Source organism: Pagrus major, chromosome 5, assembly GCF_040436345.1.
Source record: "Pagrus major chromosome 5, Pma_NU_1.0".
In the NCBI taxonomy this organism is placed as follows: Eukaryota; Metazoa; Chordata; class Actinopteri; order Spariformes; family Sparidae; genus Pagrus; species Pagrus major.
In genome coordinates this window covers 33,659,826-33,730,161 of record NC_133219.1, presented here as the reverse complement: position 1 = coordinate 33,730,161, position 70,336 = coordinate 33,659,826, and the positions used below count along the sequence as shown (strand labels likewise).

At 41.3% G+C, this 70,336-nt stretch overlaps 6 protein-coding genes across 6 annotated transcripts; 2 read left to right on the top strand and 4 right to left on the bottom strand.

Annotated features, from left to right (window-relative positions):
- Positions 1-16,696: 16,696 nt before the first annotated feature.
- On the top strand, positions 16,697-28,848 carry smarcad1a (SNF2 related chromatin remodeling ATPase with DExD box 1a). Its single transcript, XM_073467204.1, has 23 exons — positions 16,697-17,159; positions 18,015-18,150; positions 18,236-18,356; positions 18,503-18,572; positions 18,859-18,953; positions 19,384-19,485; positions 20,144-20,222; positions 20,344-21,035; positions 21,617-21,813; positions 22,030-22,120; positions 22,616-22,715; positions 22,942-23,001; positions 23,203-23,278; positions 23,439-23,574; positions 23,716-23,847; positions 24,274-24,369; positions 24,584-24,701; positions 24,807-24,922; positions 25,269-25,457; positions 25,551-25,669; positions 25,881-26,063; positions 26,242-26,351; positions 27,586-28,848. The coding sequence occupies exons 1-23, from the start codon at positions 17,045-17,047 to the stop codon at positions 27,645-27,647; spliced, it is 3,195 nt and encodes a 1,064-aa protein (XP_073323305.1). The 5' UTR covers positions 16,697-17,044; the 3' UTR covers positions 27,648-28,848.
- Positions 28,849-29,684: 836 nt separating this feature from the next.
- prf1.5 (perforin 1.5) lies at positions 29,685-32,729 on the bottom strand. The gene is made up of 5 exons (XM_073466963.1): positions 32,528-32,729; positions 31,984-32,259; positions 31,508-31,779; positions 30,664-30,805; positions 29,685-30,572 (listed from the first exon to the last, which is right to left on the bottom strand). The coding sequence occupies exons 2-5, from the start codon at positions 32,251-32,253 to the stop codon at positions 29,685-29,687; spliced, it is 1,572 nt and encodes a 523-aa protein (XP_073323064.1). The 5' UTR covers positions 32,254-32,259; positions 32,528-32,729.
- A 3,386-nt stretch (positions 32,730-36,115) lies between these two features.
- Positions 36,116-38,601, bottom strand: LOC140996258 (macrophage-expressed gene 1 protein-like). Its single transcript, XM_073466595.1, has 2 exons — positions 38,152-38,601; positions 36,116-37,789 (listed from the first exon to the last, which is right to left on the bottom strand). The coding sequence occupies exons 1-2, from the start codon at positions 38,599-38,601 to the stop codon at positions 36,116-36,118; spliced, it is 2,124 nt and encodes a 707-aa protein (XP_073322696.1).
- A 1,748-nt stretch (positions 38,602-40,349) lies between these two features.
- Positions 40,350-43,447, bottom strand: LOC140996636 (macrophage-expressed gene 1 protein-like). The gene is made up of 2 exons (XM_073467082.1): positions 42,993-43,447; positions 40,350-42,752 (listed from the first exon to the last, which is right to left on the bottom strand). Exons 1-2 carry the CDS (start codon positions 43,440-43,442, stop codon positions 41,079-41,081), a joined length of 2,124 nt encoding a protein of 707 aa, XP_073323183.1. The 5' UTR covers positions 43,443-43,447; the 3' UTR covers positions 40,350-41,078.
- Positions 43,448-49,242: 5,795 nt separating this feature from the next.
- On the bottom strand, positions 49,243-50,088 carry LOC140995943 (histone H1.3). The gene has a single exon (XM_073466118.1). The coding sequence runs from the start codon at positions 50,047-50,049 to the stop codon at positions 49,462-49,464; it is 588 nt and encodes a 195-aa protein (XP_073322219.1). The 5' UTR covers positions 50,050-50,088; the 3' UTR covers positions 49,243-49,461.
- A 4,439-nt stretch (positions 50,089-54,527) lies between these two features.
- On the top strand, positions 54,528-63,190 carry tspan36 (tetraspanin 36). The gene is made up of 7 exons (XM_073466052.1): positions 54,528-54,757; positions 58,857-59,048; positions 59,243-59,317; positions 59,419-59,514; positions 60,735-60,887; positions 61,057-61,140; positions 62,478-63,190. The coding sequence occupies exons 1-7, from the start codon at positions 54,698-54,700 to the stop codon at positions 62,556-62,558; spliced, it is 741 nt and encodes a 246-aa protein (XP_073322153.1). The 5' UTR covers positions 54,528-54,697; the 3' UTR covers positions 62,559-63,190.
- Positions 63,191-70,336: the final 7,146 nt, after the last annotated feature.

Genomic DNA, 70,336 nt, shown 5'->3' with positions numbered 1-70,336 from the left:
TCTATACTGGCACTGTGGAGAGGAAGGTTAATGCAGCAGATAGTCTTTCCCTTGCTGTTTTTCTGTGTCTCTCTATCCATTCTTTCTCTCTCAGACACACACTCTCTCTATCTCTCTTTTTTCTGTCTTTTAAGCTCTTTCTCCATCTTGCTGCCTCTCGGGTCTCGCTCAAACCCACACACACACACACACACACACACACAGCCACACACACTCAATGCACATGCGCCCTTTTTCTTCCTCTCAAAGAGTGAATAGCAGGGCAGGTGAACTCAGCTGCCCCTGGCCGGATGGTGTTTGGTGAGGTCGGATTTGCAGCCCGCCGCTGCACCATCCGTCCTTTGGGATGTGGTGTGTATGGTTGTGGAATGGACCGTGTGTGTGTGTGTGTGTGTGTGTGTGTGTGTGTGTGTGTGTGTGTGTGTGTGTGTGTGTGTGTGTGTGTGTGTGTGTGTGTGCCACCCCCAGCCCGGCACGGCACGCACCCCTGCCCTTCAAAGCACTGCCTATGTGTAGCAATTGACTCCATGGCCCCCGTGAGCTCAGGTACTGCTGCCTCGTCAAGCATGTCAAGAAGCATTTACAAAGGCTGTCCCTGTGCGTTGCTACATATGGAATGATGTTTCCCATTTAAATAATAAGCAGACTGTTGAATATAAATCAGCACCACACAGACATCTGAAAGACATAACTTGTTTTTCACAAATGAAAAGTGTTGGGTAGAGACTCTTTACTACTGTTAAAAGCCTTTATCCTGGACATGCTCGGTTATAGTAGAGTGGAATAGAACAGAATGTATTAATAATGAATTATGACCTTATTTTATGTAACTTTTGGGAAGTTAAGCTGAAAGAGTACATTACAATTTGCATTGTTTTCCAGCATTAAGTAGTAAAAGCGTTTAAGTTGCCCAAACCCACAGGTTAAAAGTGCTCTATTAAACAATTTAAAGCAATTAACATATTAATCACTTTTTATTGGCCATATGTGAGTGGATTGTAACGTGACTTGGAAAATGAGACCTTCTCCGTCTCTCTCGGTTGCCTATACAAGTCTGTGGACGATTTGTTGTAGTTGTTTTAAGGCTGTTGGACTGTGGATTTCTTCGTGAAGGACTCGGGTCAGATTTTCAGCATCAGTCCAAAGGATGTGACTTTATGCACGTTCTCAATTGCCTCGTCACGGTGCCTCTCTCCGCTCCGCTAACAGAGAACAACAGTCGCTAGCGTTAGTTCAGAAACTGAGTCCGCTAACATAAACTCACAACTGGCTTCCAGCACAACACAGAGGTTTCAGAAAGCCCTTTGAAGGCCTCGTCAACACATGTACGGATTTTTTTTTTTTTTTTTTGCAAAATTAGCATTTTCCTCTCGTTCACATCAAAACGGCATTTTAGGTCACTAAAACAGAGATTTTTTAAGAAAGCATTCTAAAGTGCAGATTTTCGAATAACTCCAGTTTCTTTGTATCTGTGTGGACATGTAAAAATGATCACCTCAACCTTTGTTGTTTTGTGTAATGGTCAGGCACCCGAAACAACAACAACCGCGTACCAATTTGTTTGATTTTTTTAAGCACCGATTTAAGGTTTGTTAGCAAGAGATCTAACTACAAGTACACATCTTAACTTCATGGTTTTCTACAGTTTTTGTCTTTTGTTTTAATAGAAAAAGATCACTATACACGCTCTGAATGCTCTTCTTTGGTTTTTGACATACCATTGACGCAGACTTTATTGCCACCTACTGGGCCGGCATGCCTGTTTGAGTGTTTGGAGTCATTTTAGTGTTCTTGAGTTTACAGAAACCCATATAATTTTTTTTCATATAAGGATCTTTGCGTCAGACCAAGGGGCCAAATATCCATTTAGCAAAATATTTGTATACATGTGGACAAGGTCTAAGATGCTGCCATGGAATGACAACAGCTCTGGTTCAAATCCAGCTAGGGTGATTTGTTTTATCTCTCTCTCTCTCTCCGTGGTTTCCTGTCATATCTGTTCTGTGACAAGCTAATGAAAAAAAAAAAAATAGAACAGGAAAATGTTCATGCTTGGAAAAGGCACTCTCTGAAAGCAACTGAACAGAATAACTTTGGTAATGTTGATAAGACCCATTTTTCTTGGAGAAGGGTTTCAGAATATGTTTGTGTATCATTCATGCTTATGCTTGTGCATGTAGGGTGTCACACACATCAAAAAACTTGCAGAAACTGCCATGTAAAAGTGAGGCTAAGCCTAGAATTAGTCCTGTATTTGCTGTCGAGCGTCAGCCGATCCGAGGCTGAGCAGCCCAGATCCTGCTGTGTTAAGCTGCTCAAACACTCAGAGGTGGAAAGGATTAAACAGTGAGCGTGCCTCGGGGTACGAGGAGCACAGGGAGTGCCGGAGGAGAGGGCAGGGGAGAGAGCAGTATGGAACAGGGTGGGGCAAGGGGAGACAGAGCAGGGGGTGGTGGCAAAAGATGAAACACACGAAAGACAACCATGAAGACAGAGGAAGACCGCGAGGACTCATGCGGAGGAAGAGAGATGATGCTGTAGCCGAATCCAGATTCCCAGGAAACAAACTCCGACCCCCCAAATTTTCCTCCTCTCTGGTCCCCTCATGCCTCCCCTCCGCTACCTCTTTACCCCCTCCTCTCCCCTCACGCCTACACACCACCCACCTGCCCTCTGTACTCCCCCACAGAAGAGTTCGGATTCTTGGAAGGTGTTGGGTGTCTACAGTGTCACAACTAAACAAAACCATTTGAAAACAAAGTGGGCCGGTGAATGTGCCGGCGCAATCCGACCCCTCTTCCTTTGTGGCCGTAGAGAAAAACGGCCTCTCAGAATCAAGGGGATGGAGGGCGGGCAGGGGGAGGCACACCATTTCAATCCACAGGTTATCCCCCCTATACACCCACCCAGACCCGCTTTTACCACCGCCTCCTCTCCACCCCACACACACCCACACTTTTAAGTGCACCCTTCAAAGGTGAACATGCTATCTGAAACAGAGCCGTCTGTGTTACAGTACCTCCAAGAACAAGATACTCCCTCTTTTTACTCCTTCTTTCTCTTTTATTCACTTTCATTTGCTCTTTTCCCACTTCAAATATCTTACAATGTCACTTTATTGTAATAATCTGAATGCAACGTTCACTCAGTTCCGTGAAATACTGAAAGGGAATTTGACGATGTCAAGTTATGCAATCAGAGCGGACGTGTAATTCAAGACTGTGTCACCGTTTTTAGGAGTTGATAATATAAAATGTAGCAGGAAATGAACACAAGTCAAATGTGACAGTTTGAAAAGAAAACACAATATGTGTGAATGAGTAATATGAAAATAAATTCCCGACAGAGAAGTTATGAGTAAGTGATCACGTGTGACATCTGTATGACAGGCTGATGATAAGGTTATGAGTCACTTAACTGTTTCTATGCAATATGAGAAGACAAACACTCAACAGCCAGAAATAGAAGAGATTACTCATCGTCATCTGCCTAAACAACGCATGTATTGTTTAATTGCATGAATGTGTGTTAACATGCCCTAGCCTGTGAAATAACCTGCCTTTAAAAGAAAACTTAAACCTGCGCCTTGGATTTTTTACATTAATTCCTAGTTTTATTTATTTTATTCATGGAACCACTTTTTTAATGTTAGAGGTGCATCGTGTGTATGAATGATGCTCTATAAGTAAAGTTTGACTGAATGATTAATCGTTAGTCGTTTATTTCATTATTTGAAATGTTAGTCAAGTTATTTTCTTTATTTGTGACAAACACAAAGAAGTACACAGGTCATCCGTCTTGTCTACGCTGCTGACTATGGGAAAGTAATGCCCCCTGTTTGTGTGTGTGTTTCGTGTCAGTGTGATGAACTGTCTGTCAATCATAGTCAGACTTAATTATTTCGTCGCCCCGCTGGGTGTGAGTGTGTGTCAGGAACTCTGACCCGGAGACCTGGGGTTGGGTCACAAACACACACACACACACACACACATTCTCCCCCAAGAGAGCGGAGAGGTCCACCCATGTCCTTCCAAGGATGGTCCATTGGCCACCTGACTACACACAACGAGGTAAGTGTATGTGTGTGTCTTTGAGTGCACAAACTGTTTGCAGACTATTGAAGAATGTTTGATCGTTTTTCTTTTCTAAACAGATATTTGTACATGTTTGTTCATACACTGTACAGTGTGATAAGATATATTAACACTTTACAAGTATAAAAACAAGCTAAAGAACTTAATTGGGCTGTCATTCATGCCTGTGTGTGTGTGTGTGTGTGGGTGCGTGTGTGGGACAGTGTGACGAGTGGAGACGGAGAAGGGCAGGACCCCTGGGAGATCAAGTAGTCCTGCAGGCAGGACAATGGACACCCCTGGCTTGGGTCTTTTATATCAGACCGGTGGAGGCAGGGGGGCAGAAAATAACACAGCGAAACACACTGCCATGATTAAGTGGCTGGTTAAGTCAGACTGTGTGTTTGTCTCTTGTCAGTCTGTGTGTGTGTGTCTGACTTGGAGGATTGATTACGATAAGCAGCTTCCATAAAATATCAGTGATTATCAAATCCAAGAAGGTTTTTCTGGATGACAGGCTTCTTAAATTTGTAAAAACACTTGTACAGAGATGCGATTTTACGGTCCGTTAAACATATGATGAGCCAGTGAAGCATCTTTCTTACCGTAAAATGAAATTTGCAGCCTGGATAAATTATTCCTCTGGTAAGGAAGCAGATCTTCTCATCACATTGCATTTCTTTATAATTTAAATAACAGTGATATAGATGTGCTTAACCTCATGTCCTGCTAGCTTGTCAAGTAAACACGCGGCTCCTTTTTTTTGTCCTAAACTGGTCCTGAATGTTCTTTTGTTTAATTGTTCTTCAGCCGTTATGTGTAAACACATCATGAAGACAACGAGATCATGTTAAAAAGACTCAGTGACCAGATGTTCTCACTGTCCAGGTGTTGCTCCGTGCCTGGTTAGCACTGTCGACATAGGTTTTCTTATTTTTAATGGTAATTGTACATTTTATGCTCTGGTTTTCCAAAGCGTTCTTCAAAATAGTTTTAATATTCTTTACTGTATTTATTGCCCTGAGTGCACAGGCCTGTTACCTGTCCCACCGCAGCACAGCAGCAGGGTTTTTGCCTTTTGAGAAACACTTATTGTACAGTGACCCCGCTGACCGACATCAGTTATCGAAGCCAAACAATCAGCACCAAACCGCCAGGCTCGAAGAAATCTTACCAGCGTGATCCAATAGACACGGCCTGTGTGAATAAACAATAACAGAAAGCTCCTATTTTAATCACATCTAAACCAAAAACCCTGCTCTTCATTTTCCCACAGGAGAGAAATAAAAAGCTCTTACAATAACCGGCACCTACATGTGTCTCGCTCCACACACTCCACCACACACTGTGAGCCAAATTGATGGAGAGTAACTCAGGAATGAAAATTAAAACACTGTCACCTTGTTTTTGGAGATGAAAGATGCCGAGTAAAAGAAAAGTGAGCGGGGCGTTATTGGATTAGCAGCCGGCACAATCGCATCTGTTCAGATTTGCCTCTGTGCTGTAAATGTGATTGTGGGCAATAACATGTCGATTAAGGGGCCGTGGCTGGACTGTTGGAGGCTTTGTGTGAGTCTGCAGAGGAGGTGATTAGATTAGCGAGGGCCGGAGTGGAAAGCCTCGGGGAGAGGGAGTGAATACTGATGAGGAGGTCCAGAAGTAACCACTTGAAAAGTAACACTTTTTGGCACATGGTATATTGGTTTCATCTCACTTCGCCTAACATCAGAAAGTACAAGGAACAATGTGATGAGGAGGTTTTTTTGTGTGTCTAATAGACACTAAGTATGGGAAGATGACAATGACAGACATCATAGTTTCTAATAGTTTAAACTTTCCTCTAGCAGGAAGCTCCAGAAGAGATCCTGACCAGAGTGAAATATTGCATCTGTCCTGCAGAAGGCTCTTTAGTGTAAGCAATACCACTTTCACACATAAATATTGTGTTTAACAGGGCTTATTAATTACTGAAATACCAGACTTTGATCACAGACCCACATCTCCAATCCTGTCACAACAGTACTTCTTCAGAAGACATGTAAAAATAGTTGCTAAAAAAAATGAAAACTGTAATCCACATCTGAAAAACAAACACAAATTTTCTGTTTCTCTCTTGTCACAACACTGTACTTTTGGTTCGGCTCAGGAAAACATGATGGCTTAAAATACCTGTTTTGATCACCACAAACGCGGCTGGATTCTGGAAATGTCCCAAGGTCTCATTAAATATATACAGTGGTGTCACGCTTACATATGTTGACAAGCCCTGGTCCCTTGTCAAAATTATCCAGTGGTTTCATAATTACAGGTACTGAAACACATGAAAGTCAGGTGATATGCATGAAATGTGAGCGTAACATGACACCTTTTTGAACAAATGTCAATTTGGTACTTAGCCTGTAGCACGTATTTGTGGACGTATCTGTCGTTTGCAGAAACGCTAATTGCTAATATCTTATCCTGGCGACTGCTAACAATACAATCACATGAGAACAATTTTACCGAATCCTAACTTGTACCCCAACCAAATAAGAATAATAAGTCAGCTAATACCAGTAATATGCTAATACTTTCCTGAAGCTAATGCTAGCTCCCACTGTAGTAGGCCTAAGTAGTGTGAGTAAGCTAATTAGCCTGAAATGCTAAATGTTGTAGCTGACATCAAATCAGACAAACTCACTTTTGAATCCATTCCCTACTCTTTTGTCTTTTGTTTTTGGTTTCAGAATACCAATACAAGCCGCTAACGGTTGCTAATATATCAGTTTCTGTTTGAAGGAGGGGGTTTAACAAACAGTCAGTTTGCATGGCTGTAGCCGTAGACATCAATATTCCTCTTGGCAGTGATAAAAACATCTACCTTTCTTCTTACATGCTATACCACTCTTCACCTCGTGTTACTTCTTCCCCCGTCTCCACCACTCCATCTCCTTCCTCCATCTGTGTCCCCCAGACGACCAAGGCCTCTCTGATTTCCACCTGGCAAACTGTCTTATCGGTCAGCAAGCCGATTGGGACGAATGAAAACATGACCTTTCTCAGGCGGGGTCTCGAACAGAGAACTCCGGGTACATTGATCAGACCTGATAAAAGCTCAAGGAAGAGGATACTGCACACTCACACAGAGACTTATCTCCAGGTACACTGATCAGCAATGATAAAGCCATGAGAGGATAAGGGAGAGCAGTGGAGTGGCAAACAAGCACCATTAGGGTTATTCTCTTCATACTTGGAGAGACAGAGAGATTGGGAGAGAGAGGGAGAGAGAAAGCAGGGTAAGTGGCTAACAAGACCCATTAGTACTACTCAGACTTTCAGAGTGATGGTTGGCAGGCCGAGTGACTAGCTTGCTGATTGACAGGAGTGGACGGGGGCTGAGAGGGAGTGGAGGAAAAAAGGAAAGACTTGGAAAAAGAGCAACAGAGAGATTGATTCCACGTGTACACAGATTACTCAGTTAGCACCTGGTTTAGTTAAAGGTCCTGTGTGTAGGATTAAGGGGGGGTTAGGGGCAGAAATTGAATATATTATTCATAATTATGTTATCATTTGTGTATAATCACCCTGAAACTAAGAATCATTTTTGTTTTTGCTACCTTGGAACAAGCCTTGTCTTCCAGAGAATGCATGGATTTAATATGGGAGAATCTGGATAAAGCGTCAGAGGTGGAGCCCCGTTCATTCCCATGTAAGCTGCTCAAGCAAGTGGATCCGTATCTTGCGCGCTTGCCATATCCCTCTTGTGCGTGATCCAGAAACATGTAACTGGTGACAGAATTTGGAAAATCAAATATTCTATAACAATCAGTAAGAAGTACGCAAGAATGGAGGGATGAGGTTGAAAGTCAGGTGCAAGTGGCAGTAGGGGAAAACAAGAGAAAAAGAGAAGGAACAGTGGAGGGAGGAGAGTGCATGAGGATACAGTGCAACTGGCTGGCTAACCTTTCACATCAGTCCCATTGTCCCACATTAAAAGCACCAGCGTCCATTGTGAGAGCACGGGGGGGCAAGGTCTCCGAAGCGAGTGGAGGAAAGTTAGACGAAGAAAAGAAAGTACAGAAAAAGGGACAAAAAGTAGGAGGATGTGACCGGAGCATAAATCGAGTGGGAACAAAAAAGTATGATGGGGAGAGAGAGAGGGGGAAGAAGATGGGGTGAAGGTAAAACAAGTTGGGGTGTGTGCACAAGATAAACGGCCCCTCCTCTTTACCTCACGCTTGGCTGCTCCAGGACGGAGAGAGACGGAGAGAGGGAGAGGGGATAGGGGGAAGAATAGAGGGTCACACCAGACAGTGGGGGCTTTGTGGGCACTTATCAGAGACTGATGGCAAAGCAGTGGACCCGAAGAGGAGGGACAGTGAATAGAAACGGATGTAGACGTGTGTGTGTTTCTGTATGTGCTCGTTGGATATGGAAGAGGATGAGGGATGAAAGAATAGAGGGATGTTGCAAATAAACAAGAAACAAAAAGTGGTAAAAGGGAAGCACAACAGGCAGCCGTGTAGATCACTTTACCGCCCTGAATGCACCTTCAGGAGAGACTGAGGAATGGAGAAGGAGAGGGAAGGAGGGAGCACGGGGACACCAACAAAGAGCGAGAAGGTCAAGGAGAGGTATATGATATGGAGGGAGAGAAAATGGAAGGCGGAGGTAGGAAGGGACTGAGGTGGGAAAGATTTGGTTACACCAGTGTCATGTCCATCAAAGGTGGTGTTTCACACAGAGCGTGACTCTTCTGTGAATGTCAGAGAAATCAGGATTTGTGGTGGAAAATGTGCCCGGACGCCAAAAAGTTTGGTTTTGTTGTTGCTCACTTTCCAACTCCGTCCCTCTCCTTCACTTTCCCACTTCCACGCACACAGACACACAAACACACTCAGTCAGCGGCAGCTCCCAGCTCCCCGTGGTGCGCCCGCTGAGAGGGGTCATGTCAGACATCAACCCCCGTCGCGTCAGCTCTTTTTCTCCCACAATTCAACACAGCTGAGGCTGTCACCGAGCTAACCTCCCTTCCCCCCAGAAAAGGCCCAGACACTGGCCCCTAACATTCACAGAGACACGCACATGTTTATGATGTACACACATAAGTCAAAACGCACACACACACAGTGCGCGCACACACACACACACACTCATTCACACGACTTATCAAATACACACATTTGGATGCAGCGGCGTCCCCAGAGGAGACAGACCCCCAACTGGTGTCCACCAGCAGGGTTGCTGATCCTGTGCTGACATTCCCATCTCAGTCGTCTCAACCTCCCTGTCAGTTTACAGAAAGGAGAGACCGGGACACACACACACACACACACACACACATACACACATAGTCACAGTGTGTGTGTGTCTGTGTCTGCCATCTAAAAGAAAAGCTTAACGAGTTTTTCATTCTCTTCCTGTCCAGCCTCTCTCCTCCTCTCTTTAGATATGCTGATTTCGTAAATGACTTCAAAACTTTGCTGCACCTCGCTGACGCACGTTTTTGTGCATCTGCATCGGCCTCCTTAAAATATTTATCTTCCATGACTGGAAACTGCTCTATCAAACTGCTTTCAAATGTGTTATGCAAGCAAATTTTTGCTTTTGAAGTAGTGGAAGCAGAATAAGAAGTTAGCCAAAAACACCAAAAGTACAGCGAAGAGAAGAGATCGCTTACCACTGGCTAACAACTGCAGGCAATGAAAGTGCATAAAGAAAGCTGTGAACAAAGCCAAATCTTAGAGTATTTTTACCATTAAGCCTGTGCTTCAAATATGATTTTGAAACACTCGAAACACAAATAAAATTGTGTCACAATCCAATGGTTAAACTCAAAGAAATCAGAGAGGACATGCATGTACGAGTGGATATCTTGAGTCTTTGTATTTTGAGAAGGATTACAACAACCAATCCTGATAGGACACCCACTGTTCGCCACTGTTAAGTATATTTTTTTTCCAAGTCCTCGACCGAATAATGAATCATAGCTCACAATATTATACGTCTAAATGACAGAGACATAATTGGCATCATTAGATTCAAACAATTGCAGACAGGGGGACAATGCAAAGGCATGCAGTGCCAACAAAGCTCTGGCTGAACAGCGTTCTGTAAGGCAGCCTGGGGATCAGTCATTGTCCCCCTGTCTTTCTGCACGTCTCCTTCTGTTTAATTAAAACACTGTGATAATGTGACAGACCCAACAAAGTTGACTGCAGCCGCTGATCTCTGCTCCCACAGAAGCGAGTGAACAACAAAGGGCAACCTTTTAGTTATACCACTCTGGAGGCTGATGTTAACTTCTTTTCTTTTCAGGGTGATTGTAAATAATAGTAATTATCAACATGCATAGGTAAGTTTGCTGGCATGATGAATCAAATGAGCAGTTTACAGCATCAACATATGAAGGCATGAAAGAAACTTCAGGTGTCGTTTTTATGATATAGATGAAATTAACATTGTCTGATTAAGGGTTTGCAAACAGGAGGACAATACAGAGGAATGCAGCGCTAACAAAGCTCAGTTTGACTGATGTTCTGTACGGCAGCCAGGAGGATCAGTCATTGTCTCTCCGTGATTGGTGGGTTGTCTCGGCTGCTCCGCAGCATCACCTCCAGCAACATGGGAATTCTCCCCTGCTGCTGTTTCTCTTTGCCTGCAGAGAGAGAGAGTGGTTACATGAATGATGACTAAACAAAAGCAGTACAAAAGGAGTCAAGTGAGTAAGTTATCTGACAGCAGATATCGAAGAGTGTTTTAATGATATCAGTGTGCAGATTACGAAGGCATCCAAAGGAAATTTGGCTGCTTCTATCAGCTACATGTACGGCATATTGCATTCCCTTCGGCAAGCTTTGTGCACCAAAGCAAAATCCTGTATATCGGTTGATCTGATCTATCACATTAATAGCTCAGTGATCATCGTGTTTATAAACCAGTTTATGCAAAATCATCATCAGTCATGCACAGGCTAAGCTTGTTGTGTTCTGTCATGATACTGTGTGCCAAAAAAGGATGGGATGAGGTGAGATGGGATGAAAGTGATATATAAACAAAACATCTCTATTATCTCTATTAATGTCAATCATGATAAACTTAGTGGTTTCCCTCTTTAAAGAGCAGCAGTTGCGGTCAGCTTGAGTTTGTCACTTACAGTGATTTCCCCAGCAGAACAAAGAGGCAGCACCACTGTTTACCTGAGAGCTCAGTACGTTGCAGATGCTCACATTTATGTGCTTTTTAGCAACTATGTATGAACTAGGAGTTTCACAGCATACCGGCATTGACAACAACCGTGATATTACAAAAATAAAAAATTGATATTGTGTCAATACTACACATGATAATATCATGCTTATAATGCATCGCCTCCTGAATCATTTTTTCATCTGTTCTCCCCTTGCTATAGTAGGTGGTGGTAAAGCACCGTGATGCAGGTTGCCACCCGCCATAAGACAGAAAAGTTAATTAAGTATAAATGTTCTTTTCGTACACTTTTATACAGTTATGGTTACAGACTTACTATCTCCACCTCCCAACACTCTTATTTTGAGAGTAGTTCATTTGCCAAAAATGAGACAAAACACAAAATAAGTAGTAAGTAATAAGTTAAAGATGAATACAGATAAAAATGGCAGATATAACAGTGACTCTCCGGCTTGTTTGCAATGAATGGTGTGTGGGGGCACTCTGACAAGTTTAAAAATCCTTTATTGCTGGTTTTTGAGAGTCTTCATCAGGACATGATCGTGTTCGATAAAGACTCTTTGTAGTCGAAATGCATGGGTGCAGCCATTCACCAATAAAGGATTTTTAAACTTATCAGAGTGCCTTGGATTTTCAGTCAGACTGCCTCCACACGCCATGGATTTTATTTCTTGCAAGCAAGCTGGACAGTCACTGTCACTTTTTTTTTTTTTTGCCATTTTATCTGTATTCAACCTCTGTCCTCATCCAAGCCTAACCTCTACAACACTTTCTTTTTTACACTTGATCCACTGCAGCACTCACTGCATTAGTTTTTTCTACATAATCTATGACTTTGGGCAAAGTTAAAGATGAATTTGACCGAGCATATTTTTAAAAAAACTTTCTATAGATATAGCAAATAATATTGTTATCATGAATTCCTCAGGCCACGGATACTGTGTAGTGAAAATCTGATATTAATATTGACAGCCCCGTATGAACACATGAAGTTACGAGCAACTAACATAAATAGCTTGATGCACAATCACTAGGTTCAGGATTGTTTTGGCTTTTACATACAGTAGTATCACTATGTCTATACTCCAGTGGATCAACTGGATCTGGCCTACTACCATTACTACTACTACTACTAATAATAATAATAATAATAATAATCTATCTCTGTCACTCTCTCACCTTGAAGCCGTATCAGTCAGAGTCAGTGGCTAAAATTATTTTTAACATGAAACATGTCTTCTGCCCCGGGGAATGGGGTGGTGTGTGCACGTCTCTCTGTGTATTTCTTGGGGGTGGGGGGTGGTTACATCCCAGACGTGTTACCACGGTGACAAGGTGCTCCCTGTCGCCGTCGGGTCTCGGCCAAGTTGGGCGCCATGGTGACTGGGTGGTGACAGACTTTGTGACGAGTCTGCTGGGACACCATGGTTGGGTCAACCTTAAAAAACACACGCAGACACACATGCAATGCGTGCACTTACACATGCACTTGACTCAGGCCTTTAAACTAAAAACAGTTAGGCTCACATAATGAAGACAGAGGCCGATGCAAGCTTTTTCGCATATTAGATGGATACACGTACAGTATGAGAAGTAATCACACATACAGTAGGCACGCTCAAGTCTAACTCACTGGACTATGTTTGCCTTGCTATTGTGTGTGTGTGTGTGCGTGCATATTGATGTGTTTGCATGCATTTTGTGTGACTATTGATGTTAAATTGAAAAACTGTTTTCAAGAGAAGAACATCATCATCACCTGCTTCCCTTCAGCGATGTGAATGATTCCAGGCTTTTATCTCAGTTATCGCCTCGGGCCAAAACATCCATTAAAACATCCTCGAACCCATCTATTTTTGTTGATGCTATCACTGTGTGTGTGTGTGTGTGTGTGTGTGTGTGTGTGTGTGTGTGTGTGTGTGTGTGTGTGTGTGCATGTTAATGACTCGCCTCAGCATTTGGGCGGCCTGGTGATTTATATTTCTGGGTTTTTGCATGTGCGCCTGCTTGTCTGCGTGTGTGGGTGTGTGCGCGTGTTTCCATACACACATAGACTCCTACATAGTCGTCAGACACATACGCAAAACAACCCATGACAAACAAAACAACAATAAACAAACTGTCTTTCCTAATGCAGATGTAAGACGCACACACTCATAGACAAAAAAAAAAAAAACCTTGACCAGGAAGACAGGAGAAGGCAAGGAGCCACAGTTTGAGCTTCCCACTGTGAGGGGTCACGACCCCTATCAGACTCTGTGTCAGTCTGCCTTTGTGCCCCGGGTAGAGCACAAACACACACACACACACATACACACATGCATTAACTTACATGGTCTCCATGACGATGGTGGGGGCGACAGTAAGGCGGCAGGATGGCGCTGTGGCGCTCTGATGAGAGGACCCAACCTAATCATCATAATATATTCACTGTATCTGAGCTGAATCTACAGGTGTAAGTCCATGCATGGTTTACGCGTCTGTGAAAAGTGTGTGAGGGACAACTGGGGGCTCATGAAAATTGTGTGACATGCACAGGAAGTTACATTAAAAAATGCTATTATATTTTGTTTTTTAAAATCAATCGCTGTAAATAAATGGGATTTTTCCAGATACTCCAAAGAAGTGATAGCAAAAGATTCCAGTTTGTGTAGAAATAAGTACAGATAAACAAACTTTTTCTCAATTTTTTTCTTTTAGATCAGGCAACAAAAAGGCTTGAAAAATCAGCAGCAGAACCACCAGCGAAAAAGTTCACGTTATCATTTTGAAATCTTGTGAAATATCTCTGATACTATTGTTCGAGGCAGTCAAGCTGAGGGTGAATGTGTGTCTGTGTGGCAGGGAAGGGAGGGGGGGTAGGGGTGTCTGCCATTGACTTTGACCATCGAGACCAAATGAAGAAAGGAGCTACAAATCGCCGTTGTGGCTTTTGAAAGAAGTAATGCGTTATTTTGAGTCAGTTACCAATAAAAAAAAGGAACATACAACTCATACAATCCTGTGTCATTCATTTTGAAAGGTTACAATCTTTATCAATTTCAGCAGACTAATCTGTGTGGGTGAACTCTTTCCTAAAGCCATAAAACCTGAGAGCCTTGTAGAATACCAGGGGGACAAGTGTGTCAGATTGCAGATTTTTTTAAAAGTCAAACTTCTCCAAGATTTTACAAAATAAAATCTTTAGAGTAAAATGTATGCCTAAATCCTGATAAGAATTTTCAGTCTTTTACATAAACTTTGGAATAGCCTTTAAAGAGCTCACTTTCGACCGAAATTAAGAGGTACTGTCTTAAATTCCAGGTCAGATTCTACATAGTTCTTGTCTTAATTATAAACATTATTATCATATTCTTCTTTGTGCTGCTGTACTCTAATCTAAGCCACCCTAATTAACTTTATGTGACTGCTTAAATATAGAGGGCTGTACATGCAGTGGACCAAGAGTCTTTCGGCACAGCACGTTATCAGATGATTCGTGCAGGACCTCAGGCACAGTGCATAATTATGGTCGTAAAATGGCAGCAAAACAAACTGTACTTGTCCTCACAAACTTGTCATCAATAAGAGCACGCAAAGTACACCCACACACAGGCGAAGGACTTACAAAGGGATGGTTCTCAATACTGGCAGGTGGACCTCGTTCCATCTCTGACAATGTGTATATGCTGCCCCCTTTTGATCAGTAAGTGTATGAAAGTCTCTGACTCGCCAGAAAAGTATGGTCAGTTTCTCATCTGAGTGTGGCATCTAGTGGACAACATGCAGAAACAGGTTATTTTAACCAGAATAACTCCAGTCCATAGCTTAGTTGAAGAGGTTTGTTTGATTGAGATAAAAAGTTTTATAAAACTAGTGGAACTAATTCAAATGAGAATGGCTTTATCTCATTCAAGTCTGCTATTGTTATTATGGTTAACTGCCACACCAAGATGGGATAGAGCCATTCTTAATGTCAGAAGTTACACCTTTGCTTTCTTTGGTTTGATCATTTAAATAGTCTACTGAAGGCGAGTAGTGACAACAGGGATACATTTGTGCCAAAATCGGATGACAAAAATATTTAGAAATCAGTGTTAAAATAAAATGACATTACTATTAAATTTACTTTCATTATCTTTGTCTGCCCCCCAAGACAAACTTTGGATGAAATTGACTTTTGTTCCCTGACAAAACCAGCTGCATCCTTACTTTTATGGTAGATCCATGGACTGATTCAACTCTAACAGAGTCAGAACAGTTTACCTACCCAGTCTATAACCCTTAAAAAGTGCATGAATACTTCTTGCCGACAAACATCAATCTTGTTGCTGAGTTGCAGCTCTTTTGTCTTGCACCCACAAAGAGTACATTGTTTCACCAAAAACTACCGTTATTTTGTGGATTTTTGCAAATTCAATCCCCTTTACCCAACATGCATTTCCTTGCAGGGTGAAGGCAGTTAAAGGGTAACTCCACACATTTTTCCACATTAAAGTGTGTTTACAGGTCCTCGGGAGTAGCCTACTACTGCATATGTGGAAAAAGTAGTATTAAAGCCTTTAGTGACCACAGAGAAAGCATGTAATCTGATTAATTGCCTCCAGTGTGCATTGTGGGTAATGTAGGCATCAAATTCTGAAAGCATTCAACTGGCCTCACATTGCACTTAAATGCTCTAAAACTGATACAGCAGAAACAGAGATAACCCCTTTTTAATTCCACACATTTTTAATCCTTTTTAAAACTCAGTGCCTACATTACCTAGAATGCAACACCACTGAGTGATATCACTGGAGGTTATTTATCTTTCTCTGAAGCTATGACAGTCTTCATATCACCTTTTTTTTGTTATATCCTGTATTGACTTTTGGTTTCCTGACACTGCAGCCACAACCACTGAATGTAGTTTCTGAGCACATTTGACACACACAGTAAAGGTTAATTAAACACTGAATTATAATCTCTATATTTTAATGTGTTTGCACTAAATAACAGGCGTGGGATAATAAATATAGAAAATGATATAGGGATATAGTAATATATGGGTTACCTTCCAGTAATGGCGTTACATCATTCGTTTTTCAGTCCTACAAACTATTTTTGGGCTTAATGCCTTTCCTTACATCACCACATCACAGGTTTAATGAGTGTTGTTGGACTGACACAAGATAGTTCACCCCCACTTATCTTACAAATACAACCCTGCAACACCATGATACCGTAATAGACTGCTTTATTTATTAGACTACGCTATGTAAATAACACGAGTCTTGTCGGAGGGGTTACAAACAATACAGTATGATATATTTATGATGTATCGCTGTTAACGATTCAGCCTTTTTTAACGAATCAAAGCAGAATTTAAGCAGAAACGGAAGTAGGCTACAGGGCATTATCTTGATTCAACCGTGAGTTTCCGCTCACCCTTTCCTCTGACCAATGAACGAAGCCGGTACAGTATCCTCCACTGCCGCTGGAGTTCGCGGGAAACCGGCTGTAGCTGTGACACTTCAAGCAGTAATTAGACTCCGGATTAAACAGTTATCTTTGATACTAAATTAGCCTTTCATTATCCGCTTTAAACTGTTAGGGTTGAACACGGAGCGCTGACACAGCTTTAAATCGTCGTCTTTCTAGGTCTGCTGCCCAGGCTGAGATGCTAACATCCGACGCTAGTTAGCGTTAGCTTGCTAGGCTGTCATATTGGCTAACAGTAACGCTGTGCTTTATGCGACACGGCAGAAAAATACTGGTGTCTACGAAGAGACAAAGGGCTGCCGCTGTCAGGCACGAAACAGACAATGAGCAGGTTCAATCTAGACCGTTTTCGTTTTGACAAGAAGACAGCGACGACACCAAACAAAGACCAGGATAGCGGCTCCAAAAGTCCAGAATCCGAGAAGGAGAACAAGCCAGGTAACTAGCTGATGTTAAAGCTAGCTCACAGTGATGGTAGCCAGATGTGTCAGGCATGCTATCGTTAGCAGTAGTTAAGTAACGTGGTAAATATTAACATGCTGTCAGAGTGACTGCTTCCTACGTAACAGTCTGTCTGTAGCCACCCAGGGATGTTAATTTGTATTTATGTTGCTACGTCTTGTTTTTACAATGAGGTTATTTGGCTGTATTTCAAGTGGTTAATTCTGACTAAGTCATACATCACAGTGCTTTGAATGCAGTGTGTCAATACTAATAATGTGAAGACATTTTAAAAATAGCTATTGGAGCTTTAATACAATGTCAATCTACTCTGTGCCTTTTAATTCTGTGTCTCGTCATATATTTTAACATTATGATGAGGCTTAATCACCCGATTGTAGTCAAGTAGGTGATAAAGGAAAAGGCATGGGGACATGGACCAATCTAGACTCTAATATATGATCCCTAAGCCACCCAGAGTTTCTGGCCTGATCCCTAACAGATCACCAGCTTCAGTTTCTGCCCTCAGGCGTCTTTGCAGGAGCCAGATACTTAATAAAGTGAAGCAGTTTAATTACACTATGCTTATTGTATTCTGTCATTAGTTGGAGTTTGATAGTGGCTCCTTGAGACATGCCCATTATTCTCAAGTGTCACTCCTCTTGCTGTTATTACTTTATTGCATCATGAACAGTTGTATACAAATAGAAGAGAAGCATGGCCTACAGTATCTGTATATCATGAGGAAGATACATTTTAACATGAAAGGAAAGGAGCAGAACACTAACATGTGTCAGTAAACAATCAAGTGGATTCATCTGCCAACTCTTCATTACCGTTTTTGCTTTCCAGCTCAGATGAAACCTGTCAAAGCCGCACCAAAGTCCCATACCCGAGGAGTGGTTTTTGAGGAGGTCATCACTATTGACGTCGAGGAGGATAAGCTCTCTGAAACAAAGATCAAAATATCATCAGCTAAGACAACCAAGTAAGTGTAAACTAAGGATGACAACATTTTTTCACCATAGTGCAAAGTCATACTTTCTAACAGTCTTGTCGTTTTTCTTCTATAGGAGTCCTGCAGGGAGATCATCCAAGAATGTGGATACAGATGAGGAGGATGACGAGTTGGAGAACAAAATGAGCAGATTACTGGAGATGTTTCCTCAGTTGACGAGAACACAGGTGCTGGAGGTGAGTTCAAATAGAGCAGAGGCCTTGCAAATTTTCAGCACAGAACGTATTAGCCTGCTATAATTTATGCACTGTTCATTAGAAGCAATCCCTTTTAATCTCCTGAATTTTCCTGTTCCAAGCACCTTGTTCTGTTCTGTTTTCAGGTCATTGGGAGCACAGGCACATTGGATGGGGCTGTAGCTGCATGTGTTTTAAAGTTTGGTGATAAAGAAGGTAAGTAACTCAATTTTCTTTAGCACATAATAATATTCTGTGCTTGTTAATTTTCATCTTTTGTTTTTATGATATATTCAACCATGTTTGGCTCTTTCTCTGGTCCACAAACCAAATTCAGAACCTGATTTATTATTACTGGATGTGGTGTACAGGTGGAGAAAAGCAGGAAATAATTCCAAATATGTGAAAAACGTTGCAGTAAAAACAGTTATACCTGCTCAGCAGGCTACTTTTCTCAATAAGTTGTCTGCTTTTGAGATAGCTGGCTGTTGTGTCTCCGTAGCCCCAGACCAAGGCAAGAAGAGAAAGCAGGATGGATCCAGCAGTTCTCAGGACAGTGGTGTAATTCAACCCAGCAAGAAGAGGAGGTCATCATCGGTAAGATGACTTACTCACGTTACCTTCATGGTTTGAAACAGTCACGTAACAGTGGCGTCATTCATCATGGCATCTTTCAAAGATTTATCACACTGGATCATACACTGCAGAAAAAAACAGTAGGCCTACTGTTGTTTAGTTGCTCATAAGGCCTCAAAAGCTGTTAGAAAAATGTCTGCTCTTTTTAACAAAGACAGAAAAGACAGATAAACATATTGATGATAGAAACACCAATGATTATTTAGGCTGATGTACAACAGAAGTTCTGCATTATCATATTTTTTGTGTGTTAATTATGATTATGTGAACAATCTATGCGGCATGAGTGCCACATGCAACTTTCAGTAGTTTTGTTTTATGTAACTAAGGAGGAAAGGGATCATTCCCTCTGCACTTTAAATCTACCTTTCTTGTTTTTTGAAACCAAAAGGTTTCTGGTGAAGAAGATGATGAGGGCAAAGAACCAAGCTGGGAGAAGCAGGAAGCCATGGTCAGAAGACTGCAGAAAAAGTTTCCAGACCAGGACAAGGAGGTGAAGATGCACAGACATTTCTTCTCACCAGTTCACTTCACTGTAGGGTTTCGTTTTAGTCCAGTCTGATTTTTCCCTCTCCAACTGTATATACTCTGCAGATAACCGTACACTGACTGTATGACCAAGAGTTTGTGATCTTTCACAAAAGCAGAGGAAGGAAAGATCTCCTCTTAGTTTTTGATGCCTTGCACAGAAGCTTTGCAGCTTGAAAAACCTTGACAGCTCGTGCACTATTTAGCTTAGCTGTATTTCCATTTAATAGTGTGAACACATTTTATAAAAACTCCATAAAATATTATTTAATATAAAACAACACCAGTTTCCTGCATTCAGCAAGACTGTGGAGAGGAGGGAGATGAAAAGGATCTTTTTTCTGTGTGCCAAAAAAAACATATTTCTCAAAACATCCATAACATCAATTCAATATAGGCATTTAGGATAGAAAATGTACCATTAATTTCTATCAGCCGGGCCTATTTGTATGACAACATTTGTAGAAAATCTGCCATTGTCCTTTCAGGACTTGGCTGTTATCTGTTTTACGTCTGCTTAAAATGATGTTTGACACTTAAAAATGTCTGTAAAGCCATGCCACACCACAATGAGAAAATAAAAAAATATAGGCGGACCCTTGCTGATGTCTGTCTCGTTGCAGGAGCTGCGGATGGTGCTGCAAGAACACGACTGGAATGTTGAGAACGCTCTGCAGGTTCTACAAATGTTCTCAGACCCTGGTGCGAACACAGCTGCCATCTTCTCACTGTGACCTCATGTATATGTGTACTTTTAACTGTTATGTGGATTTATTCTGATACCACTTCAGGCTCATATTGTTTTCTTTCTATCTGTTGTCAGATAATACCAGCTTCAGCTCACCTGAGGCAGAATATAAGAAATCTAGTAAATCGAAGAGCAAAGACAAATCAAGCCAGGACCACAGAGAGTTGAAGCGCCACAAAGATCATGCAGACAATAATAAAAGGAGTGATCGTAAGAACCACAGAAATAGCAGTGCAACAGAGGAGAGTGCAGATGATACAGACGCTACAAAGGACAGTGAGGACAGCGATTCGGAGTCGGACGACAGCGAAGGTTCCAAAAAGAAAAGTAGCTCTTCTGATATGTCTGCATGGTTTACCAAACGTTCTGGTTCAGTATCTTCATCTTTACCTGTCAAGAAAACGACTACCTCCTCCTCCCTGAAGCCGTCCTCCTCTTCCTCTGCTGCTCAGATGTTGTCCAGGTTTGCCAGTGGGACCAGTATAGCTAAAAAGCAGGCAGCAGAAAGCAAGCAGAAGGCGCGTGCCTCGAATGAACATGTCAGTTCTGAGGGGGAAACTGAGGATGAAGAGGACGCAGTTAGCAGTGAGTTTGAGGACTCGGACAATGAGCTGGACACTAAAGGTGGCATGACGGAGCTGAAGAAAGAGATCATCGGGTTCTTCCAAAAGGCATCGATAGATGAGCTGTCACTGATCGCTGGGTGCTCGGTTAAAAAGGCCCAGAAGATTGTGGAACTGAGACCCTTTGATAGCTGGCAAAGCCTGGTGAGAGAGAGAGAGAGAGAGAGAGTGTGTGTGTGTGATATATATCAAGTAGACCTCATGCAAGTGATACGTTCATGTCAAATGAAACACTTGGCACACTTAAACAATGGGGATAGTTGTTAAAACAAAGAGCCACAGTCAATCAAGGTGTGAAATCATCCTACCAAACACCTGGAAAATAACTGTGACCTTTCAAGTTATTGAGCGCACTACACCAACATCTTCTGTGTATAGACACATCAATTTATTGAAGAACTCATCTCCTCCTGACATGTCTTCCTTCAGTTTTTTTTTTCATTTAACAAACATTTATATTAACAGTATACATAAATGTATAATCCCCCCCAGTCAAAGGATGCTTCACAAATAATCTTGTTTTAGTTAATCATATCATACCAAACACCATTACACTTAATTGGGTATGGAGTTCATGACCAAATATGACCTAGTCAAGGTCTAGAGGGATTATGGGATATTAGTGGACTATTCTAAAACAGTCAAACATTGTCTGAAAAACAGTTGACCGGACTAGATGCTTGACATATTGTGTGGATGATAACTGTATGTCCTTTCCTCTTCAGGTCGATGTCTTCCATAAGGAAAACGGGCTGTCGGAGGACTTAGTGCTGGGCTGCAGAGTCGTTCTCAAAGAGCGGAAGGTTGTCCTGGGGCTCATGTCAAAATGTGAGACCATTTCCTCTAAAATGGTCAAACAGGTCACTCAGGTGATGGAGAAGGGCACAGGGGCAATGAAACAGCCCGAGATACTCAACAGCCAGTAAGTAAAAATGCACATATAGTACATATGATGTGATGGTTAAAGGTGCACTATGTAGTTTTTAACCAGAAGAGAAAATTCTTCATTGACAGATTTTTATTTTATTTTTTTAATGCCTAAACAAACTAAATGATACTTATAGTTCATGTTTTGTTTTTTGTTTTTCAAATGACAGCTCCAGTTCTTGTTATCAGTCCGTTATTTGTTATATTTCAGGTTCCAGCTAAAACCCTATCAGCTGATTGGTCTGAAGTGGCTGCTGCTTCTGCACGAGCACAAACTGAGTGGTATCCTCGCTGATGAAATGGTAAGAGAACCTTCCTGGGACCGCTGGAAAATTACCGGCTGCACTAACAACATTTATGAGGTCGTGATCGTCCAAAACAAATTTAAAAAACCTCAGTGTAAACATTTAATAAGCCAAGCAGGACAGCCGGCTTTTACAGCTTGTTTAAGTCACCGCTCAATGAGTGTTACTGTGTGAGGATCAAAGAGTGTTTTGCGTGGATATGTATCCTGCAGGTGAATAAACAATCACACAAGGAAGATTTATTTGGAAATACATTTGTTTTTTAGCCCCAAGATGGTGAGAGAAGAGAGAACTTTGATTTGTAAAGTTGAGTAAAGCCTCAGTGCTTGCAGTGGAAGTCTGAAAGGATTTTGGCTGTTTATACAGGTAGTGCCTGATCTGAAACGCAAATATCTTTTTTTGGCTGTCCATCTGGCTCTTTCTTTATTGTGTTTGACATCTGACTGACTCTCTATTTCTCCATCTGTCTCCCTCTTTCACACTCTCTCTCAGGGTTTGGGGAAAACTATCCAGGCTATAGCGTTTCTGTCCCAGCTTTACCAGAATGGAATAGAAGGTCCTCACCTCATCACTGTGCCATCCTCCACATTGGGTAACAGTCTCACACTATTTTGCTACATTTTCTTTCAATTATGTAATCTAATAACATTTGTTTGATAATAATGTTAAGCATGAAAGCATTTGTTATTGTCTCTTGTTTAAGGCTATGTTTACACATGACATTTCTTGTGTGGAAAAAGCACTTGTCAGGATAAAAAAAACACTTAAAAACACTCTTGTGGGTGATTCATGCTGATTGCACTCTCTCTTTCTTATAGATAACTGGGTCAGAGAGCTGAAGCTGTGGTGTCCAAGCCTCAAAGTTCTTGTCTATTATGGTGAGACTCTTCATTCATCTTTTCACATTTATATGGTGTCACCCTAATGCTAACCCTGCAGTTGTTATGGGAACTGTAAGTGTTCATTGTGATCAAGCGTGCACAGAGACAGCTGAAGAGGACTGGGTGTCGCATTTGTGCATAAAAGTGTCTTAGCCCATGTTCATGTAGTACTAAAGCAAACTAATATGTTCTGTACAGGATCTATAGAAGACCGCCGCTACCTCAGACACGACATCCTCAATAAAGATGTTGAGTTCAACGTCATTGTGACCACGTAAGCAAACACACAAACACACACACCATCATATCTACAGAATATTACAGTTAAGGTGCTACTGGAGAACTAAATCAGTTCCTCAAGCAACTTGTCATTCACATTTAAGAAAAAACGCGAATGAGTCATTTTGTTTTATTCTGATTTGCTTGTTTCACAGGTATAACTTGGCCATAGGCAACGATAGCGATCGCAGCCTGTTCCGTAAGCTGCGTCTGAAGTATGCCGTGTTTGACGAAGGTCACATGCTGAAGAACATGAACTCTCTGCGCTACCGCCACCTCATGGCTATTAACGTTAGTTCACTTACATTTTTTAATGTGTTTTATACTTCCACGTCTTTCCTGTATATCTTTGCCATAATTATTTGCCCTTCTACGCTTTACTTCCAAAAGTATTGAACATAACAAGATGTCTCCCTGTCTCTTTCCCTGTAGGCAGAGCATCGCTTGCTGCTGACAGGAACTCCTTTACAGAACAACCTCTTAGAACTGATGTCTCTCCTGAACTTCATCATGCCATCTATGTTCTCCAGCTCCACTTCGCAGCTCTCCAAAATGTTTTCTATGGTGTGTATGTGAGTCTGTGTTGCACTGTTGCTCGGTTTGTTTGGACAGATGGTAGCTGTGCTATTTGAAGCTGAATGGCACCAAAAAATTGCATGCACACCACTTGGAAACACAAGCCTGTCCTCGCCCTTTTATGTTCTAAACTGAAGCAGTGTTGAATAATAATCAGTCAGTTACTCTGGTATAAAAGCTTGGGTTTGAAATGCTGAAACACAGCTCAGATTATAGCATCACTCCTGATACTTCATGAAATAGCAGGTTGTGAGAAGAGTCCTTCACTTTCCTTTCCCCTACTGTCCGTTAGTCCCATTAAATGATTTGTTTCACAAATGTAAAAAGCAACAGAAGTGCTTGTCTTGAAAGATTTTTTTTTAAAGAACAAGGCAACTTTAATAGTTATGTGTTATGTTGTCTGTTATGTGTCAGAAATCCCATGAGGAGCAGAGCAGCTTTGAGAGGGAGCGTATTTCTCAGGCAAAACTCATCATGAAGCCTTTTATCCTCCGAAGAGTCAAGAGCGAGGTAAGTTCATCATAAGTTACTCTTTTGTATCATAAAAATGCTTAAACCTTTGTCATTTATTTCAGTATTCTGTCGAAGGGCACTTGCAGCATCACAATAACAAATGTTGTAGGTCATCACCATTTTCTAAATTGTGGCCATAATGTGAGTAATTCCACTCATACATACCCTGTGTAATTATTGTGATCCCCTAATCGTCTTTTCTTTCTTTTAGGTCCTCAAGCAGCTGCCAGCCAAGGAGGAGAAGATAGAGTCTTGCTCAATGAGTGAGAAACAGCAGGTTCTCTACAAGAACCTCCTTCAAAAACTCAAGGCTACCACCAATGGCGAGAGTAAGCCTGATTCACTGCTACCAGTTGTGCATCACTGTATTGTTTTGTATACAAAACAGAAGTTAATCTCTGGTTGATAATGCCCCTCGTGCCTTTTCTGTGCAGAGCGCGAGTTGTGTAATGTGATGATGCAGTTGAGGAAGATGGCCAACCACCCTCTGCTTCATCGACAGTACTACACCACAGAAAAGCTCAAAGCCATGAGCAAACTCATGCTCAAGGTCAGTCCTACTCCCACTTTCTGCTGTGTTTTGTTTGTGTCTTTTGACAAGTAACTTCTAACTTCTGTTTTTGGCTTAGCTGGCTGATGACACAAGCATTCAAATGACTTTGCTATCTTAAAGTATTTGATTAGTTAAATAACATAAATGAACACAGAACATATTCACTATAACAATGCAAGTGCCACAACAAGATGGAGATGGCAAAGCATTTTTGTGTTTACACTTGACACACTTTGTCTTTGTTATTCCCCATTAATGTCCCTCCTTTAACTCTTCCCTCTGAGAATTTCTCTCCCCTCTCACATTAAATGCTTCCTCCACTCTTCTTTCTCTCCCCCCACAGGAGCCGACTCACTTTGATGCAGACGCTGCTCTGATCCAGGAGGACATGGAAGTGATGTCAGACTTTGAGCTGCATCGTTTATGCCAGCAGTACTCTTCCATCGGCACCTACCAGCTTGAAACCAGTCTCCTGATTGACTCTGGGAAATTTCACCACCTCACAGAGCTGCTGGCCTCACTTAAAAACAAAGTAAATACAAATGTGCAGAACCATGTCTCGATACATGCTTTTTGTACACAAATGTGTGTCACGTAGCATAACTTCTTGCCTTTAATCCTACAGGGAGACCGAGTGGTATTATTCAGTCAGTTCACCATGATGCTGGACATCGTGGAAGTGCTGCTGAGACATCTTAAGCATCGTTACGTCAGACTGGATGGATCCACACCCATAGCTGACAGGTCAGAGTTGTACAGTATATCGAAATCAGATCAATTGTAGCCAACGAGCAAGAAGCATTCAGCACTTACGCTTATAGACGTGAAAATCTAGCTGTTACTTAGAGGTGGAAATTACGCCATTGAGTAAAGGAAAATTGAAGCAATGTTTGGTATTCAGCTTTATCATCATACCATAAATGTTGTAATGATTAAACTCACCTTTGTCCTGCAGGATTGTGTTGATCGATGAGTTCAACACGGATCCTGACATATTCGTGTTCCTGTTGTCAACGCGTGCTGGTGGCCTGGGCATCAACCTCACCTCAGCTAATGTCGTCATTCTGCATGACATCGACTGCAATCCCTACAATGACAAACAGGCAGAGGACAGATGTCATCGTGTAGGCCAGACTAAGTAAGATGGAGTCTATAGATAATACTCCCCCTTATTATGTCAGTAATAAGACAGAAAACATCTCTGTCATATGCATGCAGATTCTGATGAGATTCATTAATATTAATGTAATTACAATTCTCAGTGCTCCAAGTATTGATTTGCAGCTGTAACTAATTTACTTCACTGTGGGTTTCAGGACTGTACAGGTGATTAAGCTGATCAGTAAGGACAGCATAGAGGACTGTATGCTGCAGTTGGGCCAGAAGAAACTAAAGCTGGAGCAGGATATGACCGCTGCTGAGCAGGGTAAGAAGATGTACACACATACGATTGTTTTCTTGACTGCATGCACACCATCTCTGCAATAACTACATGAATTTTACTGAATTTTACTATGCTATCAGAGTTTTAAAAACTAACAAAAAGAGCAGAGATGATTTGCTTAAGAAGTGTTTGTTATAGCACAGTAAACCCCCAGATTCCACTGGGCCTGTCTGCACCGTGTTTTGGCCGCATTTCGGTCGCTGGAGCTGAGCGTGGCCATTCTTATCAGTGCTTGTATCTCCACCAGCTGCACCACAGCACATTTCAGTGACTTCCCAGAAGCGCCTCCCATCTTTGTTCTGCAAAAATATGCGCCAAGTCTATTTTTGATGAAAGCAGACCACAGCCATGTTCAGGTGCACAGAGCAGATAGAGCCAGTCAGGAGGTCGGACAGTGGAACAGCGTAGTGCATCCGGCCAAGGACAAATGACAACATAAACACAAACTGAGCAAGTCCAAAATATCATGCAGGCATGATGTTCCGCTTCTGAAATGCTTTCAGTGGCATATGAACAAAACAGCGTCACACACGCCAGGTAGGAGAGACATGTTCAGTGGAATCAAGGGTTAAATGTTCCCCCACTTAGTTACTCCTCAAATAACAGACTTAAACAAATCAATCAATCAGTAAGGGAAGAGGTCAAGCAGATTCCAGAACTACATCTACTACATGCTAAACCCTGCAGAGGTAGCAGTAATGAAATATTTTTTCCTAAGCAGGTATTTGTTGGTGAAAGTGTCTTTTGGTTAATCTAAAAATCAAAATTAAAGAAAACATTTAAAAATTATATTCAGAATAGACGATCCAACATTTCAACAGGTCAGATCTAACTAAAACAAATCTTCCTGTAAATAAAGTGTGAACACATTTTGAACAAACTCAGGAAGAGTAAGAAGGGAAGGATTCCTCTTCCAGGACAGACAGACATGGAATGGAATACTTTTATACAGAAGTAACAAATTTACTAGTAGATTTCCAATGTGGAGAAACGATTCACAGAATTAAGTGAATAAAGTACAGATCATTATGAAGAAGAGAAGATGTGAAGCAGCTTTCAGGTTACACCAAGCACTAGTGTAGAACTGCAGGCAACAGATCCAAACCTCAAGGGAAGTGGTCATATTTCCTGGCACTCTCAGTGTTTGAAATAGTTGACTTGTGTTTACACTAACCTTCTGCATATGAAAACATATAAAACATCATTTGTTCTTCAGGTGATGAGGGGACCATCCCTGAAGATATGGCATCTTTGCTCAAAGCCTCACTGGGACTGTGATACACAAACACATGAAACTTGTGACAGTACAAACCCGTGACTGATGGTATTCCTGTGATTCTGGGCAGACTTGAGTGTTCTGACTGAACACATGCAACTACTGATAACCATATGCTGCCATGAAAAAAAACTTCTGATGTTGAGATCTGATTAACTGTGTAGAATGGTAGCTGTGCCTAAAACACTATTTTTACAGTTTTTGCTCCTACTTTGATAACGAGACCAGTAATATAGAGGCAAAACAAAAAAAATTGCCTTTTTAAATATTATGCACTCTACCTGTGATGCGAGTCTCAAGCTGTAGAAACTTGAAACAAAGTGGTGTTTAGAAGTTCAGACCAAACCGTCAGGAATGCAGCGTGAGTGCACCATCGAGCGTGTTGACTGAAAAAAAAGTATCATCATTTAAGTTGACATAACCCCCGCAGTCTTACATTATTCAAACTCAAATAAAAGTACAGTATGCTGGTCAGGAAAAATGATGCTTACAGGCTGTGTTATACAGATGAAATATTTCAAGTTCTCGTAGGGATGTTATGCTTACAAACCTGAAGAGGTGGTGCATGGAAAAAGGAAGATTCTTTACCATCCTTCATATCACACGGTTGCATCTCATCACTTTTTTTATATAAAAAAAAAAGTTTACATCAAAACATTTAAACAGTCGCAGGTAAGGCAACTATACTGGAAATGTTGATATTCCCATGAATTTCCTCTGTGACCAATCCTTAAGCATTGTAGACAGCTGAGGTTACATGAAAAAGTATCTGGAAAATTGTATTCTATGTCACTGTAAATGTAGTGTGTTGAGTTTCATCCTGATATCATATTTTAAGTTACTTGTTCAGCCAAGACAGACTGTTTGACATTTATTGACTGAAGATACATGGTTGTGTGGGTGTAGTCAATGCATTTAACACACACGTATTCCAGATTTTCTAGTGTGTTTAACTAGAAAATCAAAAATATGAAATAGAATGTCTTTACTGAATATGGTGCTTGAATTGGTTTCTTCTACGCCTTTAAATATCTTAAGCCAAGCGACACAGTGAAGATGATTTGAGGAAGTAGCTGCTGCATTTATGTACTGTAAAAGTGGCTAGTGTGTTGTGTGTACAAGTGTTAATGTAAAAGCTTTTATGAAGTCATTTGTATGTTTTTAAGGTTCCTGTTTGAACTGAATAATAAAAATTTGAATAACTGTTTGTGTGGTCATGCTTGCAGCGATTCAGCACAAGCAGTTGCCAAAAAGAAAATTATTTCTTCTGATTTTTTTCTGGCCATTTTGAGACTCTAGTTGAGTATTTGGAGCATCAGCATTTGTGGGTTTGACTAGCCAGAGGAAGGCCAAGGTTTATTGCTACCAGTTGTGATCTGTGCTAACGTAATTGCACAAGGGTTTTCTTATGATCGATCAGGCTTTTATCATGACAGCCATAGCCATTTCCAGCCAAAATAGTCATTTACCACATTTATAATGTCTGCACTGTATTTCTGATCAATTTATTTGAATAAAATTAGCTTTTGTTTCAAAAAGGTTTGGCAACAGTAAGGTCTGAGATGCACAATTGGAATTTGTTTTGACAAAACGAGTGAAATTTGTAAAAATCATTGGCAATATGTATTATTTCTCTATTATTGCCTAATTATGTGAATCGAGGTACAAATGTTTAGTATTTACTTTATCTACGTGTTCTTGATTGCTTCTGTTGCTCTGTATGACTTCTGCAGCTTGTAGAAAAGGGGTTGGTTTTTGTAGCCCTTGTGGTTACCAATGCATTATCAATATACATCAGACCTAGAACCCCTCAAAGTGACACACAACTGCAAATGTCCCAAGTCAAAATCACTTTATTTTGATATGTACAATGGATTCACAAGGGATTTGACCTTGGTTGGTTAATCTCCCTCTGCACAGGACCACATATATACTACATACATGTATACTTGTCAAACATTTGTCCAAGTCAGATACTTTAAAGTTTAACATTAATCAGTGTGAAAAAAATACTAAAATCTACTTTATGATCTAATAACCTACTCTGCATTGGGGGAGTATCGTCCACATCTGAAGCCCGTCAAGTGAGCATCACATTTGATGCTGTAGGAGAAGTAGAGGACACCTTTACTCAGCTGACAGCTGAGAGAATGACTTCCTCGCTCAGGGAAGACAACGCATATACCCGCTATATCGTTGTAGAGCACATCTCTATCCCAAACTTCAAACCTCAGCTGCTGACCCATCTCCACTGATCCAAAGTCAAAAGTCACGTTCCACACTGGGTCATTGTTGTCCATCACCGTCTCCGTCTCCTCGTACATGCCGTTGTAGAAGATCTTCACGTAGGCGTCCGTTTTCGTGAAGGTGTCTGCCTTCAGGCCTGCAGCTCTGTGGATCACCAGTCTGAGAGTTCCTCTGCCAGCCCGTAGGGGGCAGCAGTTATGATCCAGGTTGGGAGTCGGGGAGCAGTTCTTGGATCCAAACTGGTCATCCTTCAGCTGGTTGTCTTTAATATACTCCTCGACGGTGCTTCTCAGATTAGCACTGATCTGTGAGTCCTCAACTAGATGATGCAGAGGGAAGATGCCGTAAGAAACCACATCAGGGTTGTCGTGGAGGCTGTTCATCCAGCTGTTGTACGCCTCAGAGGGGTCCTCCTGGTAGAGGATGTCTGGGAAGTACTTCTCCCCTCCGATAACCTCAATCTTATGGGTCATGAAGCCTTGGTAGAAGCCCATGCTCATATTACCCTTCAGGAGGTTGTCACACTTGTTGGAGAAGGACGCATTGGCAGGGAGGAAACCAAGAGCCATTCGGAGTTCAGCATTCAGGCAGGTTTTGACTTCGGATTCGGAGAAGCCTTTGAGTGTGGCCAGGCAGGTCCTGAAGGCAGTGATTCGCCTCACCTTACCGCCAAGCTGAACCTAGGTGAACAAATAATAAACCTCATCATCCAAATCTACTATTTCAAAAAGACATTCTTCAGCACAAGTACTACAGTATCAGACATCTGACCTGGTGTATGTAGTGCGTTCCATAGGTGTCTATCAGCCGTCTATACAGGGCTCTGTTCTGGCTTGTATTTATACTCTGTGGGAGTCTCTTCAGATGCTTTGTGAACTCTGCACTCAGCTGTGGATGATCAGCCAGCCTGTAGCTAAAAAAACAAAAGACGTGTGGAGTTTAACCACAACACAAAGAGAATATAATCTTGACTATTACATGAGAAACAATAAACAGTCGAGCTCAAGCTGTTGTAACTTGTAGCTGTGCAAAAAGTGTTTCTTTTGTGTACATGTATTCCTGAATGACTTTCAAACCTTTTTTCTTAAATGAAACAATTTAAAAAACGTCTTCACGCTATATCTAAATTATCTTTAAAATTTAAAGCCGAGACCTATATGCTAACAATGCATTTGCCTTCTTTACATCAAAGGTCCGATCTGTAAGAGAGTTGATTATCGAGTCTCATTCCCAACTCGTCAAATATTAATGCTTTGTATTTGTCGCTTGAGACGGCCGCCAACCCAAAGCGTCAGTATTTGCCGAGTTGGGAGATGAGACCTTTAAGGACAAAAATACTATGATCCAGTAACTGCAAATAGAAATTAATCCGGTATTAATTTTGCATCTGTTGCGTCTCATTTTAATTTTATTGATGAATACTGGACTGAGGGTTGATAATCCACAACAGTGTCCCCTATTTATTCACATTTCCACATATCCAGATGTACCAAAACAAGAATTTCTCACAGGTTGTAACATGCATGCAGTTGCAACAATACTTTATTGCAAACCACATGCCTCATCATAAGAACATTTTTAATGTCACCATTTTTACCAGCCCACTCGTCTTTACCTGTAGTAGGTGCAGCTGATTTCATGGATGGCAAAAGTGGCCTTGTCCACACTGTGCTGAGAACGGGCAAACTTTGCCAAGTCTGAGCGGCTTCCTCCCAGCACCGCGTTGCCAATATTCTCTAAACTCAAACCCACGCCCCAGTTGTTGTTAACCAGGGAGTTGGAGCTGCGCAGCAGGGAGTCCACAGAGTGATGGAGGGCACTGGAAAGCTGCTTACTGCAGCGGCTGAAGGGACGCCAGTCGAGCACTGCTGCTGGGAGCCTCTGAATCTGAGAAGACAAGGAAAGGCAGGATGTAGAGTGGGATGCAGGTGGAGGAAGAAGTGGTTACAGGAAGTGTGGAATAGAATAGAGGGGGGGGAAACCACAGGACAGAAGGAGCAAGAAAAAGTGGTTTGGATATCAAGCGAAGGGAATTTAGACTGAAAACACCATGGAAAAGAGCAAAGACAAGAGGAGTTTTACAGTGTTTACCTGTCCTTTTTGGAAGCGGTTTGGACACAGTGTGCAGGTGTGGTTGTCAACCAGATGACCTTTGACATTGATGACATACGCCCCTGTCCGACGCATCCGCACCACATCAAAACCCTCCCCTGCCAGGTTGTGGCCCGGGACAAAAGGGGCTTTCTCACACTCTGAGCCTGAGCCAATCCGACAGCCCTGGACCCTGCAGACCTCCACCATGACCAGTAGAGCCAATATAAACAGGATGAGGTTGGTCTCTTGGTATCTTGCAGCTTGCATGGTTACCTGAATGTAACAAAATGCATAGGGTGAGAAAGTAGTCAGTAAAATCTGTATTCCCACAAATTCCACCAATTTCCACAGGTTTACCTGTAAGTAGACTGTAGGGTAGCGCTCTTATGACTTAAAAATGAAAAAGTGTTACACAGTAAACGCAGATGAGCCTCTAATCCTCTCTGCTTTATAAACTGGAGTAATCCTGCCACAGATGTTGTGTCAACTCTAAAAACGTGCACAGCAGACAGATACACGACAAGACGACATGCACTCTTACCTTGGACTGTAACTTATCTATCGGCCTTCAGATTGTGTCCTTGTCCTCTTTTAGAAGCTGTCAGCCTGCAGCTTCCTTTGCCCTCCTAAAAATTCCTCTCCAGATTATAACAGCCAAGAAAAATATGTGCCTCCCTGTCTTTGCCAACCCCATCGACGGCACAGCTCACTGTAAACGATGAACTGCAAACTGACGAAACTCTTGATCCTGCTGGAGATGAAATCACGGTTGAGAGAGCTTCGGCTTTGCTGGGAAGCTGTGCTGAAAGCCTGCAGGGTGCACTCTTTTGTCTGTCCTCCGCCTCATGAAAAAGACCAAGGAGGGAGTTCCTCTGCTTCGGGGCTATGTATCTCTCTCTCTCTCTCTCTCTCTCTCTCTCTCTCTCTCTCTCTCTCTCTCTCTCTCTCTCTCTCTCTCTCTCTCTCTCTCTCTCTCTCTCTCTCTCTCTCTCTCTCTCTCTGTGTCCCTCCCTGTCTGTCTGTCTCTCTCCCCAAGGCCTTAGCAATTTCCTCAGCATGAGTGGGTTTGTTTTTATGTTCATGACCCAGCTCTATGAATCTCTCACAGCTGTGTATGAGTGTGTGTGTGCGCACGTGCATGTGTGGGGGAGGGAGATCTAATCACGAGAGGAAAGATGCACACTGGTATGAGCACTCTTTACGGGAAATGGCTAAATGTATGTGTGCATATGTGCATGTGAGTGTACAGTACTTGTGTGAACTGTGTGTTTTTGTCTGAGCCGGCCTGTCTGTGTACTGATAACCTTACCAACACCATGAGGTCAGTTTTGCCATTGTCTATTTATGGATGTGGGTGGAGTGTTGGTGGTTTTCTCTGTAAGGTCTCTCTGCACTCTGTGCAAGAGGTTTCACTCAACATGAGGCAGAGGAAGATTTGTTTTTTCAACACAAATATACCGTTTTATTTAAAGAACCAGTTTGTGCTTGAGTGCCACGTTTACAATCTTGCGCATGCTTCCTTTAACTGTGACATTTGCATTTTGTATTAACCTCAAAACTAAGGTGTAAATAGACCTTCTGTCATGAAAAGATTAAATGTGTTTGATTTAGCTCAAAGATTCAACTCCATTTGTTAAGATTAAGAAAAAACTCATACTTATCACACAGACCTTTTAGACTCACAACTAACTGAGGAGTTAGGGCACTTTTAACATGAACAAAGACATACAAAGAACAAACACAACAAAATCATTAAAACATACTGTTTTATAATGCTTTAATTAGTTGTTAAGTGCTGTGTAGGGAGGTTGGATCAAATGCTTTTTTTGTTCATATTAAAAAAGATGTTGCAAAATATGAATCAATCATCAGTTAAAAAATGTACGTAATCATTAAACAGTACATTCAAATAAAACATTCAGTTCTTAACGGGATAGAAATGTTGATATACTACATTGCTTTGTGCATCTTGGCCTCATGAGGGTAGTATTGGTTCACTGTGGCCTCTGGAAAGCTTTTCTGCCATTTGATTTCAAAGGCAGCTTGCTGCTTTTTACATGACACATGTTGTCTCAGGCTTGTAAGTGCAAAATACAAACTTAACTTATGCTAAAGAACAGCTTAAAGTACACACCATGCTACCAATAAATGTGTTGTTTAACTGTGACATTTACAACGCATAGCAGTTGTTATAATGCGGCTATGTGAGTTACTAATTGGTTCAATAGACAATTTAAACAACAATTATTAATGCATCAACTGATTTAAATGAACATGAAAATTTCCCACTCCCAGAAGATACATGACAGTGATTTTTAAACTGACAATCAACAAGGAAGTTAAAAACAAAAAATGGCACCACCAGTGTCATCAAACCCATCAGCCCAAAAGCTACAATTCTGGGTTAAACTGGCGTACCATTTCCCTGATTTCCTCTGGTTTGGCCAGTTTCCACGCGCTGGTCTTCCCCACTCTGACCCAGGTTTTGTCGTCTTCAGTCATCACCATAGCCATGTTTGTGGGTTGCATGCTGACAAGTGGAGGATTAGTGAAAGGAGGCAGACGGATCGGCTTCAGTTTTCCACCTGTGAACAGTCCTGACTGGACACAGTAAAGAATTTCACAGCCGTCGCTCACCGTGGCGAGATGCTGGCTGAACCTGGGAGGGCACTGACGTTGGGACCCTGCCAGCGCGTTGCTTGACTCACAACTGAAGAGGCCTCCGAATGGTACTGAGAATCCGGTGGCAGTTTCATAGTCATTACTCACACAAATCATTAGGCCATCCGAGAGAAACTTTAGTGGAATGAAGTTTGCGGGGCACCATTTGGCATTTGTGAGGGGGTTCAAGAGAGAGGGGCCATATATGCCTCCAAACAGATACCCTGAGTTGTATGGGGCCTGTCCGTTCACAGAGCACCAGTAGGTGTTGATGCGAGCAGAGCGGACATGGTAGTTCTCCTGACAAACTTGTTTATAGCAAGTGGAAAGCCACAAAAACCCACAGCTATAGCTTTCGACATGGCAGTCATTTGAAGTGTAACCCTGCTGTCTTACTTCTGATCTCAGTAAAGTGGGGGAGTATGGTGGGCGACAGGAGAAGTCACCTGTGTCAGGGTTTTTCTGGGCCAGGGCATCACATAGTGGACCTGCATCTGAGCTGAACTGCAACTTTTTGCATTTTGTACTAACCTTAAAACTAAGATGTAAATATACCTTCTGTCATAAAAAGATTAAATGTGTTTGATTTACCTCAAAGATTCAACTCCATTTGTTAATATTAAGAAAAAACTCATACTTATCACACAGACCTGTCAGACTGACAACTAACTGAGGAGGAGTTAGGGCACTTCTGAAGTTTTACATGTACAGAGACATACAAAGAACAAACACAACAAACTCATTAAAACATACTGTTTTATAATGCTTTAATTAGTTGTTAAGTGCTGTGTAGGGAGGTTTGACACTTACAAAGTCATAAAAGTTCAAAATATTAAAAAGAAATCATAAATCTTGGATCAAATGCTTCTTTTGTTCATATTAAAAAAGAGATGTTGCAAAATATGAATCAATCATCAGTTAAAAAATTTACGTAATCATTAAACAGTACATTCAAATAAAACATTCAGTTCTTAACAGGGGATAGAAATGTTGATATACTACATTGCTTTGTGCATCTTGGCCTCATGAGGGTAGTATTGGTTCACTGTGGCCTCTGGAAAGCTTTTTGCCATTTGATTTCAAAGGCAGCTTGCTGCTTTTTACATGACACATGTTGTCTCAGGCTTGTAAGTGCAAAATACAAACTTAACTTATGCTAAAGAACAGCTTAAAGTACACACCGTGCTACCAATAAATGTGTTGTTTAACTGTGACATTTACAACGCATAGCAGTTGTTATAATGCAGCTATGTGAGTTACTAATTGGTTCAATAGACAATTTAAACAACAATTATTAATGCATCAACTGATTCAAACAAGGAGCCCTTAAACATGAACATTTCCCACTCCCGGAAGATACATGACAGTGATTTTTAAACTGACAATCAACAAGGAAGTTAAAAACAAAAGATCTTGTCAAACCACATGAACCTTTCTCTGTGAGCCAGGTCTGTAAGCTGTGTTTTTCTTAAGCTTGCAGTGGCTCCCCCTCTCCTTCTTCACGCTCTACCTCCTCACGTATTCCCTCATAGCCTTGAGCTCTCGTAAACCCAGACACCCTCCTCCTCCTTTTCACCAGGACTACTACCACTATGACCACCAGTGCCATCAAACCCACCACCCCAAAGGCTACTCCTGCCTTTTCTCCACTAGACATCTGACTCAATTCTGGGTTAAACTGGCGTACCATTTCCTTGATGTTCTCTGGTGTAGCCAGTTTCCACGCCTTGGTCTTCCCCACTCTGACCCAGGTCTTGTCATCTTCAGTCATAACCATAACCGTCTTTGTGGCTTGCATGCTAACAAGTGGAGGATTAGTGAAAGGAGGCAGACGGATCGGCTTCAACTCTCCACCTGTGAACAGTCCTGACTGGACACAGTAAAGAATTTCACAGCCGTCGCTCACCGTGGCGAGATGCTGGCTGAACCTGGGAGGGCACTGACGTTGGGACCCTGCCAGTGGGTTGCTTGACTCACAACTGAAGAGGCCTCCGAACGGTACTGAGAATCTGGTGGCAGTTTCATAGTCGTTGCTCACACAAATCATTTGGCCATCCGAGAGAAACTTTAGTGGAATAAAGTTTGCGGGGCACCTTTTGGCATTTGTTAGGGGGTTCAGGAGAGACGGGCCGTATATGCCTCCAAACAGATACCCTGAGTTGTCTGAGGCCTGTCCGTTCACAGAGCACCAGTAGGTGTTGATGCGAGCAGAGCGGACATGGTAGTTGTGTTGACACACTTGTCGATGGCAATGTGAAAGCCACAAAAACCCACAAGCATAGATTTCGTCATGGCAATCATACGTCGTGTAACCTTGCTGTCTCACTTCTGATCTCAGTAAAGTTGGGGAGTATGGTGGGCGACAGGAGAAGTCACCTGTGTCAGGGTTTTTCTGGGCCAGGGCATCACATAGTGGACCTGCATCTGAGCTGAGCTGAACACACTCTTGGTAGACACCACCAAAACTGATGTTTGTAGTTGGGCCCTCGCAGGATGAATCATCAGTGTTGGCTTGGAAGTTAAAGTTCTTGGAGTTGACATCGACACACCCAGGACGTGTGTTGACCTCGTAGTAATTCTCTATGGCCTGACTCACTCTATGAGCCACTTTGCCAACTGTTGGCTGTGGCAGATCAGGGAAGGTGTTGGTGTTTATGAAGAAGTGTAGGGGAAATCCAGACCGATCAATAGCAACCAGGTTGTTCCTGATGTTTTCCTGCCACTTCTGTAGAGTGATGCCAGGATAGAATGGTATGCCGCCATGGCTTTGGATGAGTGAGTACGTAATATTGGACTGATATGCTTTAAGTGATGAGCTCTGTTGGGCACTTTGACTGCTGATGTCAAACTTGACTTTGTCAAAAAAGTTAAAGCCTGCCTGTGCCAAGATAGAGGAACTTTCTGACGCAGAGTCTGATACATATGAAGAGCGGAGGTAGTCTTCTTCCACCATAGAAGCCCCAGCATCGACACTAGTGATAACATGGGTTCCATAGTCCAGCACCATCTTCTCTGAGAGATAATCAGCGTTCCTTGTTTGGTTGTTTTCAATTGCGTCAGCTATCTCTTTGGCTTGTTGAGCAAAGCGTGTGTCCAGAGTGAAGTCTGGATATACCTTAACTGTGTAGATGAAGTTACGAACCTATGAGGAAAAAAAATAAGATATCATGTTTTACTAAATACCATATGCCATACTTATTTGAGCTCGTTAATGTTTTATTCCTCTTCTTTATTTGCTTTTACATCTTTAACGACAGGAAATGCAGGTAAGAAATGGCCTGGTTTAATGCACACTCTTTGCTGAATAGTCCTATAAACTGTCAAATATTAAAGGGCAATAAACATTTTTATAAGCTAAATTTAAATACAATTCGTGGTAGAGTAGAACTTCTTTATATATATAAAAAAGATTTGGGAGATTACTTTAGATTTTTACAATGGCTACCACAGTTTTTTGTTTTTTTTTAAATGTAATTTTTAAACAGTGGTAAAATAAAAACTTACCTGCACTCTGGCTGTAGTTGAAGAGTCTTTGACCTGATGGATTTTCATCCTCTGGTTCTCTATAGAAAACTTTCCATTCAGCTCCGAGCGGTAGGATATGTCTGCATTTATGCCGTTAGATGTTGAGCTTCTCTGATCCAGCCAGGAGCTGATTATCTCTGAGTTTGTCTCCACACCTGTCTCCTTGTGCGGGATGACAAACACTTCATCTGGGATGAGGAAAAGCCCGTCTTCAGTTGTCTGGCACTGGAAGTAGCTGAGGTTCATGACTCGACCGGCATCCATGTTCCGGAGGTTGTCCCAGCCTCCACCTGGCAGCACCTCCAACGCTGTGATGGAGAGGTTGGTGGAGGCCCGACATTGACTGAGCCAGTTGCTGGGGCGGCTGACAGGGATTGAAGAGCAGACATGAAGGAGAGAGAGCGCCAGGAGGGTCACCGCTGCCTTCATGGTGGCTGTGTCAGAAAAGGCTTCAGACAACTGAATATAAAGTTCAGGTTCCTCTTCCTCCTCGTGTGCATTGTATCATGTGACAAAAAAGGTATATCATAAAACCTGCGGTATGGGAGCCATAAACCAGTGTTTTACATGGTCCAATTACATGATTTATAAGTGAATTCAGTGCTGACAGTAATAGAAGCGCAGTGTGTTGAGATGACCTCAAATGTAATAATGCATAATTCATGAGAACCTGCCTGAACATGTACAGTTGTGAGTAAATGAGACAGTCTGAGGAGACCACAAGAGGTCCTGGCTCCAAGAGGTCCTGGCTGCAGACCTCCACTGTGAGGTCGCTACCGCCGCAGGCTCCACTCTCAGGCCGCCTCCACTGTCAGGACAGGAGGAGACACACCTTAGCCATTTGAGAAAAGTCACATTTCTCAAGAGTTTCTCCATGTACACAAGAGCAGTGCCTGTCAACCACAGTTTAACTTCAGTTTCACTCTTGTTCTCTCTCATTATTACGCCACCCAAAAAGCAACTTGCTACAATAAGAAAGCAATTTGAGTGAGATGAAATAAAAAGAAAAAGAAAAGAAGTGCACACATGAGGAATAGTTGAGATGAAAGGGAAAATGAAACTTAAGTTTAACATAAAACCCAGCAGACCAGAGCTTAAATGTGCACATCTCTGGTTGTTAAATGTGTTTCACATAGTTCTTCGGCTGTAAATGTTAATGTACAGTGGTTTGTCACTTGGTCTTATCGAAAGGGATTTTTTTTTTCTGTTTTTTTTTTTTTCTTGAATTGTCCCACGGGGACAAATAAAGATTTTTGAATTGAATTGAATTTTTCTTTCATTGTTTATTTTGGGTTCGTAGCATTAATCAATAATCAGTCTGACTGCCCCCTCCAACACATTTACATTTACATTTAGGGCATTTGGCAGAAGCTTTTGTCCAAATTGACTTAGTGATTCATACATACATTCATACGCTTCACCTTAAAGGATCACAGGTGATAAGACATACCAATACACTGTTCATAGTACCAAGTACACTGTCACCACATTTAACTGTATCAGCAGGCTAGTGTTCCATATCTTCAACACTGGATCATAAAGAACAAGTGACTACTTTATTGGTCCTACATACTGTACAAAATGCTTTCGCTTTCACTTCACAGGCTCAAGGCCTCGCTACCTCATCATAAAGTATACAAAGGCTCAGTGTTGTGGAAGAATATTGATCACAGCTTTTGTTTGGCCTTTTCTCACTTTTTTTTATCTCATTACCGAGTTTAACATAAAACCCAGCAGACCAGAGCTTAAATGTGCACATCTCTGGTTGATAAATCTGTTTCAGATAGTTCTTCGTCCGTATAGGTTAATGTACAGTGGTTTATCACTTCCTCTTATTAAAGGGAATTGAGAGCAGACATGAACAACAGTATATACAAAATGGAAATGATGCTGTTTTCACATCTTCTTTGAACTGTTTACAATCTTGCGCATGCTTACCTTTAACTGTGACTTTTGCATTTTGTACTAACCTCAAAACTAAGAAGAAAATATAGCTTCTGTCATGAAAATATTGAATGTGTTTGATGAAGCTCAGAGATTCAACTCCATTTGTTAAGCTTGTAATATTAAGAAAAAACTCATACATATCACACAGACCTGTTAGACTCACAACTAACTGGGGAGTTAGGGCACTTCTGAAGTTTTACATGAACAGAGACAACAAACTCATAAAAACATATTGTTTTATAATGCTTTAATTAGTTGTTAAGTGCCGTGCAGGGAGGTTTGATTGACACTTACAAATCCTGTCAATTTTAAAGGTACAAAAAGTTCAAAAGGAAAAAAATACAAAAAAGAATCAATCTTTGATCTAATGCTTCTTTTTTCATATTAAAAAAGAGAGACTTTGCAAAATTCGAATCGATCATCTATTAAAAAAATATACGTAAACAACATATTGTATGAGCGGTACATTGAAATAAAACATTCAGTTCTTAACAGGGGATAGAAATTTGTGCATCTTGGCCTCATGAGGGCAGTATTGCTTCACTGTGGACTGCTTTTTGCCAGTTGATTTCAAAGGCAGCTTGCTTCTTTTTACAAGACACATGTTGTCTCAGGCTTGTAAGTGCAAAATACAAACTTAACTTATGCTAAACAACAGCTTAAAGTACACACCATGCTACCAGTAGATGTGTTGTTTACCTGTAACATTTACAACGCATAGCAGTTGTTTTAATGCGGCTATGTGAATTACTAATTGGTTCAATAGACATTTCAAACAACAACTATTAATGCATCAACTGATTCAAACGAGGAGCCCTTAAACATCAACATTTTCCACTCCCGGAAGATACATGACAGTGATTTTTAAAATGACAATCAACAAGGAAGTTAAAAACAAAAGATCTTGTCAAACCACATGAACCTTTCTCTGTGAGCCAAGTCTGTAAGCTGTGTTTTTCTTAAGCTTGCAGTGGCTCCCTCTCTCCTTCTTCACGCTCTACCTCCTGACGTATTTCCTCATAGCCTCGAGCTCTCGTAAACCCAGACACCCTCCTCCTCCTTTTCACCAGGACTACTACTACTATGACCACCAGTGCCATCAAACCCATCAGCCCAAAGGCTACTCCTGCCTTTTCTCCACTAGACATCTGACTCAATTCTGGGTTGAGCTGGCGTACCATTTCCCTGATTTCCTCTGGTTTGGCCAGTTTCCACGCCTTGGTCTTCCCCACTCTGACCCAGGTCTTGTCTTCTTCAGTCATCACCATAACCGTGTTTGTGGTTTGCATGCTGACAAGTGGAGGATTAGTGAAAGGAGGCAGACGGATCGGCTTCAGCTCTCCACCTGTGAACAGTCCTGACTGGACACAGTAAAGAATTTCACAGCCGTCGCTCACCGTGGCGAGATGCTGGCTGAACCTGGGAGGGCAGTGACGTTGGGACCCTGCCAGTGGGTTGCTTGACTCACAACTGAAGAGGCCTCCGAATGGTACTGAGAATCTGGTGGCAGTTTCATAGTCGTTGCTCACACAAATCATTTGGCCATCTGAAAGAAACTTAAGTGGAATGAAGTTTGCGGGGCACCTTTTGCCATTTGTGAGGGGGTTCAGGAGAGAGGGGCTGTATATGCCTCCAAACAGATACCCTGAGTTGTCTGGGGCCTGTCCGTTCACAGAGCACCAGTAGGTGTTGATGCGAGCAGAGCGGACATGGTAGTTGTCCTGACAAACTTGTCGATGGCAATGTGAAAGGTGTAAAAACCCACAGCGATAGCGTTCGTCATGGCAATCATACGTAGTGTAACCCTGCTGTCTCACTTCTGATCTCAGTAAAGTGGGGGAGTATGGTGGGCGACAGGAGAAGTCACCTGTGTCAGGGTTTTTCTGGGCCAGGGCATCACATAGTGGACCTGCATCTGAGCTGAGCTGAACACACTCTTGGTAGACACCACCAAAACTGAGGTTTGTAGCAGGGCCCTCGCAGGATGAATCATCAATATTGGCTTGGAAGTTAAAGTTCTTGGAGTTGACGTCGACACATCCAGGACGTGTGTTGACCTTGTAGTATCTCTCTATGGCCTGACTCACTCTATGAGCCACTTTGCCAACTGTTGGCTGTGGCAGATCAGGGAAGGTGTTGGTGTTTATGAAGAAGTGTAGGGGAAATCCGGACCGATCAATAGCAACCAGGTTGTTCCTGATGTTTTCCTGCCACTTCTGTAGAGTGATGCCAGGATAGAATGGTATGCCGCCATGGCTTTGGATGAGCGAGTATGTGATATTGGACTGATATGTTTTCAGTGATGAGCTCTGTTGGGCACTTTGACTGCTGATGTCAAACTTGAGTTTGTCAAAAAAGTTTAAGCCTGCCTCTGCCGAGATAGAGGAACTTTCTGACACACTGTTCAACACATATGAAGAGCGGAGGTAGTCTTCTTCCACCATAGAAGCCCCAGCATCGACACTAGTGATCACATGGGTTCCATAGTCCAGCACCATCTTCTCTGAGAGATAATCAGCGTTCCTTGTTTGGTTGTTTTCAATTGCGTCAGCTATGTCTTTGGCTTGTTGAGCAAAGCGTGTGTCCAGAGTGAAGTCTGGATAAGCCTTAACTGTGTAGATGAAGTTACGAACCTGTGAGGAAAAAAATAAGAGATTATGTTTTACTAAATACCATATGCCATACTTATTTGAGCTTGTTAATGTTCTATTCCTCTTCATTTGCTTCTAAAGTGACATCTTTAACACCAGGCAATGCAGGTAAGAAATGGCCGCCATTGTAAAAAGCTAAAATAATCTCCCAGCTTTAAGTGGGTTTTTTTTTATTATTATTTTTTATTTAATTCTTTCAAACAGTGGAAAATAAAAACTTACCTGAACTCTGGCTGTAGTTGAAGAGTCTTTGACCTGATGGATTTTCATTCTCTGGTTCTCTGTAGAAAACTTTCCATTCAGCACATGGAGGAAGGATATGTCTGAGTTTATGCCATTAGATGTTGAGCTTTTCTGATCCAGCCAGGAGCTGATTATCTCTGAGTTTGTCTCCACACCCGTCTCCTTGTGCGGGACGACAAACACTTCATCTGGGATGAGGTAAAGCCCGTCTTCAGTTGTCTGGCACTGGAAGTAGCTGAGGTTCATGACTCGACCGGCATCCATGTTCCGGAGGTTGTCCCAGCCTCCACCTGGCAGCACCTCCAGCGCTGTGATGGAGAGGTTGGTGGAGGCACGACATTGTCTGAGCCAGTTGGTGGGGCGGCTGACAGGGACTGAAGAGCAGACATGAAGGAGAGAGAGCACCAGGAGGGTCACTGCTGCCTTCATGGTGGCTGTGTCAGAAAAGACTTAAGACAACTGAATATAAAGTTCAGGTTCCTCCTCCTCATGTGCAGTGTATCATGTGACAAAGAGGAAGTTTTTTTTTTGAGAACTGGTACGGGAGGAACTGGTTTTGCCTTCATTTAGATGTCTTGTGTACAGATTTGTTTATTTATAGGCTATTTATTCACAAAACCGGAACTCGATACACTTTCAAATTTATGCTCATATTTGATCTTTCACAGAAAAATAGCTTCATATTTATAGGCAATATCATACAAACTGCAGTATGGGAGCCATAAACCAGTGTTTTAGATGGTCCAATTACATGATTTATATTGTCTAATCATTCCAGCGAATTCAGGGCTGATAGTAATAAAACGCAGTGTGTTGAGATGAACTAGAAAGTAATATGCATATGTCATGAGAACCTGCCTGAACATGTACAGTTGTAAGTAAATGAGACAGTCTGAGGAGGAACACCTCGGCTGTTTGAGAGAAGTCAAATTTGCATTGTATCATGTGACAAAAATGGTACATCATAAAACCTGCAGTATGGGAGCCATAAACCAGTGTTTTACATGGTCCAATTACATGATTTATAAGTGAATTCATTGCTGACAGTAATAGAAGCGCAGTGTATGTGTTTAGATGTCCTCAAATGTAATAATGCATATGTCATGAGAACCTGCCTGAACATGTACAGTTGTGAGTAAATGAGACAGTCTGAGGAGACACACCTTAGCCATTTGCGAAAAGTCACATTTGTCAAGAGTTTCTCCATGTACACAAGAGCAGTGCCTGTCAACCACAGTTTAACTTCAGTTCTCACTCATTATTACCCCACCCAAAACGCAACTCGCTACAATTTGAAAGCAATGTGAGTGAGATGAAGTAAAAAAGAAAAGAAGTGCACACATAAGGATGGTTGAGATGAAAGGGAAAATGAAACTTAAGTTTAACATAAAACCCAGCAGACCAGAGCTTAAATGTGCACATCTCTGGTTGATAAATTTGTTTCACAAAGTTCTTCCTCTGTAAATGTTAAGGGACAGTGGTTTATCACTTCCTCTTATTAAAGGGATTGGAGAGCAGACATGAAAAACAGGACATACAAAAGGGAAATTATGCTGTTTTCACATCTTCGGTGAACTGTCACATGAGTGTACGTCACGGGGAAGAACCCGAGAATTTCCTGACTGAGCCACCACCCAACATCAACACGAGACAATCAAGCCTGAGCCTGAATGTCTGAGCACAACTACAAAAGATGAGACATACACAACATATGAATAAACTGCAGAACTACAATGAATGCAATATAAATGTGTTATATCTCATTCACCACTTTTTTTTTCATTGTTTATTTCGGGTTCATAGCATTAATTGATAATCAATCTGACTGCCCCCTGCAACACCTCACCTTACAGGATCACAGGTGATAAGACTTACCAATGTAACAAGTACACTGTCACCACATGTAACTATATCTGCAGGCTAGCGTGCCATATCTTTAACACAGGATCTTAAAGAACAAGTGACTAAATTATTGGTCTAAAAGTCTCTAAATACCTGTGCTGCTCTTCACATACTCTATGAGATTGTTAATACTTTTTACCGTTTATACTACATGCTGTTTTATTATGTTAAATCTTGGTTTAACCTTGATAGTGCTCACCTTTTTCGATTAATTACAGATTCTTTTTTAAAGTGTAATGAATGGACAAATTACATCTTCCCAATGCAACATGAATATTTCTCATTTTCTATTAACTATCTTCAAAACTTGCATTTTCTAGCTATATTACAGCTTGAATAGGAAACGCCAAGCTCAGTTTGGGCTGCATACAAGGAGAACTTAATCTTATAAAAGCAGCTCCACAGCAGACAACTTCTAATAGTTACAATAGAAACTGACCTGAGATTAACTTTCCCATCCGACAGTCCCTGTTACTGAATCCAGCCAGCAGATGGCAACACAAAACCATACAGCGTATGAACAAAAGTTGCATTGTATCTGTATTCTCTTTCGTGTATAAGGACTTTTTTTGTTCCTGTATCACTGAGAATCCAGCAAATCAAGACTGGCTCCTAAATCACCCCTTGTTCACTAATTGACCACTACCTTTTTAATGGACACTTCATAGTCATCCTAATTCTGCGTAAAAAGTTGGCAGCTGTATGCACAATGGTATTTTTTGCATCTAGGCTTATAATTTGTAAAGCACTGCAATGTGGCATTGTTTTATTTCCATTGTGGGATTTTTGAGGGCATGACATAACATTTTATATAAAATTACACACACCAAATACCTCAATATAGTTATTGCGACAATATTGTAGGGTATTGGTACTTTCGCAAAATATTGAGATGATGAGATCTTTGATAAGTAATGATCGGTAATTAGTTAGTTCAAGTAGAACAGTCTTAGAAAATTACATAATTTTACTGCAATGTTGCCTCCAGGCCAGGAAAAGACAACACTTGTGCAATATCACAATAAGACAATAAGTAGCCCGAGCAGAGAGAGTTGAATTAATAATGTTAAATCTTGTGGTTGAAGAGTCTTTGATCTGATGGATTTTCATCCTCTGGTTCTCTGTAGGAAACTTTCCATTCAGCTCTGAGCGGTAGGATATATCTGAAGCCAGGAGTTGATTATCTCTTGAGTTTGTCTCCACAGCCGTCTCCTTGTGCGGGACGACAAACACCTCATCTGGACTGAGGTAGTGGCCATCCTCAGTGGTCTGGCACTGGAAGTAGCTGAGGTTCATGACTCGACCGGCATCCATGTTCCGGAGGTTGTCCCAGCCTCCACCTGGCAGCAACTCCAGCGCTGTGATAGAGAGTTTCGTGGAGGCACGACATTGTCTGAGCCAGTTGGTGGGGCGGCTGACAGGGACTGAAGAGCAGACATGAAGGAGAGAGAGCGCCAGGAGGGTCACTGCTGCCTTCATGGTGGCTGTGTCAGTGCAAGCTGAGTTCCCCCCTTTTTTATGCAGGTTATCATATTACAGGATATGGTTGGAGAGTATGTGGTTTTGCTTTCATTTACAAGTCTTTTGTTTGCCTTAGGTTTGCCTTGTTTGCATAAGGTATAAGCTTATCAACAATAAAAAACCTCAATACACTTCCTAATTGACTTAGCTTATATTATTTTCTTTCACAGAACAATAGCTTTACAGTGTAACATAACTATATTTACAGGCAATATCATAAAACCTGCAGTATGATCAAAAATATCGTCAAAAATAGGATGCTTTGAGTGCTGTAAAAATGGAACTGTTAATTTCTGAACAACCATTTCTGTCTGAATTTATAAACACACCTATATTTATAGCTAAACAAGCAGCAGGGTCATGTTTGTGTGGTTAACTCCATGTGGGCTCTAGGCTGCTAGCAAACATTATACATGAGGTGGATGGGGAAGCAAGCTTTTAGTTTGTTATATACTGTACAAACTATAGTTTGTTTATATTCTAATTTCCACTGATACGCTGATGACAATCTACTGTATGTCCCATTAGAGCCAGGTATCACCAACGTTTCATGCATTACGTCCTGCCTTGCTGAGATTAAAAACGTCCTGCAGCTGAATGACTCCAAATCAGAAGTGGTCATAGTGACGCCCTTTAGTCCCAGCGCTAGTTGCATGAACAACCTCTTATCAAGTCTGAGTGCCTTGTCAAACAATGTTCACAAAGAGGGCTGCAACCTAGCTGATATCTTTGACTCAGAGCTGTCCTTTCATTCGCAGGTAACCAAAGTATTACAGTCCTGCTTTGCCCAACTGAGACAGTTAAAAAACTTTTATCTCCTCCAGACTTGACTATTGTAATACACTTTATCTGGTATTAGCAAGCAAAACATCCAAAGACTGCAGCTGATTCACAACGCTGCTGCCAGGTTTTTAACAGGTAATAAGAGAAGTGACCACATCACACCAATCCCTGCTGAACTTGATTGGCTTTTGAGTTTGAGCTGCTGTTTTAATTGGAAAGCACTATGCAACTTATTTTTGAAAGGTGCTATATAAATAAAGTTATTTACATAGTTTTATATATGTGTCAGGAATAGACAAACTACATCTTTACTGGGCAACAAGATATTTCTCCTTTTCTATGGACAATCTTGAAAACACTCTTCATTTAAGATACATTTCTATATAACATAACTAATTACAAATTACAGTTTATGTATATTGCTGATTTTAAAGGAAATGTCAAGTAAAACTTGGGCTGCATTATGTTTTTATAAAAGCGGCGCTATGGTTGCCAAATTCTACATGTTGGAGTAAAATATGACCGTAATGAAAATTGTGTTCAGGGGGAACTCAGCTCTGCTGCCTCTGCGCTGCCTCTCCACTGAATTCATTCTTGGAAAGCTGTATGGCTGCAGCACGAAACTTGCAGCTGAACTCTACAGCTGTGTGAGTCGCCACATACTGTACACATAAGTTGTAGATCACAAGTTTAGCCATGCTCCTGATGACTTTTTTTGTTATTTATTCGACTAATTTTCAGTTGAAATCCCACCTCTGACATTTTCTTCGCTCAAAGCGATCACCATGTTATCTGCTGAATTCAGTTATACTCTGATGAGTTTGGACGCGCCTGTACTCATCAGCCGGTGCAGAGATATCGCTTCTTCCGCAATGAAACCCTGGTGTGTGTTTTGTCTGCTGTAGATAAGAGGAACAGCAACGAACTCGGCCTGAAACACGCCCGTCAAGGCTCACTGCTCAGTGACGATCAGCTGGCGCCTTACCAGCTGTTGTTTTAGAACCAGCCTTGTCCCAGGTAGTGTTCAGTCTTCACTACACGAACTTTACAAACTGCATATCAGAGTAACTTTTATTTTTATAAACTCCTACCGACATCTTTCTGTTAAAATAAAAGTTTGACTGTGAGGCAGATGTGTGACAGTTTCTTTTTAAATATACTTGGTGAGGGAGAACGTTACATTTTGACCACAACAGCTGTTTGTGTCTGTCACTTCACAACACATACTTCAGGTATTAAAATGTGTGTGAATACACCGTGCGGGACGCCGAGGTTCCCGTGCGTAACGGTGCGTAAAAGGGGCCACTCCATGACTTTACGCGCGCGCCTGAGCGTTCCTCTGAGTCACTGTGAGTCAAGCAAATCAAGACATGGCCCGATATCATCCCCTTGTTCCCTCATTCAGTACTCAAGTCAGCAGAATATTCAGATTTCAGACAAATCATCACCATTTTGCGTCAAAACGTGCAGCTGTAGAGAGGCACAACTGTTTAAAATGCGGCTCATTGCAATGTGTTTTAGTTCCACTGGGAGATTTTGAGGGCATTACATAAAATGTTTTATAAAATTACACACTCAGAATACTCGAATAAAACGGCGCACAGTGTGTGCAGTGCACAATATAGAAGACTGGGAGTGTTTTCGGGCACAATCCAAAATTGTACTTTCTAAAAGTAACGACTTCTTTGTCCTTTTAAGTGCACAGAGTACTTATTTATCATACATTCTGATTCTGGTTCATGCACTTGGTATTTAAAGACTGAATTATGATATCTATATATATATATATATATATATATATATATATATATATATATATATATATATATATATATATATATATATATATCTATACAGTTAAGTTTCAGTTAACTGTTCTTTTTTCAGTTTAATGTTGTTCACAGCGACTGTAGAGAGTTCTTGGATAAACAGAGAATATATGAAATGCAAAAGAGGTTATATCAAGTCTGTCGAAGTAATTTTTGCTGTTGAAAACTGGAATAAAATCACACGGCACGCTGTATAAATTAAAATAGGTTTATTATTTCCATCAATTCAGTTCTTTACAGAACAAGGCGGGGGGTGTAAAAGCAGCAGGTTCAGTATTTTCTTATCTAGAAAAACTGTAAAATAGCTAAAGCAAACTCAAGTACTTGGAATGAATGCACAGTTTAGTCCACGCACAAGTTAAACGCCACCAGAAAGGCGTTTGGTCAGCATTCAGCGTTTATCATGAGAGTTCTCACTTCTTGGCAGCAGCCGCCCTGGTCCTGGTGGACTTGGTGACCTTACGTTTGACCTTCTTGGGACCCTGTGGCTTCTTGGGCTTCTTGGCTCCAGCGGGCTTCTTGGTTGGAGTGGGCTTCCTGGCTTTCTTGGGACTCTTTGGCTTCCTCTTCTTCTTAGGTGACTTCTTGGCCGCTGGAGAGGCACCTGCGGCTGCTTTCTTGACGCTAGCCTTCTTGACCTTTTTTGTTTTGGGCTTCTTCTTCTTTACCACCCTCTTCTTTCGAGGTGTGGGAGGCTTCTTGTTCAGCTTGAAGGAGCCCGATGCCCCGCTGCCCTTTGTCTGGACCAAAGATTTGTTGGCCACCAAGCGCCTGATGGCGATGACAATTCTTGCTCTGTTCTTCACCACGTCGTATCCTCCGGCCTTCAGAGCCTTCTTCAGGGCTGCCAGGGACATGCCGCCGCGCCCTGTGGACGCGGAGACAGCCTTCAGTATCAGGTCTGATACCGAGGGACTCGTCTTCTTCTTCTGAGGCCTGGCCCTCTTCTTGGGAGATTTGGCCGGAGTCGCCAGGGGCACGGCAGCCGCGGGAGAAGACATTGTTATTGCGCTTATATCAGGGTCAAGTGGGTGACAATGACAGCGATATCTCTGCTGTCCCTGTCCACAGGGTCAGGTCTTATGAGGCCACGGTGAGAACCGTGTAGAGTGAACCTCCCCACCACAGCGCGCCTCTTCACTGCATCTCAAACTTGATAAAGTTTGTGTTTTCTCCAGCTGGATTATCCTCTAAAATCCATGCGTAAAGTGTCGGGAATCCTTTGAAAAAGCACATCATAAGAATCAGCGTAATCTGAACTGTATGTATCCATATTTGTATTAAGTGATTTAATAAAATATATGAAGATTTGTTGGGTGTAATGACACAGCTGGCAGTTGTGATGCGTAATTTGAGACGCTTATTTTGGACTTTTTGACAAAGTTACACCATCCAAACAAACAACAACAGACTTTTGGGATTAAATAAGCTTGGAGAGCAATGTGGCTGACACACTTACTCCAAAACTTCGTTTCATTTCAGCCGTTTTTGCAAATTAAATTCATTTTAAGATGACCAAAGAAACACAGCTGCCTTGCAGACCCAACATGTCTGACCTCAACAGATAAAAACTCCCGGAGCGCAGAAGCAGGACGCAGGACAGTTTTAATGAGGTGACAAAAAGTTAAATCACAAAAAATAATCATTTCACATCATCATATGTTATATAGTAAAAATAATACTGTAGGGTACTGTGTGTCTCCTCTGTGTGGAGGGAGATGGACTTCAGCCAGAATAAGAGTTATCAGTCTGTAAGGAGGGGCGGACAAAGAAACGAATTTAAGATTAATTTCCCGGTCTTTCTTTTAACCTTAAATGACCAGTGATGGATGCATTCACATTGGTCTGCATGTATGTATATTTAAAACCTTTTCCTTTCTAATTGTGGTTTGAAAACTGCTTTGATCACAGGACATAGAAACTTAATAATCCCATCATGAGCTTTTCGTTTGTGTATAAACAGATTAATTAAAGCAACAAAGACATCAATGAAACAATGGCAGCATAATACTGAATGTTCCTCACTTTATTCAGCCTATAGTTCTTTTGGTAAATGAGCAGCATGCACAAATTATAGTGTAATGTTTCCTGTGATAAAGTTGGCCAGAAGTCCGTTTGAGTGAAACATAAAATGTATTTTATCTTCTTTGTGACAATGTTGTGTTCTTACACATGCTTGTGCCTCTGAAATTTGATTTGGACTTATTTGGACCAGAGTTTTAGTGGCCACCAGTTAGATTGTTTGATTAAATAGCTTTACTCACTGATAAAAAATCTGAATTGTTGTGATTCTCACATTATCATTATTGTTATTATTCTTATTCTTATTCTTATTATTGTTATTATTATTTTACAAGTGCAGTTTGTTGATGAGAACAATTCTTGAAAGCATCAGTTACTTACATGTATTTGTCGTGTACGTCCTTGAAATTCATGTATTTTACATTTATTTATTTTAATTTTATTTTTTGTATTTATAGTTTATATTTTACAGGACAGCACACAATTTAAAGAGGCACTATGGGGCACTATGTTTTGGAGAAGAAATACAAACTCAGAAATATGTCTCTTTTCCATAACTGAACAAACAAGCTGTTCTCAGAGGAAAATAAAGTCCCTAGAACACTGTTTCAAGCTAGAAAGGTGGCAGGGTCCGCCACATATAAACAAAGTGAACGGGGCAGGTGAACAAAAAGACACAGAACATCAAATACATAAAACATAAAACAACACAATACATGAAGGTCCATTACATTTAAAGCACTTTGAAGTACATTTCCACGACTCTGAGCTTGAAAAAATAAACTTTAAATCTTAAAACATGAACCAACATTTGGGTTTATTATTGGTTTCAAACTGGAGATGATCGGTGGAGACATGGATTGGAATATTAAATTATCTCTGTCTCTCTTTGGCGCTTCTTTCTCCATCTGCTTTTTTTTCTTTCTTTTTCAATAACATGAGATAAAGTGTGTGCGTGTGTTTATGCGTGTGTGTGAGTGTGAGGAAGCAGATTGGCAAATGTAGTCCTGCCGTCTGTCGTGTACTGATAGCGCCTCCTCCTGTTATACACAAAAACAAACAAACACACACACACGCCTCCAACAGAGTGACGTCATGTTGTGGCTCTTAGGCCATGACAAAAGGAGGGAAATACACACAGTTGTACCGGCAAGAGCAAGTAATCATACTTATTTGCAAAGATTGCAACAAATAACATGAACTGAGGATATGAATTAGTCAGTCTGTGAGTGGATGTGTGAATATGTGGTGTTGTATGGTGCAAAATAAAAGAAATGCAACCAAAGCAAACAAAAGAAACCATGTGATGCAGGAGGGAGAGCCCGCACTGGGAGGAAGAGAGAAGGAGTGGGACGGCTGATCTTGTATGCATTCTGGGTGGACTGGCCAGGTGCACCCAGTTGCACTCATGGAAACTGTGCTTACCTGGACCTGAAGGAAGAAACACAAACACAGACAGCAGCCAGGACAAGATAAAACCCCACAGGCCATGGCAGAGCCCGAGGTAAAATGAGTTCAGATACAGATCTAAGTTTCAAGTGTCTTGTTTGGCAACCGCGGAAAAAATATAATTTTTTCTCTGTAGGTGTAGAAACCTTCAAATCCACCCTATCACACTGCTGGGTGGAGAACAGAGGAGGAATCATTTATATCAGATCATATAATGATGTAGTGATCTCAGAAATCCACTTGGGCCTAGAGCAGAAGACACAGACACACATCCCTTTATCTATTTTCACACTACACTGTACAGATTTGAGTTTGTAGACAGACCTGTTGTCCCCATAATCCAAACATAAGTTTTACTTCCTTAACTGAAGGGTAACTGAAACTGTCCAAAGTCTACATCTACAGTGACTAGTAATGACAAAGTCAAGACTTCTAGTGTTTTCAGAGTATGTGCTGTTGCGGTTTTAAGGGTCTTTATCTGTGTTGTGGTCAGACAATCAGCTGTCACCTTGTGTTATGCTCTCCTCAAACTTCCACGGTAAGTAACCTAAATGTGTTAGTGGATCAGATCACCAGCATGCAGCCTACCAGCACCACTGTGACACAACTGAGACCTGCACTCCTCCCCCACCAGTGGGGTAGTGTTAATGGAGCCTCTGTTTTGTAACAGTAAATTCCCAGGATTTTCTCTTTTCTGGGGCAAGGAAGACCATAATAAATTCTGTCTTTGTTATTAACTGCCAAGAAGCAGCAGAGGGACTATTGTCATTACTGTGCACAGATGCAGTAGCTTTCTGGTAGGATTGTTGTGTTGTGAATAACTTTAGAACATCTGTAGATCAAAATAAATTAAGAAATTAAAGCGTCAGTTCGCCCCAAATCAAAAATACATATTTTCCATCTTACCTGTAGTGCTATTGATCCATCTAGATTGTTTTGGTGTGAGATGCCCGGTTTTGGAGATACCAGCTGTAGAGATATGACGAAGCTTGTGGTGTTCAAAGCACCAACAAATACATTTGCGAAACTGAACAGCAATGTCTCTTTACAGAAATCATCACCTGGTCCCTCAAGATAATCCACAGACCTTGTTGTGAGCAGTTTCATAGGAACTTTTTTCTTTCTGTATCACCACGCAGAAGGAAGCTAGCCATTACTTATGGAAAGGAGGCTAGATCATTATTAAATAGTTCCCATATGAAACTGCTCACAGCAAGGTCTGTGGATTGTCTTGAGTAACCGGGTAACAGCTTGTTTATTCAGTTGTGGAAAAGATACATATTTCTGTATTTGCATAATTACCTCATTAAAATTGTAAACATTGAAATTCTTAGTTTGATTTTCTTCTCTAAAACTATATAGTGCCCCTTTAAATTGTGTGCCGTCCCTGTAAAAATAAACAATAAACAAAACAAATATTTTAAAAATGTACAATCTGTGAACTTTAAGGATCAATTTAAGTCCCTGATGCATTCCACTGTTGTTAAAGATTTGCTCTCATCAGTTATTTTTATAAACAAATCAGAGAACAGACTTCATTTGTAAAATAATAAAAATAACACTAATAACAATAATAATTTTCATCAATAAGTCAAGTCTTCATTGACTCATTTTTTATGCCTAAACAAACTAATTAAACAAACTTTCCTTGTTTTCATAACTGAATAAACTGAATAAACAAACTGAACTTAAAGGACAACACAGTTTCATTATTGTTTATATGTGGCGGACCCTGCCACCTTTTCTAGCTTCAAACAGTGCTCTGGGGACCTTATATTCCTCTGAGAACAGCTTGTTTACTCAGTTATGGAGGGGGGAAAATCTGAGTTTTACCTAATTAATATAGTAAATATGACATTTCTGCGATTGAACTTCTTCTCCAAAAACTACATAGTGCCCCTTTAATCATTACACAGTGAGAGCTGTAGGGAGGGAGGGAGTGAGGGTGAGGGTGGGGGTTTGTCGGAGGAGCTGCTCAGACCTGTTCTGCTCCATCGCTCTCCTCCCCAAAGCATGTGACCATGAGATCAGAGTCACTGCAGACAGACGGATCGAGAGAACTTGTGACCAGATCAGCAGCAGCAGAAGCAGGAAGACAGACGGCAGCTCCGTGAGATAAAAACCGGACCAGAGCAGCTCCACAGTCCTCCTTCGATCTCTTCAGCTCCTCCACACAACATGGACTGCGGGATTTTAACGTCCAAGACCGTCCTCCTCTTCCTCAGCTTGGTGTTTTGGGTAAGTCGCGGTTGTTGTGTCTCCACCTGCAGAGATTTGAGTTCCCACTGACGGCTGGCCTCTGTCTGGGAATGATCTCTAATTTGCTTGAAATTGGTTTCATTGATTTTGTGAAATTTTCTGGTGGCCATGAGTGTTTTAAAATCAGAGGTATGGTTTGGTAAACATGTAGACAGCCTGTCTCAGTTTTCTGGCCAGCACATTCCCTACTTCCTCATTTCCACTGTACCTCCAGAGTACTGCTCAGCTGTGCCCAGTTTTTTTAGGAAGGGAGTGATTCCAGAGAATTTGTGTAGCATTTCCCAGCAGCCCAGCTCATCTCAGGGGAACTCACACTTACTGGACTTTTCTCTGACTCATTTACAGTAGAACAAAAGCTGTCCACTTTCATCTGTCTCCTCCTGAGGACAAATTGGTTGAGGAGAGGCAGAGTAAACTTTTCTGCTTCTCTGTGGCTGATATGTGTAATTCGATTACCATGAGAGAGGCCGGGTCTGTGAGCGTATCCTGCAAGAGTAACCTCGTTTGTCTCTTATTCAAATACCCACACATCCACTTTTTGACTCCCTGGTTTGCCATTGCCTTCCAAGTCGCGTGGATTCCTTTACTTTTCTTGTTTTTCTGACCAGCTGGGTCAAAAAAATCAATACCGTCACCTTCAACACACATTTTCTCCAAACTAGGGATGGGACACTATAAGATTTTATCACAGAACACGATAGAAGAACACTCAGGGTAAGCTGATCGCGGTGGATTTCCATTATTGGGATTAGGGCTGTCATAATATCAGATTTTCACTACACGATTGTCATGGCCAAACATATTCACGGTAATTATGTACTTTCCATAACTATAGAGCAAACAAATGTATCTTTAACTTTGTTTGCTTTGTGTTTTGTTTTCTCTCTTTGGCAAATAAATGACCCTACATGACACAAGTGTAGGGAGGAAGAGACGAAACAAAAAGAACAATTGCTATAAACGACTGAATTGCTAGTGAGAATGCCACCAGATGAAGTCATAAATAAAAGACACACAAGGCCGAACATCTCCGCCGGATTATTCAGATGATATTATCGTATGTGTATTACTAAAACGACATCAGTATTCCTTTTTTGTTTAAAAATATCACAGTTATCGTGAATATCGTGATATTGCGACACTTCTTATCGGGATAATTGAGAATATCCTCACATCAGTGACCTGAATAAGCTCTACAGCTCAATTACGTACAGTCTTTCAGTGATATCCTGATTTATTTTTGCATCTTTCGAGTCATTACAAGTAAGTCTTCAGGCACGGTTTGATCATCTTATCCCCGTTATCGAGCATATTTTGACGATTATTGGGATAATATCGTAAATCGCAATTGTTGTAGCCACGATAATCGTGAGCCTGAGCTCAGTTATAGTTGGTCAAGCTAAACAAACCTAGCAGGGTCCAAGTATAAGAATAAAATGGATCTTCATATCAATGTTTGTTTTTTCCAAATGGCTGATATATCAAGCCTCTCAAGGACATGACCGAACAGAGCTGGCCATGAAAAAGTGCCCAATTTGAAACTTGCTGTTTGGAGAAACAAAAACTAAATCATAATTCAATCCAAATATTGAATTATCCTTTTGACCTCGGTCTGACCCACTGGCAGACCAGACTTTATAAAATCACATTATGCAGATAATCATTGTAGAAACCACAATGTTTTCTTTTTTTTTTTAGTCTTTTGTTCAAAAAGTTTCAATGGGAGGCAGATATGAATCAGTGAATGCAGTGAAAATGTGTACTAAATGATCCATGTAATTAGAAATATCGATTTGATGTAATGGTGATGCGATTGTCACGCGTCCCATTGTTATAAAAGAAAAACTCTAAACAGATTTGATGGTGATTTAAGTGGAAAATCAAACGTTTACGGGTTAATGTGAGTGAATGTTTGGAAGCACATGAGCAGAAACGTCACGGCTGCCCTCTTTCCCAGTTTGAGGAAGAAAAACAAAAAAAAAAACAACATGTCTTCCCCCTGGGATCAGATCTGAGATACAGTACTAGTACGTTTCTCGTGAAGGGGCCCGCTTCAGATCAAGAAACATCGCCTGAGAGGTTCCCCACATTCCAGAGAGGTGGCACCGTACGTGGGCGCTATACGTTGTGTAAGCCTCTTTGTGCTGCTTCTTAGGCACAAGACCAGAGTTTCTGGGAAGATTACGGGTGAGAGATGGAGGGCTCGGGGGAGGTGGGGGTAGAGTAACCACCCCGCAGAGATCCCGTGACTGTGGGGTGATTAAGAGAAGCGAGTCATGAGGCTGAAGTGGAGGATGAATGATTGTTTGGCCGCACACATGCTCACATAGGAACAAAGAACACAATCTATAACCCACTTCAGTACAGGGGAAGTAAAACTGAGAATGACGCTAATGCGCAAACGCACACGAAGGGGAATTTCTGAGTGTTTGTTCTTTTATTTAAAGTAGCTGGTGGCAGTGGTCTTATTTGGCACAAATTTTCCATCAGTGATGCAAAGGGAAGTTCAGCAGATCACCCAGTTTACACATACAGATTTACTTTTAGCTCTCCATGTCCCGCACTATTGGACTGTTTCTGTTGTCACACGCTGGAGTTTGAATCAAGTCTGATATGGTGTGAGGTTCAAAGGTCCGATGGAAGTCAGGAGTGCCGATAATGAGATCGATAATAGAGCCGTTGTTTTCTTTACACTTGTCTCTCAGGATACAGATTTTAAGCAGTTCTTTAATCAATATTCAGTTTCCTTGCCCATCTCTGATTGTTGGATAATACATTTCAATCAGTTAAATTCTTACTAGCATTATTGTTTGTCTAATGTTTAATCATTAACAATCACTAGTTGTCTCCATTCTTGGTTTGACCCACAAAAGCCTTTTGGGCTTGTTGACCAACAGACATTATGAGAGTCCTCTCTAACTTAGCCTAAAAACTTCGAGCAAGGACTCCTAGCTTTGGAGTGATTTAGGAAACTACTTAGAGCGAAACAGAAACTTTTATCCCAGCGGGGAGGCGTTGCTAGGTGTGACACATTCTTTTAAAAGCTGTGATTGGGTGATGTGCCAGAGATGTGAGTGCATCTCTTATGAGATCGACCACAAAAGTTATCCCTGCACAATCTAAAGTGTAGTGGTTCATTAACGCACCATCATTCTGCATTGAGAGAATATTTCTCCTTCTTCTCTGTCTTTCCACCATTTTCTCCTCTGCTTAAGAAACTCTTAAGGACTCTTTTAAAAGTCCCCTCCACTACTCCTAACAGATTTTTACCTTAGCAGCACTATAAGGGCTTTGTGAATAATTTTTTTAGTCTTAAATTTAATGAAAAATTCTTAGAAGATGTCGTAATTCTAGGAATTTTCTTAGCATTTCGTCACTAGGAGCAAATCTTTGTATTGGGAAGCTTTATGGATGCGGCCCCAGATCAGAGATCAGTCACTGTGATTCTGGTGCATAAAATCGACCCCCATACATGCAGTCTTATGATTGATGAGCTCACACTGAAGCATGACTCCTGGGAAAGTCATGATGTTGGTGTGACTTAGGGCCTAATCCACATCTGACTCCACGGGGACACATCATCAGTGACCTTAACAGCCTGCGTTCATCACATGAGGTCACAGCATCCAAACCGACTCTTGTGACTCTCAAACGAATCTTATATCAGTGTTTATGAATGGAGGGGAGGTATGACGCTTTCAACTGCAGCACAGAGAGAAAATACAGATCATGCGACATGCCAGTGGTGTCGTTTGTTGTGCAGTTTATTTTCGCAGTGTTTTGCTTTGTTTAATGCAAAGTATGAGGAGGTTTTAATAGCTCAATGATCCATTACTTAATGATTGTTTACTCTTTAGCAACAGACCAGACAGTCTGTGTGCCTTAATTCAGCTGTTAGCAGTGGATCCTTATTTTTGACAACATACAGAATGATGAGAAAACAAGTGTGCTCTCATGGTCATTTATCTTAAGTATTTTATTCTTTACTCTTCTATTCTTTACTTCTGAATATTAAATGCTAACTTTATTGCAAAACTTTTGACGTGTAACACACTGATGTTTCCTCCTCCGCTTGCAGGCTGCAGGAGCGGCGTTGGCCTACGTGGGCGCCTACGTGATCAAGAGCTATGACAACTTCGACCACTTCATTCAGGACAAGTACACGCTGATCCCGGCGGCCATCATCATCGGCGTCGCCGTGGTGATGTTCATTTTCGGTCTGGTGGGATGCTGCGCCACAATCCGGGAGTCCAAAGTCGGCCTGAGCTTTGTAGGTTTCTGTTTGTGTGTGTGTTTGTGATGATTTGTGCTCCATGTGCGGTTGCATTTTTCACCTTCAAACATTTATTACATCGTTAGTTATCATCTTTGATGTTTCGTTTTTGTTTTATCCTTTAACTCTACTTCACTTCTACTTTCTCTCTGAATTACTTCACAGCTCGTCTCATTTTCTTTTCTCTCCAGTTCTTCATGATCATCATGCTGATCTTTGCAGCTGAAGTTGCTGCTTTGGTATTTAGCTTCATCTACCAAAACAAGGTGAGTCACTGATCCGTGTTCTCTGTCACATGATGATGTCTGCTGACAGTAAACTATTTTAGGTATGAGACTATATTACATGGCTGTCCATGTGTGTCCAGATAAGCGGAGACCTGGAGCGCTCCATGAATGACGTCTTCGCAAAGTATAATGGAGATGATGCTGAGACCAGAGCTGTGGACTACCTGCAGACTCAGGTCGGTGTTGTATTCTGCTGTATATAAATAGTTTTGTTTTCTCACTTGATCTTTCATTCTCTTTCACCTGTTCTGCAACGCTTGCTTTCTCTCTCGCTTGCTTGCTTTCATTTCCCTCTCTTGCCCCACGGTCTGTGTGTCTTGCCTTTTATAGAGAGAAGTCGTCTTTAAAGAACAACAGCTGAAAACACAGTATACTGCTAATTTTGTCGGTTATCAGTCCTGTTAAAACTGGGGAGACACAGACAAATGATATAGAGTTTGTGTGTGTGAAATGGTTTTGCAGTTTCAGAAAGAAAAAGTCTTGGTTAAAAAATTGGTTGTTTAAACAAAATATGATGAAAATACTTTTTGGTGGGGAACACAGAAGTTCAAGGCCCTCCTCTGGCACAACGGTTAAAAATCCTTTATTCAAATGTCTCTTTCATGCTGAAATTCTTTGAAACATTGACAACGCATGTTAAAAAAGAGTAGTAACCCACGCGTAGCAGCACAAAAGCTTCTTCACAGTGGGTAGTTTTGCAGTTTGTTGACATACGAGGGTTCCCAAGTATCCTTGAAATCCTTAAGAGTCTGTCAATGTGAAGAAAGGAATCGAGGCCTTGAAAGTTTCTGAAAAAAGACGGACATAGGTCATTGAAAGTTCTTGACTTTATATATTTACTGTAAAACTAAAAGTTTTTCAGATAACATCTAAACTGTTAGGCAAGCTGCTGATTGTAACAGTAATTAACTTTGATCCGTGTCTCAAATGGTATTGAATTCGAGGGAATTGCACCAAGAAAGTCCTTGAACAGTTCTTGAATTTTATGTTTAAGTAGGTGAGGGAACCCTGGCATACGTCATGTCAATGTCAATTTAAATGGTCCAATATATCACGGTATATTGCTCATGCCGGCCTGCTCTAATGTTGAGGTGTTTGTAGCACAGCGAAAATGACCTGTGAGAGAAAAGTCTTCAACTATACAGACAAATTTCCATAAAGGACTGTTGGACTTTCCACCTTCATGCTTTCGATGCGGCAAATTTACACTTCTGCATTTGTTGCGTCATTCAGAGACTTCACGCATCGCTAAATAACCTCTGTACCCCCCCCCCCCCCCCCCCATTATCTTCCCTTTTTAACTCTTTCACAGTTTGTAAAACTGCCATTACTATCTTCTGGACTCATCTTGGGTTTTGTATTAACTCCTGTCTGTTCTCTGTTTGTGTCTTTGCAGTTGCAGTGCTGTGGTGTCAAAAATTACACCAGCTGGTCCAACACCACCTGGTATGCCACCCACAACCAAACAGTGCCTCAGTCCTGCTGTAAAAACACCACCGCCGCACAGTGCACCGGCAGACTGGATCAACCAGACCTGCTCAACACAGAGGTATTCCATACACAAGGACGCTTACTGCTTTTAAATGCACCAAAAATAAAGTCCGCAAAATCAAATCATCTCCGGCCTCCGATGGGGGAAAAAAAAAGCACAGGCGGACATTTTTCTGACATGCATGTACAGTACGTGCGCTCACTTAACTTGTGTGCATGTATTTCAGGGTTGTGAGCCCAAGCTGGATCACCTCCTGCAGGGTGTGCTGAGTTACGCCATGCTGGTCATTCTGGGATTCGCCATCATCAAGGTAAAGATGATCACATACAGTTTAAGCGTTTGCTGTGCTGAAGGCTTCTCCTTGAAACAGAGAAGGATCAGTTTGCAGTCCTGGCAGACATTTCAGTATTTAACAGGGCTGTATCGAATAGTTTGAAACTTTAGAAGCTTGATTTTAAACCATTGACATTCGATTCTGAATCAACATTTGAAGGGTGTGCCGCTTTTTCTGACAAGTCTATTTACTCTCTTTTATCCCAGTATTTCTGCACAGTTGCAGATAAAGATTAGGATGCACTAATGTTAGTAGTATTAAACTATTTGTAGAATTAAAATGCCAGTGGTGGCTGTGTAACACAGATAATAATGCTTCCACTTGCCACTGTAACTGATATGTGTATGTTGGCCTAGTGTTCTGTCACTTTAAATGCGTATACGTATGCCTTAAAGGGATTGAAGCACCGGAAGTTCTTCCCGGTCTAGCCTGTGTTAGCGCATCATGTGCTGAAGATATGTGCAGCTCAGTGACTGCATTGTCGGTCTTCTACCAGAGTAAACAAACTCAATCGGGGAATCCTGGCCTGTGGTGTCTTCTTTCAAGATAACACAAGATTACATATGCTGCAGAGGCTTGTTTCTGACTCATGGGATACAAAGTTCTTGGAAAGAACCTTGCTGTAAAAGTCCAAAAGTCAAAATTGATTTAGATGTAATCATTTAAATTCATTTTTTTGGCACTCTGCCCGTCAAAAACAAGATTTACACTGCAGCCAAAAAACTGGTGCACTTGCAACACACAGCAGGCACACATCTGTTTTAACAGGGTTTTCTAACAGCACCATAAATTATATTTATATAACCACAATAACATAAATCTGTTTTGCCTATTAGAGTAAAATACGCTATCACAGTAAATGACTTGGCCTTACCAAGAAACTCAATTTAATCTGATGAATCACTTTAATCAAATTGAGGATTTTGTCCACTGACTTTTTTTTTTTCAGGGTAATGACTTTATAGAATATGACAATAGATATTTGAAGCTTTATTCAAACACCTCAATAGAAACTCTGAAAATTAAAAAAACAAGGCATGCGGTACAGCCCTGCTATTTATGCACTTGTTCCTGTTTCAGTTCTGCTTCCTCAGAAAGTTGAAGTCAGAGATGACCGTACAAGGAAAAAATACCCGGATGTAATGACCTTGTGATTTTCCCATGAACCACTTCTTGGTCTTCCTCAGAGTTTGGGGACAGTACTTCATCAAACTTGTTTTTAAAATGGCACAGATACAAGTATAACCCGTGACCACTCCAGAAAATGAACTTTAAGAGCTTGTGTCTGATCACCTTCATCTCTCCTGTTGCAGTTCTTCGGGATGCTGAGCGTGTGTGTGATCACCTGCAAAACTGGCAACCGGAGGAGTGGCTACCAGCCTCTGTACGCCTGAACCGCTTCCTGATACCACTCACCACCTCCTCATTTTGCTTGATTAGGTTCGCTGACCTTTTACTCAGCAGTGTACAGAAGCAGTCCAGGCCAATCACTGTATAAACCTTACATTTTATTTAAATGATGGTACATGAAGTACACACACTTGACAAACCTTGGGTCAGTTTCCGTGTGGTTGAGCTGCCCGATGTTTCTTTTCACTCTCCTTTGGGAAAACACGTGTGACAATAGCACAAATAAACACTTTGAAGTTATTAATAGTAAATGTTAATCCCTGTTGGATTGTGTTTGCTGAAAGTCTTACTCTCTACAGCATCTTTTAGTGTCTTCTACTGACTGTCGACATAATGCAGCTGCCTTCACATCACTGGAGAGAAAAGGTGTTTTCTCGCTCTGCTGCATCACGTAGATAATCTTTTATTCAACCTTATACTTTGGAATGTACTATAATGAAGGGCTTCAAGCTGTATTTGAAGCTTTTTGTGATTGTGACCACAAGAATAGCAGTTTAATGCCTTATGTAGGTATATATATATACACTCTTATGTTAAATGTCATGGTCAGTTAACTGTATTGAAGTGACGTTGTGTTTATTATGTTTCTAAATTAAACAGGTGAATATTTCCAGTACTTTGGAGTTGTATGTTGTGTTTTTTAACATTTTGTCAATGATACAAAACCAGTTTGCAGGACAGTGTTGCTACATTGAGGACATGACAGATGCTGGTTATCTCTGCCTTACCTCCTGACTCTGCTGATAAAGAGGCCCTCAGCGCCGTACCTACAGGAGATAGGAGTGTTCTTCTTACTTAAACCTTGTGAGTCATCAAAAGGGACAGATTAAGGGATTAATGAGGCTGTAGATACAACTGATTTCAACCATTAGCTTCATTAAAACTTAAAGGATCTTGACCTTTTTCATTGCCAATTGGAACCAGCTCTGCATCGGCAACATTGTCTACCTTTCTGCCTGTCCCAATCCCTGTATTAGGCCAAGAGGTCTGACATTTTATACAGGTGTAGTTGACAAGATGTAGAAGGTATATGCAAAACTCTGGCATAAAGCACGTTCTATTTCTTGTTAAATCCAAATATGATTTAATTTAGACGGGATGTTCCTTTTCATATGCAGCCTGATACACAGTTACTTATTCTGCTATAAGTGTTTACATTTAGGTATGGTGAAATGGCAAACATTAAAAAAAAATGAATAAATAAAAGGGGATTCATCTATAAAGGTTAAATAAATATCCATTTGCATCAACTGCTACACTTAATCTTGCATTATCACGTTTGTTGCCGGTGTGTTTTTAAGCTGCAGTAGCAAAGAAATTCCTGCAGGTGGTGTAAGAGAATATTCTCTGAGCTGAAAGTCTAAACCTCCAGTTGTGATGAGGAGACCCCCCCCAAAAACAACTAATATGTACTTTGTACAGGGTGGAGGAAGATATGAGGTCATAGTGTATCATTCAGTTATTATAATGAATGAATAGTTTGCAAACAATTGCTTTTAATAAGACTTTAAGATGTTATAAAGTGCTTAAAGTGACGGCCTTTATTAACAGTTATTTCTCCTCTTCCCGTTGACAAAACTGTCCAGTCACTTCTTCTCTCCTGTACTGGAGTTGCAGTGAATTGCTTTTAGTGTGAGTGCTGCTGTATTAATGACGTCCGCTGATGTAAATGACCCTGCTGCCCTGTCTCGGTCTGCGTCCCTCTCATATCTCTTGACTGCATATCTTATTCAGGGCATATCCTCACTGCTCCAGGCTGTGTTGACATTTAGACAGGCCGGTCCTTTTCAGAGAGAGCTGTTGGCGCACGCACGGCCAGATAACCTTGTCGTCTCGCAGACCTGCCTTCCTTCCTCTCTCTTTGGCTCTCCTGTCTGTTTATCTGTGTGCTCGTGTGTCTGTTTTCTCTCGGCTCACCTTTTCTCTCTTGTCGTGCGCCTTCTTTACCTGTTTCTGTTTTTATATTTGCATCTCTATCTCCTCCCAAGACCACCCATCTGTTTTCTGTCCCGTGCCCCCTGTCTCCTCACTCTGTAGTATCTCAAGCGTTAACCCTTGATATCAAGTGGTGCAGCAGGGAAGATAGTGCTCTTTCTCAGTAATGCTGCACACTGTGAGTAATATTTATCAATTGGAACAAAGCAGCTGTCTTTTAGAGTAAATTATCAGTCAGTTATACAAGCACAGAAACCAAGATGTTTCAAGATTATTATTCTGTGTTCTCAAACATTGACAACTTGCTTTATACAGGCCAGTGAGGTGAAGGCTAACTTTGAATAAACTGAGGCATGGGCAACAATGGGATAACCCATCTAATAATGTAAGAATGCTGCACTATTTAGTTGTTTTGTGCCTTGTTTTTGTTTGTTTGCTCAATTTTAAATTGCTTATTCAACTTGCTTTGTACTTTGAATTAGTTTTGTCATATTAAGGAGTTGATCTGGGTGGGTATGGATGTCAGGACGACGGGTGATGTCATATTTGGATGTTTTTCCTTGTTTGTCATATGACCCGGAAAGCTGTAAGAACTCAAAAAAGATATAGGAAAGTTGTCAGAGAAAGCTCATCCACTCTGCCAACCTCTCTTAGTATTGGACCTCAATCAATTTAAGGCACTTATAAGTCATTAGTGTGGGCCAAGCTCCAAAACCACTGGATCTCCATAAAGGGGAGGATGAAGAGAACAAATACAATAAAATCAGTGATAACCAAATTTTATTTTCAACCAAAATATTCAAAAATATTCACAAAAATAAACATTTTATTTATTATTGTTGTCATAAAATGTCACCTCTGTCATAATATTGCTGCATTTCATTGTACTTGTGGAAAAAAACGACCTCCAACACAGAAAAGTGCAACGTAGGTCATGAACACGACATCACAGCAGTATGACTGCTTTCATCACTTCTAACTTTATGTAGTGTTTGTGTTGTTAAATGTGCTGTAACAACAACTTTGTAGTCGCCATTTTCTTTTCCATTCAGCTGATTTAGGCTTGATACAAGTCTTTGTAAGCATGATGCAGTACCAGCCTACAACTCAGGTCTTTTTCTTAGGTGCCCTTATCTGTTAAAGCAGCTGCTGTAGTTTCGTGAGACGCTAGCAGACCTGCCATAAAAGTAGATCTCTGCTGAAAATGTAAGTTTTTTGTACTTAACATAACAAAAATAATGATGTCTAAAGGTGATAAGAGTAAAGCTAACCCATTCACTGGACCTTTTCAGGGGCCCAGATATTCATCGGACGGGCTTGATTCTACAATATATTTCCCATAATGCCACTGGATAGTCATTGATAAGCCCTGCCCTGCCTCTAAAATGCAGCTTCTTTCAAAGTTTCTTTTCTTTTCCAGTTTGTAATGCTGGCTTTCCTTTATCAGTTTTAAGTCTCAACTTTTACACATTAAAACATAGTGATGAGTAAACCGAACTCAATGGACTGCACCTTTAAATATTAGAGACAGCATGAATCAGGTTTTTCCTTCCTGTTTCATAACAACCACTGTGTTCTGCCTTCACTGTCACCTTCAAGGTGAAAAAACAAAGAAACTGAAAATTGTTGAATTCACTGGGGTGAGAGGTGTTTGTGCGTATGATTTGCAATGTAGCATTTGCTATTCCCCTATGAGTCATCTTTGCACACCTACAGATGAGCCCTCATCTGGCTCCTCTTCGGGGCCATCATTCATCACCTCCCTGGTAAAAAAAAAAAAAAAAAGCATTCAGCAGAAACACACACCAGGCGAGCCGACTAAGCCAGATGTTGTCACAGAGAAATTTCAGCCTGACCTCTAATTTATTTATTTCCTTTTCCTACTTAGACAGGGATCTGTAGTAGGGAGGTAACCTGAAGAGGACGCACACAGTACAGCAGCTCACTCCTCTGAAGGTAGAAGGCCAGACAGGCAGTTTCTGTGTGTCTAAGCAGAGATACGAGGACTCGTGACATTTCTAATGCTAAATGCATTTTCTGGATTTGTTTTTATTTGTTACATATCTGTTACATATTATGATAAGAAACAATAAATGACTTTTTCTCCTTTTTATAAAACAGTTATACAAACAAATAGGGAACCAGCTTTTATTTGAATTCCCCCCTTCATCTTCCTTTCAGGGCAGACCCATAAATAATAACACCTATTGTCGAGACCAGGAGCAGGTGCTGCCGACAACACACATGCCCCATGCCTGTGTGTGTGTGTGTGTGTGTGTGTGTGTGTGTGTGTGTGTGTGTGTGTGTGTGCGTGCGTGTTTCTGTAAATAACCACCCACCACCGACACTGTGATGTCTCCATTTGTCAGATGCTATCAGTGTTAATTAGAGGGAGCAGAAATACAGAAGTGGAACAGAAACAGAGAACAAAGACTCAACAGAATTAAATGAGCAGCAGCAGCAGTATCATGGTCTTATCCACATTATAATTGTATAAGCCTTTCAGACATTTAACTAGCCTGGCTGCTTCTCCTTCTCTTTTTCTTAGCTTTCTTTCCAGGTTTCTCTGCTTTTCTTTCCTTCTTTCTCTATCTCTTTTTCTGTTTTTAGTCATTTAAAGACGACCTATGCTTTTATTTATATTTATGCTTTTTTTACATATAGGTTCTTGTGCATGTAAGAGGTCTTGAAAGTTGGAAACTCCCACTGCGCCTGAAGTGCCTGAAACGCCTCGTCAGTAGCCCCTGCCTTTATTTCTGTGACTTTGTGACATCACACTATGTCACCATGTCACACATTTGCGTAATTTATGGCGAGCAGCTAGTTTGGCACGTAATTGATTTCCCGCAGCTGCTCTGTTGTTGTAAGCGTAGCTGGCTCAGGCGTGTGTGAGCTGACCAATTAGAACAGCCTGGGTATTCGGTATTAAAGAGACAGGAGCTAAAGGAGAGCGTTTCAGACAGAGGGGGGATACAGCACTGCTGCACTGGACAGTATGAGAAAACTGATGCGTTTTTTGAGCATTAAAGCGTGTAAACCTCTTCTAGTAGTAACCCAAAACAAAATAATGAACCTGAAAATGAGCACAATATGTCTCCTTTAAAGATGCCAGTGTTTTTTTTTTAATATTTTTTGGCTAACCTGTTAGCCAGTGACTTTCATTTTACCTCCAGCTACTTTCAATGTGCTGATGAAATAACCTGTGTGTTCGTCCTCCCCTAGAGATAATTTCAGGAATTTGAATCACAGACGTCCCAAAAGACTCCAGAAAGAGTTTATTCTAGCTGGTACATCAGAGCATTGTTTAAGTTTCTGCCATCTCATCTCTTTGCTGTAAAAAACAGCATGCTGTGATGCCGCAACGTCTCCGCAGCCGTGTCAGAGCAGTACAATAGAAACACACACAAGGAGACACCAGGAAGTGTTTGTGATTGTAGATACACTCTCACTCACATCATATTGTAGAGACTGGAGGCTGACTGATGGATCCACAGTGATATTTTGATGTTAAGCAGTGGTGTTTAGTTTGAATGTGAAAAACAAAAGATTTTTATCTTTTTGCAAAATGGTCAACATTACATTTTCTGACAGCTTCCCGTTTCCAAATAAAAACATCTGGGGAAAAAAGCCTTTGCAGTGACGCAAAAAGCAACAAAAGTATTTGACAATTTCCTCTTCACTACATTCCATCTGTAACCCGTCTTATCTTAGCGCCGCACAGGAGAAGGAACAGATACACACCTGGAAGATGTGCTGTAAAGCTATGAGTCGAGCGGGATGAGCACTTCTATGTCGCTTTCATTTTTCCAAACAGCACCAGCTTTTCCGAATTCAACCTCCCCCTCTGTAATCACAATGTAACCGCTGACCCATCATCTAATGGCTTATTGCATTTAGCAAACTATTCAGCAGATTTCTGTAAAATTCCACTCAAGGGGTGATGAAATAAAGTAAATTGACTGTGAGGTTGTCGAGAGATGAGAGAGAGAGATTTTTAACACTCCTGTCAGGCTCTCGGGATGATGTGGATTCCCATTTCCACCTCTGAAGCAGAAATAGTGCACTAAATCCAGAATCTCTCCTCTTCACTTTACACCGGGTTCATTACATTAGTTGACTCTTGGGTCTCTGTTTTATCTTCAGCCTCTCTCCTCTCTGTTAATCCTGTAACACCCCTGCCTGCATAATCATTATCACATTCACCGTGACCTGCCATCTCTTTCTTTTTTGGACTCTCATAAGAACACTTCCACTAAACACAGACTGTGGGACTTAAAGGATAAGTTCACCCAAAAAAAGATCATTCAGTCATTATCCAGTCATCCTCATCTGGATGGAAAGTTGGGTGAAGTTTTGCAGTCGGTAAAACATTTCTGGAGCTGAAACAGCATTGCATAATAACATAAAACGGCCCCATACAGCTCGTACAGTGTAATCCAAGTCTCCAGAAGCCCCCCCGAGATCACAAATTGATTTGAAAATACATTTTTCACACCGTTGATGCGCGGCTGAACTTTTGCGCCTTCAGACAGCATGCACACTAGCTTTACTGACAGCTACAGTGTAGATTTTGGCTTAAAAAGTGAGTACATAACATCTTTTCAAATAAATTTGGGATCTTTGGGCTTCCATAGACTTCTATTAAGCCGGATGAGCAGTATGGAGCCTTTTTATGTTTTCTTTTAGTTGTTTTAATGCAAGCCCCCAGCTACTTCAGTTGTCTAGGAGAATGCTGCAATGCTATTTTGCTGTGAAGCTCTAGAAGACTACAGAACTTCATGTGATATTTCAAAAGGATGCCTGAGGGCGAGTAGATAATGACTGAATTTTCATTTTTGGGTGAACTTATCCTTTAAACTATCATGCCATAAGACATTGCAAACATCGGAGAAACTTCAGTTTTTACTCCTGTTGTGCTCTCTCTCGATCTTCACGAGGGCAGACAACCCACACAGTGCACCGAGTTCACACAGTTTTCTGGAGTTGTCGAAGTGGTTTTGGAAAAAAGTAAGAAATCACAAACTGAACCGAAACACAAAAAATCTCTCTGGGAGTGAAACTGTAAGGGTAAATTTTTCATTTGCTATCACAATTTTGCACAGTATTGTTCTGTTTAGTCCTCTTCTACTTTCTGATGATCATTGACCTGAAAAAGTTAATTTCACTGATGGAGTTTTGTGGAACAACGGCATGGCTGAAATGAACTGACTTTGTCAGAGATGTAACGCTCTGCAGGAAACTTCCAAAGCGGGGTTTCGGCCAATAAAGTGTGAAATTGTTTAATTTCATTGTGTAATAATAGATAAGAAATAATATATTTAGAGTTTCTCATTTTTCATTTTCTTTTTAAGTTTATGAAAAAGTGGCATTCATAATCAGACATTTCCAGTAAAATCAGGCTGTTGTTTTCAAGTATATGCATGCCATCTCTACTTCACCAAGATTATATGCCTATACATTTAATTTCCAGTCCCTCCATGACCATATCGCCCTACAATGGAGACTTTACTCAGCATGCAAGGATAAAATGTTAGCAGTTAACGTTTCTGACCTTCACATCCGGAGGTGGAAGGTACATTTGTGGCAGTTCGAGTCTGTATTTCCATGTTTTTAAGTGTCAAACCACAGGATATTTTTTACAACTCACCACGGCGTTTCAATATTTGTAAAGGTGATATTTTGAAAGAGGAATTCAGGAAGATCTCCGGCCGCGTTTCTGGCGACCAAACCAGATATCTGTAACAGGAAGTCGGGCCACCTCCAGCCATTTTTTGTGGTGACGAAACCGGATATTTTTAAGTTGACCTCGGGAGATTTCCAGCTGTGT

What these genes read in the sequence shown, in the direction of transcription:
- smarcad1a (XM_073467204.1), top strand. Translation starts at nt 17,045, where the DNA reads ATGAGCAGGTTCAATCTAGACCGTTTTCGTTTTGACAAGAAGACAGCG. An exon ending in CCCGAGATACTCAACAGCCA is followed by an intron (nt 21,814 to 22,029) that starts GTAAGTAAAAAT and finishes GTTATATTTCAG; the next exon opens with GTTCCAGCTAAAACCCTATC. An exon ending in TCTCCAAAATGTTTTCTATG is followed by an intron (nt 23,848 to 24,273) that starts GTGTGTATGTGA and finishes GTTATGTGTCAG; the next exon opens with AAATCCCATGAGGAGCAGAG.
- prf1.5 (XM_073466963.1), bottom strand. Translation starts at nt 32,253, where the DNA reads ATGCAAGCTGCAAGATACCAAGAGACCAACCTCATCCTGTTTATATTG. An exon ending in ACCGCTTCCAAAAAGGACAG is followed by an intron (nt 31,780 to 31,983) that starts GTAAACACTGTA and finishes TTGTCTTCTCAG; the next exon opens with ATTCAGAGGCTCCCAGCAGC. An exon ending in ATCAGCTGCACCTACTACAG is followed by an intron (nt 30,806 to 31,507) that starts GTAAAGACGAGT and finishes TTGTTTTTTTAG; the next exon opens with CTACAGGCTGGCTGATCATC.
- LOC140996258 (XM_073466595.1), bottom strand. Translation starts at nt 38,601, where the DNA reads ATGAAGGCAGCGGTGACCCTCCTGGCGCTCTCTCTCCTTCATGTCTGC. An exon ending in CAACTACAGCCAGAGTGCAG is followed by an intron (nt 37,790 to 38,151) that starts GTAAGTTTTTAT and finishes TTTTCCTCATAG; the next exon opens with GTTCGTAACTTCATCTACAC.
- LOC140996636 (XM_073467082.1), bottom strand. Translation starts at nt 43,442, where the DNA reads ATGAAGGCAGCAGTGACCCTCCTGGTGCTCTCTCTCCTTCATGTCTGC. An exon ending in CAACTACAGCCAGAGTTCAG is followed by an intron (nt 42,753 to 42,992) that starts GTAAGTTTTTAT and finishes TTTTCCTCACAG; the next exon opens with GTTCGTAACTTCATCTACAC.
- LOC140995943 (XM_073466118.1), bottom strand. Translation starts at nt 50,049, where the DNA reads ATGTCTTCTCCCGCGGCTGCCGTGCCCCTGGCGACTCCGGCCAAATCT.
- tspan36 (XM_073466052.1), top strand. Translation starts at nt 54,698, where the DNA reads ATGGACTGCGGGATTTTAACGTCCAAGACCGTCCTCCTCTTCCTCAGC. An exon ending in TGGACTACCTGCAGACTCAG is followed by an intron (nt 59,515 to 60,734) that starts GTCGGTGTTGTA and finishes GTGTCTTTGCAG; the next exon opens with TTGCAGTGCTGTGGTGTCAA. An exon ending in TGGGATTCGCCATCATCAAG is followed by an intron (nt 61,141 to 62,477) that starts GTAAAGATGATC and finishes CTCCTGTTGCAG; the next exon opens with TTCTTCGGGATGCTGAGCGT.